The 66,034-nt window shown below is 26.9% G+C and overlaps 2 protein-coding genes and 1 long non-coding RNA gene across 6 annotated transcripts; 1 reads left to right on the top strand and 2 right to left on the bottom strand.

Moving 5' to 3' along the window:
* Positions 1 to 24,149: 24,149 nt before the first annotated feature.
* On the bottom strand, positions 24,150 to 26,688 carry LOC135926710 (uncharacterized). The gene is made up of 3 exons (XM_065462642.1): positions 25,719 to 26,688; positions 25,152 to 25,575; positions 24,150 to 25,071 (listed from the first exon to the last, which is right to left on the bottom strand). Exons 1-3 carry the CDS (start codon positions 26,686 to 26,688, stop codon positions 24,150 to 24,152), a joined length of 2,316 nt encoding a protein of 771 aa, XP_065318714.1.
* Positions 26,689 to 27,471: 783 nt separating this feature from the next.
* Positions 27,472 to 62,136, top strand: LOC135927507 (DNA polymerase alpha catalytic subunit-like). 3 transcript variants are annotated; one of them, XM_065463526.1, is made up of 32 exons: positions 27,472 to 27,514; positions 27,557 to 27,660; positions 27,708 to 27,804; positions 27,859 to 27,933; positions 28,056 to 28,165; positions 30,528 to 30,751; positions 31,621 to 31,685; positions 39,441 to 39,612; positions 40,317 to 40,624; positions 41,593 to 41,708; positions 41,973 to 42,086; positions 42,409 to 42,523; positions 42,892 to 43,089; positions 43,221 to 43,376; positions 46,822 to 47,063; positions 49,123 to 49,263; positions 51,371 to 51,593; positions 51,935 to 52,233; positions 52,829 to 52,955; positions 53,451 to 53,579; positions 53,634 to 53,857; positions 54,025 to 54,165; positions 54,469 to 54,858; positions 55,970 to 56,220; positions 56,709 to 56,841; positions 57,208 to 57,345; positions 58,140 to 58,907; positions 58,997 to 59,176; positions 59,484 to 59,639; positions 60,127 to 60,258; positions 60,573 to 60,666; positions 61,601 to 62,136. In XM_065463526.1, the coding sequence occupies exons 1-32, from the start codon at positions 27,505 to 27,507 to the stop codon at positions 61,738 to 61,740; spliced, it is 5,772 nt and encodes a 1,923-aa protein (XP_065319598.1). In that variant the 5' UTR covers positions 27,472 to 27,504; the 3' UTR covers positions 61,741 to 62,136. The 3 variants fall into 3 exon arrangements, with proteins under 3 accessions (XP_065319598.1, XP_065319597.1, XP_065319596.1); XM_065463525.1 differs by having other exon boundaries at positions 40,272 to 40,624; positions 54,028 to 54,165; XM_065463524.1 differs by having other exon boundaries at positions 40,272 to 40,624.
* On the bottom strand, positions 33,089 to 39,583 carry LOC135927508 (uncharacterized). Of its 2 annotated transcripts, none has more exons than XR_010572104.1 (3): positions 39,435 to 39,583; positions 34,216 to 34,341; positions 33,089 to 33,360 (listed from the first exon to the last, which is right to left on the bottom strand). It is a non-coding gene; the product is annotated as an uncharacterized LOC135927508 (long non-coding RNA). The 2 variants fall into 2 exon arrangements; XR_010572103.1 differs by lacking the exon at positions 39,435 to 39,583 and adding an exon at positions 35,766 to 35,818.
* Positions 62,137 to 66,034: the final 3,898 nt, after the last annotated feature.

Here is a 66,034-nt window from a genome sequence, read left to right as displayed (position 1 = left end):
TCAAAGGTATTAATATTACTATAATAAAGTATACCTCCATATCTGTATATTAGTTTGAAACCAAGAAGTTAAAAATTTACGTAAAAAGGAAAAATTTTGGAAACTACAGCTAACACAATAATTTAGATTGAGATAATGAAAAACGTTCAAGCTATCACCTATTTGAATTAATAGTATAAGGAAATGGATTTGCTAAAGTATAAAAATAAAATGAGAAATAACGACAACTTCTATTCAATCAAGGCCGGATTTATATAAAAAATCTATGGAAAAACTAATATAAATTATATTAAGTTCAAAGATTCAGGGTACAATTATATGAAATTCATAGAATAAGTATCCCAAATGTGATATTCCTGTAATATCAGATCTTAAATTTAAATAAAAAAACTCAAATGATTTAAGTTGAAAAATAAAATATTACTGGGAGAAACACATTGCCGCTAACATATATAAATCATTGGCCTTAAATTATAAAAACCATTGAATCTTATAGCTACTGAAGCCTATTTTGCTCAAAGAATATATCATAAAAATAATCTTATCGTTTAATTTATTCGAAACTGAATTAAAAAAATTATATCTATTTTTTTTTTCTAAATTTTGGCTTAAAAATATTACTACTTTTGTATAAATAATTAATTTGCAATATGATTAGAAATTTAACTAATTCTATAAAATTATAATATTTTTGGCACAAACGTGTTATATAAAATGTAGTAACGTTTGCTCCGCGTAGTCCTGCTTTTAACAATTAATCTTTAAAAATTCCGCAAAAAGAATGGCAAGTCTAGTGCCACATATAATTATAATATATGTCAAAATATTGTTATTTGGCGTTTTTATTATTCTGAAGCTACTAACCTTGAATGTGCGCAATGGTGTTATGGTATATTGTAGATCAGAAAATGAACGTGGGAATTTACCTCTTAATATATATATATATTATATAAATCTTTAAATATTTTTAAAACAACTGATCCTTGTATAGAAAATTTGGTTATTGTTTAGAAAATTGCAATATGTGACCTGGCAGTAACTAACAAACCATTTAATTATATAATATATTAATGGGTATTTTTTTATGAAATTGTTTCGGGGAGTTCTCTCGAAAACGAAAAAATATTATCTCTTCAACAATGCTGTCAATAAATCATAAATTATCAAATATTAGCGAAATTAACCTGGTCTGACCTGAACAGTTGCTAGTGCTTGGCAGATAAATTTAATATCGTTACCCCCTCCCTCCCTTCGGTCCTTATTGAGTTCAATCAAATCATAGGCGTAGCCAGGATTTTTAAAGGGGGGGGATTAAAAAGTTACTGGGGCTTCGGCCCCAGACCAGGGTTGCCAGGTCAAAATTTTCAAATTGCGGGAGAAATTTGTTATTATGCGGGAGAAATATGAAAATTGCGGTAGAAATATAAAAAGTGCTAAAAAAAATTCGGCCTTCCGGGATTTTGAATTGCTTAATTATCCGCCTATTATTTTTTATAATTAGTTTCATAGTCGGCAACTATTTTTCAAAATAAAATAACATCTTGATTTATTAAAATATATTAATTTATAAAAAAAACCTACGATCTTAATATATAAGAATGTAAACAAGATAAAATTTTATAAAAAAAACTATTTTAATTTTACAATTAAAAATATATTTTATGTGAATGTTCCGCAAAACGACCGCTTGGAAATCTACCGTGTGTGTGTATAACATTATAGGGATAGCGCTTAATTATCACGTATCACGTTTAAATACATAATTAGGTATTCCAAAAATAAGAAATAATACATATGTAACTAGAGTTGCGGCAATTTTAGTACAACATTCACAGAGATTATCAACACAATGTTAGTAGAATCTTTTTCCCATAATATTTAACGACTATAATATAAATGAAAACTATACTTGTAGAACAAAAATGAGCAAGTATCATCAGTGTTTTAGGACCTAAATCCATGAGGTCACTTCTTGACGATTTGAAAGATGGGCATACATATGCAATTCTAACAGATGCATCTTTAATATTTCCCTTGATCCTCCGCTATTTCAACAAAATTAAGGTCGTTTCAGTAAAACTATTAAATTTTTTACCCTCAAATAGTGAAAAATCCAAAGACATAGCTAACCATATAATGGTAAATATAGCAGATTCGAGATAATCAATAAATTGCATGTCAGCTTTCTGATCTGATAATGCCTCAGTGAATTTGGTAAAAACAGAGTGTATTTACAGAATTGAGTCAGCACAATGTTGGTTGCGATATGTTACTAATACCCGCCATCGATAGAATTTTGAAATTTTATAAGCCTTAAAAAAAATATTTCTTAAATAAAGATTATAAAAGCTGTCCTAACATTTTGAAAATTTTTTTCAATAATGAATGGCAGAGGTATAATTAGGAGTGATTTCACATGTAAGAAATCTATTACATGCGGTTAATGTGTAGTTGCAATCAGAATAATCTTAAAGATTCACAAAATTATGATGCAGATAGATGTGTTCATCTTTACAGTTAAAAATTGACAATAAATTTTATGGTGCCATTGCTAAAACTTAATTATATTTTATTTGAGATTTAAATAATGGAACTAAATGTTCACCGTTGTTATTGAGATATTTATAAAATTCCTGGCATGACATATTATATATTTGTTTAACCATTAGCTCGACCTCTAATGTTATTAAAGCAATTCGATTTCTCTTCTTTTTCCAGGCAGTCCTTCAGGCTTAAGATGCGCATGGATGAGGCATTAGAATGAGGTAAGGAGACATACTCGCATTTTTTCCAAGTATGGGGATTTATCGTTATTACGAAAAAATTCTACCCATTTCTCTCTGCTTTTAGATCATCTAACTTTAAGTATTTTGGCGAATCATAAAAAATAAAGAGAATTACAATCTCCTCAAACAAGGCATCAATGTCTTTCGGTATTTTTAATATATTTATTAAATTATAAAAACCATCAATTGATGGTTTCTATTCCAAGGTCATAATATTAATACATTTGTAAATAGAGTTATTAAAATTAAATTTTGATTGTAAATATTCTAAAATTGTCTTAATAAAAATATTTGCTTCATTTAAAATGTATTAATTAGAGTATTATTTGAACATTTTAATATAATATTTTTAGCAATAGCGCCATAAAATTTATTATCAATTTTTAACTGTAGAGATGAACAGAGCTGTAGCATGATTTGTGAATCTTGTTTAATAAAGAATATTATGATTGGAACTCATGAAATAGATTTCCTAGATGTGAAACGAATCCCAAAAATGCTTCTGCCATTTGATACTCGAAAAAATTTTTCAAAATTTTAGGACAGCTTTTAAAATCTTTATTTAAAAAGTATTTTCTTAAGTGATGGTAAAATTCATAATTCCTATCGATGGCAGGTATTAATAACAACCACCTGATAGGTATTTATCACAACAACTCACACCATTCCAAGTCAGACCACTTCACCAACTCTTTTAATTCAGGCTTGCATAATATTTATCTGATTAAAATATTGAGTTAGCCGTTTTTAAAAATAAGCTCAAATCAATCAAGCGCTTTAAGAAGATTATTGTCGAAATATTACCATTTTAATAATTTTTTTTTGTTTTTATAAGGATTAGATATTAATAACTCAGAATCACTCTTTTACGGCATTTAGAAACATTTTAATCGTAATAAAACCCAATTTAGTCGATTGATATATATTTTCAGGTTCATCTGTATTGACAATTAGTGCGAATTAGCGACGAAGTATACCAAAATACAGCATATTTTATATACTTCTCAGTAAATTGGAAATTTTGGGCAGTATTATCAGGTCCTGCTTATTTTTTATTATGCAGATATTATTTCTTATTTAAAATATTATTTAGATTTTTATATATGTCAAAAAAATTGATAAAGGAAATTTCAATTTTTGCAACAATTAATTTTATAAAAATATTTTTGGGAATTTCTCAAACAGGTTTTTATTAATTTAAGGATATATAAGTTGAAAAACAATTAAATAAATAATTATTATATATTTGTTTTCGCAGGAGATGTATTATAGTGATTTATATTAGTGAGTGCCATGTATTGATATATTGACATTATTTTGTTATTATTGTTTTAATGTAAAAGTGTAAAAAGAAAATAAATAGAAAAATATTATTATAATTATGATAGTTTTGATATAAATTTGAAATAAAAAATACGGTTGTTAAAATTGTTAGTATATTGGTTTTCTGCAAGTGGAGCCCTAATAAATTCCACAATTCATAAAACTTCACAATAAAAATATTTTCATTTTACGAAATGATGTTGTAGAATTTATTATAGTTATATTTTTTTTTTAGATATTTCTTTTATTTTTGATTTTCATTTAGTTTATTTATTTCTTTTCTTTTAATATTTTTTATCGTTATAATAAATTTAATATATTTAAAAATGTTTGAAAAATATATAATAATACTATTAAAAAAAAGAACGGAGATGGTGTGACGCAGGGAAACAAAAATGAAAAAGGGACGTAAGCGTTGTCTATGATAGCTCTTTGGCTAGAAGGCTACCATAGAAACTGATATAATTAGCTTTGTGAATCGCTATGGATAATCGTTGACGAAGAAAAAAACCCTCTCGGGGTTCTTCTGAGAGTTTGCTGATTTGTGATCCTAATTTTTTGAAAAATGCTAAGGCGAGTTTGCCGAAGGTGCCAAGAGTGGTTGATATGATTGGGATGAAGCAATGATCATTTATTATTTCTGTGTATTTAGAAATTTAGTTGTTCCTTCTGGTCAAGGATGTTGATGGCGTGGTTGGATGGGGCCAAGGGGTCAATACAGGAATAGTCCCATACCAAATGTTGGCCTCTCCTCCATGGGATTTGAGAGATCCCATCAGGACGTTTACCGTCAGATCTAAAAAGACCCTGTGGTTCTAACGTGGAAGGATTTGGGCGGATTTCAGAGCATGTTGGATGATTGTATTACATTGCTTGTGTCTGATGAATCGTCCATTGCAGGAGCGACAATGTAAACTATGTCTACCCTTCGAGTCAACTGGCGAGTTGCACCCTGAGCAGATGTGGGGGTGAGTGATGGAACAATTTAGACGAATGCCGATGGCATGGGTAAATTCATTGTTGGATAGTTGAAGCTGAAGATTGGTAGATGGGATGGCCTCAAGAAACTCATGTCTCGTACCATTGAGCAAGGAAGAGAATAGGGTGCGGTCGGTAGATTTCATGCTAGATAAGAGAGTTTCAACGCAGCGAGCAACCACTGGTGCATTCCAAAGAAATATAATATATCGATACTCACATCATTAAATGCAAATTGAATGGCGATTTCAAATATATAAAAATATTTCATTTCTGATAGTAAAAAAGTTAATTTCAAATTATTCCTCAAATATTTTTCCAATTTTTCTCCAAAACTCGATATGCACATCATTAAAATGCCAATCGAATGGTAATTTCAACTATAAATATTTCTCATTTCTGATGAAAAAAAATCGATTCCAAATTAGTGATCAAATGGCACAAGTTTTTTACAAAACAATACAAATTTTAATAAAAAATAAAAGTTCTATACGAGAATGTACAAGCTTGAATGAAATTCTTTGACCTATTCTTTATAATAAAATGAAATAATTGCATAAAAATGTAGAGCTAAGATTTTTAGATTCAAAATAATCAAGAGAATTTTAGATTTGATTAGCTTTAGACATGTGCCAAAAGATTGCTAAAGATAGCGAAAGGACGAATACAGGCAAATGATTTCAATAAAGATATGGGTCTAGGCTAATTGAGGGTAAAGGGGGTGGTAGAATTGGACATAATTAGATAAATGTGTATTTGAACCATGTAAGATTTAGAGGAAAAAGTGAGCAAATAATTCAGAAATGTTAGCAGAATTAGATTAGAGCAGATAAGACATTAAGATGAATTTGGTATATTTATATATTTTGTTGGTAACAAAAAGTGATAAAATATTTCAGAAGTTATAAAGGGTTAAATAGATTATTTTATGTAAAGGTAGCAATTACCGGAGACTTTAAGACAAAGATAAAGTGTAGATAAAAAGACCTTAAGACGAAGTCGATATCTTGGCAAGTGTTTAACTGTCGCAGAATACCCGGAAGTCTAAAAGATCTCTACGGTTACATGAATTAGTGCAAAGAACCAATCAATTACAAGATGACGTTAGAAACAAGCGATTAGATAGAACAAATGGTCAAGACGTTCATGATGTTTTTAATCGCTAACCAATTATCGCCAATTCCCGAAACTATAGTGTAAGATAGGGAAGTTGATGATCATAAGAACGAGAATTCGTGAAAACAATCGTTAATCGCAGATCAAATATCGCCAATCGTTTACCGAGATAAAGCCCTAATTATTAGTTACAAGAGAACGTTAGAAACAAGCAAAGATTTATCAAAGGGATTCCAGACGAAGTTTAGAAAAAACAAAGTTGTAAAGAAATACTAATATCAATCGATAATCATTGACTAACGATTGTGAATCGTTAAAAGGCAAGCGTTTATTTGATTCGTCAATCGTTTACAAAGATAAAGAGCTAATCGTTTACCGGGGATTGAGAAGCCACAGAAGATAGGATTTAAGGATTTCAGGCTGTTATTAAATAGAAATAAGCCTGTAAAGTGCAATAAAGCGGTAATCTGATACAAACATTCATTAGAAGGTAAGAATATGAGACAAGGGACAGCTGTCATTAGAACTTAGTAGACATGATTAAGAAGAATAGATTTGGAGGAGATGCAAGATTAGTAAAGCCGAAATAGAAACAAAGTTGGTCATTCTTAGAATGATGGGTTTAACATGAAAACGAAAAATGTATTATTCAAATTAGAAGAATTATTACAATATTATTATAGATTACAGACTATGTAAATGATTATTAAAGAAAAGATATGTTATTAAGATTTTGTGAATATTATACCACTTTCCAATTTTTGGAATAGTATTTTTCTTAATTTTTATGTTAGCTTTAACCCTTTGACTTTTAATTTTAATGTCTTATTAATTTATAATTATGTAATAAAATGATAGTAAAATTATTTAATTTATATGTTTATATAAATTCTGATTATTATTTTTGAGTTCTTTCTATTACAATCTATTCCCCAATTGTTACCTCAATCATGCTTACTAAATAATATACCTTGAAGCCTGTAGTATCATAACAATATTAAAAGAGTAATATAATTTCAAATTTATACCCTCATTTTGATGTACCAATTATTAGAGGACTGTAATCCAAACTTGCCTGATAGCCTTTTAGTAATAAATTAGAAATGGGATGGGCAGGGTAAGAATTTAATCAAGCCCGACAAAAGCAAAATAATAATTGACCGTGCCTGGCATGGTCTAAAAATCTATTTGCCGACCTCTACCAACTATCACTTTGAATTAATAATTTTTATCATTTGGCACTGTCCGATTTTTTAAGATTTATTACTTTAAATAATTCTGTCTCTATTTTGCAAATTGTATCAAGTAGTAAATGAATGACTTTATTTTAGACTAAATAAAATTCTAACAACAACTGATTTCTAGAGTGGTAGTTATAAATATTAAAAAATATATTTAAATATGCTTCCTTATATGTATATAAATTAACGGGCAGTAAAATTTAAAATCATAAAATCTAAATTTAATTCACATATTTATATATTTACAGGCAGTATTTATCATGTTTACCGCGACTTTTTTTTACAGTGGAACAGATCTAATCTTTGCATCTCTGTCAGATGCCATTATATATATTTTTTAGAAAATTATATTATTTGGTATACGCCGAAAAATTAAAATGGAGATTTCAAAATCTTTGATATTCACTTAATACATAATTAATTTTATAATTTTTCAAATTTCGAATGAGTATTATATTTTTCAAAATAGGTTTATTTATTAATGAAAAGTTTCGTTCGGTTGGCAATTGAAATTGTGCGTTATTACAAAGATTAACAATGCAACGTATTGCATATGTTAGGAATTCAAAAAATATTACTCATTTTAATTGATATATATCTTAAACTATCAAATGATCTATTTTTATAATATGATTAATTTTTTAAATCCCTCTCAAAAGATGACTTTATAGTCGATAGCCTTATTGCTTTGATATGATAATTTGGATTTCAGAGATTTACGATGCTATAAAACTATATTTTCGGAGCCTCACTGTCCATTATACAGGTTAAAAAAGGATATAAACATTTATTATGATTGATCCTTTATAAAATATTTATTCGATAAAATAAATTTCTTTTAATAAGTTAATGAATATTATGATTACTAAATTTTAATATAAATTTTATGAATACCAGATATTTAAAGCAAATATTTTGAAAATTAAATTGAAATGTTTTTTAGAAATTATCCAAACATGAATATTAAGAATTATTTAAAAGCTTGGATAACATATTGTGATATTCGATATGGATAAATACCAGATTTGAAGTGAGATTATATGTATATACCATTTATTTATAAAAATTCATTATATTGTATATTACATTATAATAAAAAAATATTATAATTATTAGATTGTTATATATTATATGTATATAGTTAATTTTTATAATAAATGTGATGTGTTTCTTTCTATTTATTCTTTAGCTTGGTACGAAGGAGATGTGAGTAACTTTTTGTGATCGACCCACCTTTATGTTTGATAATAAAAACGTAATATAAATGTTTAAACTAGTAATAAAAATATTTACAAATTATAATATTTTATTTATCTCATCCCATCTGGATCGGTTCTAAACCCATAAAAAATAGTAAAAAAAATTATTATTATAAGCAAAATTCTTAATCTTTTTTGTTGTTGTAGCAACTTATTACAGAACAGGAACCATCCCATTCTTTTCCTTATATAATATAATAGATTGGTATAATATGATTAAATATCATAACACTTACGTTGAGTATAAGATCCTCGCGATTTATGTTATCCACCGATATCGTATATGACCTCAGATTACCAAAAGGCACAATACTAGAGATACTGGCTTTTGGTCTATCATCTCCTATCCTATCGCCGGATCCAAAAGGTAAGGTATTTGCTGTCGTCCTGAGATAATTTAAATCCATTTCAATGGTTTTAGTTTGTAAACCTTTATATTAGATGTAAAGCGAATATTTAATATTAATTCAAATTATATTATCAGTTATAATATTACAATATAATGTATCTAGTCTTTACTTAATTGTTGGTTATCGAGTATATAAGCAATCAAATTTCCTCGGCAATTTTGTATTCTTGCAATATTTCTTCTTGCTTCTGGAAACACTAATATATTTCAAAAATTATATATTTAATAAGTCATATATACTACTAAATCATAAAAAATAATGATGAGAATTTTATTTGTGCACTATTAAATTTTTATAACTTTAATTTATATCTATTTAGTAAATAAAAAATTAGCGAATAAATTAAAATCTTTTCCCCATATTTGTAATTATCTATATTCTCCTATTTTTATAGAACAATTTATATTTTATTTCCATCTTTTTAATAATTATTATCAAGGAAGAAAACTCTTTATTAAGGATAGGAACTTTGATATTTAAAACTTACGAATAAAATAAATATTTCATAAAAATAAAAATGTTACAAATTATATATATAAGCAATCAGAACTAAATTTTTTTAATATATTTTTTAACATACTTGAAGCTATAACTAATCTGTTAACTTGATGATTTCCTTCATATAATTTACAATTTTGATCTGTAGAAAATTATTATAATTAGCAATTGAAAGTATGATATTTTTACTTTGCGCAACTATCATCTCCAATCCAATTATGGCCAAAAGAGCTAAAGTTATGAATTTTATCGACATCTTTGTCATAAATTTAATTCTAGGCAAACAAATTTTTTTTGAAATTTCGGTAATAAGAAAAAAGATTTGTGATTTAAATTAATATTTTGTACCTGTATTTATATGTTCATTTGTGACATACATCGCTAAACAAATATTACGTTTTGTTAAAAAAAAATGCTAAATATAGCTTATTGCAAATGATATTTACAAATTATCAGGCGATTATGATACAATTTACGATTGACGCATCTGCTTTGTTTACTCTGCCCCAATGAAATGAGCTAAGTTTGTCTTCTTTATTTATTTAAGCTAATGAAGATGTGTCGATAACCATGTTAATGCAGGAAAAAATTATAAAAATTGAATCCATATAAATTTTTTAAAAAAATCGAAAGTATTATCTCCACTTTATTAATACATATGTATTAATAAAGTGGAGTTCTTACTTTCGATCATATTAAAAATTTTATATGGATTCAATTATTCTACTTTCCTCCTCCAAAAACAAATGTCAACACATCTTCATTAGCTTAAATAAACAAAGAAGACAAACTTAGCTCATTTAATTGGGGCAGAGTAAACAAAACAAATGCGTCAATCGTAAATTGTATCATAATAGCCTGATAAAGTGTAAATATCATTTGCAATAAGCTATATTTGGCATTTTTTTTTAACAAAACGTAATATTTGTTTAGCGATGTATGTCACAAATGAACATATAAATACAGGTACAAAATATTAATTTAAATCACAAATCTTTTTTCTTATTACCGAAATTTCAAAAAAAATTCGTTTGCCTAGAATTAAATTTATGACAAAGATGTCGATAAAATTCATAACTTTAGCTCTTTTGGCCATAATTGGATTGGAGATGATAGTTGCGCAAAGTAAAAATATCATACTTTCAATTGCTAATTATAATAATTTTCTACAGATCAAAATTGTAAATTATATGAAGGAAATCATCAAGTTAACAGATTAGTTATAGCTTCAAGTATGTTAAAAAATATATTAAAAAAATTTAGTTCTGATTGCTAATATATATAATTTGTAACATTTTTATTTTTATGAAATATTTATTTTATTCGTAAGTTTTAAATATCAAAGTTCCTATCCTTAATAAAGAGTTTTCTTCCTTGGTAATAATTATTAAAAAGATGGAAATAAAATATAAATTGTTCTATAAAAATAGGAGAATATAGATAATTACAAATATGGGGAAAAGATTTTAATTTATTCGCTAATTTTTTATTTACTAAATTGATATAAATTAAAGTTATAAAAATTTAATAGTGCACAAATAAAATTCTCATCATTATTTTTTATGATTTAGTAGTTTATATGACTTATTAAATATATAATTTTTGAAATATATTAGTGTTTCCAGAAGCAAGAAGAAATATTGCAAGAATACAAAATTGCCGAGGAAATTTGATTGCTTATATACTCGATAACCAACAATTAAGTAAAGACTAGATACATTATATTGTAATATTATAACTGATAATATAATTTGAATTAATATTAAATATTCGCTTTACATCTAATATAAAGGTTTACAAACTAAAACCATTGAAATGGATTTAAATTATCTCAGGACGACAGCAAATACCTTACCTTTTGGATCCGGCGATAGGATAGGAGATGATAGACCAAAAGCCAGTATCTCTAGTATTGTGCCTTTTGGTAATCTGAGGTCATATACGATATCGGTGGATAACATAAATCGCGAGGATCTTATACTCAACGTAAGTGTTATGATATTTAATCATATTATACCAATCTATTATATTATATAAGGAAAAGAATGGGATGGTTCCTGTTCTGTAATAAGTTGCTACAACAACAAAAAAGATTAAGAATTTTGCTTATAATAATAATTTTTTTTACTATTTTTTATGGGTTTAGAACCGATCCAGATGGGATGAGATAAATAAAATATTATAATTTGTAAATATTTTTATTACTAGTTTAAACATTTATATTACGTTTTTATTATCAAACATAAAGGTGGGTCGATCACAAAAAGTTACTCACATCTCCTTCGTACCAAGCTAAAGAATAAATAGAAAGAAACACATCACATTTATTATAAAAATTAACTATATACATATAATATATAACAATCTAATAATTATAATATTTTTTTATTATAATGTAATATACAATATAATGAATTTTTATAAATAAATGGTATATACATATAATCTCACTTCAAATCTGGTATTTATCCATATCGAATATCACAATATGTTATCCAAGCTTTTAAATAATTCTTAATATTCATGTTTGGATAATTTCTAAAAAACATTTCAATTTAATTTTCAAAATATTTGCTTTAAATATCTGGTATATTCATAAAATTTATATTAAAATTTAGTAATCATAATACTCATTAACTTATTAAAAGAAATTTATTTTATCGAATAAATATTTTATAAAGGATCAATCATAATAAATGTTTATATCCTTTTTTAACCTGTATAATGGACAGTGAGGCTCCGAAAATATAGTTTTATAGCATCGTAAATCTCTGAAATCCAAATTATCATATCAAAGCAATAAGGCTATCGACTATAAAGTCATCTTTTGAGAGGGATTTAAAAAATTAATCATATTATAAAAATAGATCATTTGATAGTTTAAGATATATATCAATTAAAATGAGTAATATTTTTTGAATTCCTAACATATGCAATACGTTGCATTGTTAATCTTTGTAATAACGCACAATTTCAATTGCCAACCGAACGAAACTTTTCATTAATAAATAAACCTATTTTGAAAAATATAATACTCATTCGAAATTTGAAAAATTATAAAATTAATTATGTATTAAGTGAATATCAAAGATTTTGAAATCTCCATTTTAATTTTTCGGCGTATACCAAATAATATAATTTTCTAAAAAATATATATAATGGCATCTGACAGAGATGCAAAGATTAGATCTGTTCCACTGTAAAAAAAAGTCGCGGTAAACATGATAAATACTGCCTGTAAATATATAAATATGTGAATTAAATTTAGATTTTATGATTTTAAATTTTACTGCCCGTTAATTTATATACATATAAGGAAGCATATTTAAATATATTTTTTAATATTTATAACTACCACTCTAGAAATCAGTTTTTGTTAGAATTTTATTTAGTCTAAAATAAAGTCATTCATTTACTACTTGATACAATTTGCAAAATAGAGACAGAATTATTTAAAGTAATAAATCTTAAAAAATCGGACAGTGCCAAATGATAAAAATTATTAATTCAAAGTGATAGTTGGTAGAGGTCGGCAAATAGATTTTTAGACCATGCCAGGCACGGTCAATTATTATTTTGCTTTTGTCGGGCTTGATTAAATTCTTACCCTGCCCATCCCATTTCTAATTTATTACTAAAAGGCTATCAGGCAAGTTTGGATTACAGTCCTCTAATAATTGGTACATCAAAATGAGGGTATAAATTTGAAATTATATTACTCTTTTAATATTGTTATGATACTACAGGCTTCAAGATATATTATTTAGTAAGCATGATTGAGGTAACAATTGGGGAATAGATTGTAATAGAAAGAACTCAAAAATAATAATCAGAATTTATATAAACATATAAATTAAATAATTTTACTATCATTTTATTACATAATTATAAATTAATAAGACATTAAAATTAAAAGTCAAAGGGTTAAAGCTAACATAAAAATTAAGAAAAATACTATTCCAAAAATTGGAAAGTGGTATAATATTCACAAAATCTTAATAACATATCTTTTCTTTAATAATCATTTACATAGTCTGTAATCTATAATAATATTGTAATAATTCTTCTAATTTGAATAATACATTTTTCGTTTTCATGTTAAACCCATCATTCTAAGAATGACCAACTTTGTTTCTATTTCGGCTTTACTAATCTTGCATCTCCTCCAAATCTATTCTTCTTAATCATGTCTACTAAGTTCTAATGACAGCTGTCCCTTGTCTCATATTCTTACCTTCTAATGAATGTTTGTATCAGATTACCGCGTTATTGCACTTTACAGGCTTATTTCTATTTAATAACAGCCTGAAATCCTTAAATCCTATCTTCTGTGGCTTCTCAATCCCCGGTAAACGATTAGCTCTTTATCTTTGTAATCGATTGACGAATCAAATAAACGCTTGCCTTTTAACGATTCACAATCGTTAGTCAATGATTATCGATTGATATTAGTATTTCTTTACAACTTTGTTTTTTCTAAACTTCGTCTGGAATCCCTTTGATAAATCTTTGCTTGTTTCTAACGTTCTCTTGTAACTAATAATTAGGGCTTTATCTCGGTAAACGATTGGCGATATTTGATCTGCGATTAACGATTGTTTTCACGAATTCTCGTTCTTATGATCATCAACTTCCCTATCTTACACTATAGTTTCGGGAATTGGCGATAATTGGTTAGCGATTAAAAACATCATGAACGTCTTGACCATTTGTTCTATCTAATCGCTTGTTTCTAACGTCATCTTGTAATTGATTGGTTCTTTGCACTAATTCATGTAACCGTAGAGATCTTTTAGACTTCCGGGTATTCTACGACAGTTAAACACTTGCCAAGATATCGACTTCGTCTTAAGGTCTTTTTATCTACACTTTATCTTTGTCTTAAAGTCTCCGGTAATTGCTACCTTTACATAAAATAATCTATTTAACCCTTTATAACTTCTGAAATATTTTATCACTTTTTGTTACCAACAAAATATATAAATATACCAAATTCATCTTAATGTCTTATCTGCTCTAATCTAATTCTGCTAACATTTCTGAATTATTTGCTCACTTTTTCCTCTAAATCTTACATGGTTCAAATACACATTTATCTAATTATGTCCAATTCTACCACCCCCTTTACCCTCAATTAGCCTAGACCCATATTTTTATTGAAATCATTTGCCTGTATTCGTCCTTTCGCTATCTTTAGCAATCTTTTGGCACATGTCTAAAGCTTATAAAGGATAGGTCAAAGAATTTTATTCAAGCTTGATCACTAATTTGGAATCGATTTTTTTTCATCAGAAATGAGAAATATTTATAGTTGAAATTACCATTCGATTATCATTTTAATGATGTGCATATCGAGTTTTGGAAAAAAATTGAAAAAATATTTGAGGAATATAATTTGAAATTAACTTTTTTACTATCAGAAATGAAATATTTTTATATATTTAAAATCGCCATTCAATTTGCATTTAATGATGTGAGTATCGATATATTATATTTCTTTGGAAAAAAAATGAATAACTATAATAAATTCTACAACATCATTTCGTAAAATGAAAATATTTTTATGAAGTTTTATGAATTGTGGAATTTATTAGGGCTCCACTTGCAGAAAACCAATATACTAAAAATTTTAACAACTGTATTTTTTATTTCAAATTTATATCAAAACTATCATAATTATAATAATATTTTTCTATTTATTTTCTTTTTACACTTTTACATTAAAACAATAATAACAAAATAATGTCAATATATCAATACATGGCACTCACTAATATAAATCACTATAATACATCTCCTGCGAAAACAAATATATAATAATTATTTATTTAATTCTTTTTCAACTTATATATCCTTAAATAAATAAAAACCTGTTTGAGAAATTCCCAAAAATATTTTGATAAAATTAATTGTTGCAAAAATTGAAATTTCCTTTATCAATTTTTTTGACATATATAAAAATCTAAATAATATTTTAAATAAGAAATAATATCTGCATAATAAAAAATAAGCAGGACTTGATAATACTGCCCAGAATCACCAATTTACCGAGAAGTATATAAAGTATACTGTATTTTTGTATACTTCGTCGCTAATTCGCACTAGCTGTCACTACAGGGTGAACTTGAAAATATATATCAATCGACTAAATTGGGTTATATTACGATTTAAATGTTTCTAAATGCCGTAAAAGAGGGATTCTGAGTTATTAACATCTAATCCATATAAAAACAAAAAAAATATTTTAAAAATGCTATTATTTCGACAATAATCTTCTTAAAGCGCTTGATTGATTTGAACCTGTTTTTAAAAACGGCTAAATCAATTATTAATCAGAAAAATATTATGCAAGCCTGAAAATTTTCCTCATAGATCTATTAGCGAAATATCGTGGTTTAGTCAAAATTTTCCTGCCTAAAATATTGAAGCCATTTTACATTATATTTGTTTCCAATTTTTATAGCGTAAAGTAAAAATAAGCAATATTTGTATATTTGAAAAGCAAAATGATTGGTTAAATAAAGGAAACTATATCTAATTATTTATATTTTATATTTTATTGGTGAATTAACCAATTGAAGTTTACAATAAAATCAAATTTCCGTAAAACTAGGTTATACAAAAAAACTGGGGTTTTGCCAAAAAATTATCTAGGTCTTTTCATTAATTTCATTTATTTCCAAAGTACGAAAATTATAATTAATAATTATTTTTATTTTAAGTAATTATGAATGACTCGTCCTCGAATTGACAAATAGAGTTCACGACTTAAGTAACTCGAATTCACAACATGAGTTGTGAAAGTCAACTAAATCGACTAACTCTGATTCGTATTATTAACGCGATTATAGTATATATATATATATATATATAACATCGTTACAAGGATAATTACACAGAATAATGTTGTGTTTTAACTAGTTTATAATAGTTATTATGTCTTTGTTATAGTGATATGTTTTTATATTACCATTTATATTCTTGTTTTCTTTGTTCAAATAAGAAGTGATGTGTTTTTCTCATAATCATGTATATCCTTTTTTTTTCTTTGTTCACGTATACCAAGCTTGTTTTGATTTCATCCAACCAGTTTTCGAGATGGGCCTGGATTATTAACATTCTTTTTTTTTTATCTTTAATTTATCTATATAAAGACCACGAAAAATGAAATTCGGGATTGTGATTTTTTTTTATGTAATGATTTTATTATTTACCTTTTTTTAACTATCAAAATAAATTTGTTTTACCTTAATTCGGTTGTATTTACTTTTGATTAACCTTCAAAATAAATTCGAGTTACCTTTATTACACTACGTTGTCCGCGTGATCCAATGACAAAATCGATACCCAAACCCGGCCTCCTGGATCCCATTATCGACCACCCCAGACCCCCGATCACGGACTGTGTTTTCCCCTCTCTGACGGTGGACCCGTCGGTCAAAATTCAACAGATAATTTATAAAACACATTCATTTATTTATGCAACGATGATCATTCATACATATAATAATAATAATAAAACCGGAAATATAATTATAATAGATCTTTTTACATAGCAATAATGTAAGGCAGTTAAACATTACCATTCGATATTATACACAATATTATACATAAAATATATCTAATTAACAAATATACTGATCCAGAATGAATTCAATATTATCTATATATGTATTATAATGAATGCAATTATATATGTGATTTCTACATTTACTAGTTGGAGTCTATTGAACTCGACTATTTTACAACACTAATTATACCCATAAGGCATAATATCTTATTATGGCTTAAAAAAACAAATAATGTATAAATCAATATGCTAAAATAAATTCTTTTATAGTGCTTATACTATGCAAGGGATAAAAATAAAGATATTCAGGTTTGACATACCAGATGATAACAAAACATTATTTATAGTATACTATAGCAGGTACATTGTATACTTCTTAATAATATTAATTACATCTTTTTATTCACAGAACTAATGATTCTAAATCTACTTCTTGCTATTAAACTATATAGATTAAATTTCAACTTCTTCGAGTATGCCTAATGCATTTCTAGCAATTTTGTTGTGAAAGAAACAAGAAAGATATAATTTATATTTTGTGTTTTAGATTAAATTTTATTTCTACTTTTAAAAAATAAAATAATAATAATATGTATAATAATCGACTGGTATATATACTAAAACATTTTAATCAAAACATTTAAATTAATACTCAATAAATTATTTTACAAATTTGAATAAACAACACAATATGTAGCAAAACATTTAAATTAATACTCAATTAATTATTTTACAAATTTGAATAAACAACACTATTAACATTCCCCTCCTCGACAAAGCATCAAGTTGCTGCTCAGAGGGCGCATAAGTCTGTCTGATGGCGTGAGTCCATACGTTTTTGTAGGTTAGAAAAGTTGCTGTACGTTATCAATATTATAAGGATCAAGTTTGAATATATGGAATAAAATTTTGGAATAAAAGAATTTGGAATAAAATTTTTGGAATAGGGAATGATGTAGAATAACATAAGAATAATAAATCAAAAAAAAATTATAAAAAATTTCGCGTTTTTTTTTTAAAAAAATTTTGCGTTTTATATTTTATTAGTAGCGTTTTAATATTTAATTAGTAGCGTTTTAATATTTAATTTAATTTTATTTATTTTCAATCTCCGAGGTTAAAATATGCAAATATTATGCACATTTCCCTCTCTTAAAAAAAATTTAAATTTCACACAATATTTTTCTAAAATAATGATGTTTAATTTTTACATAACCTTTTGTCTTCAAAAGCTTTATTTTAAAAACATTTTTATCATATTAAGTATTACTTATAAGGGTTATGTAAATCTATCATGTGATTTAAACCTTTTAATTCATGTTTTAATTACATTTTAATATATTTAAAATTGAAGTTTTATCTTCTTGTTTAGGATTTTTAATGGTTTATTTTTAATTATATCTAAAAATTCATCTTTAGGTTTAGTTAATTTACAACAATTGGTCATCATACAAGAAATCAAAAAAAAATATCAATATTTCACTAAGAAATTAAGTAAATAATTTTTTAAGGCTTTTATGTGTTCAAATATGTCCATTATTGATTTTCATTTAAGTTATTTTAATAAGTAAATTTACAACATGCCTTTATCTCGGCATAAAATTTTAATTTAAAATAACTTTCCTTCATACGTGGATTAGAATAATAAGTGATCATTGGTCTCACAGTATAGAATTCATAACCTAACGTCCAACTTCCATATTGATTCTTTCTAGGTTGTCACATTAAGTTAGGTGCTGGTTATCATATTCCAGTCCAACATCCAGAGCCAGGACACCATGAAGAAAGAAGCTTTTTGCATGAAAGTGCTAAGGTTTGATTCTAGGTCATCTCCATAGATTAAGCAATCAACACAATAGGTAGTCATCACAATAGGTAGTCATATAAATAGAGTCATCTCAATGGATTAAGCAATCATCACAATAGGTAGTCATCACAATAGGTAGTCATATAAATAGAGTCATCTCAATGGATTAAGCAATCGTCACAATAGGTAGTCACCACAATAGGTAGTCATATAAATAGAGTCATCTCAATGGATTAAGCAATCGTCACAATAGGTAGTCATCACAATAGGTAGTCATATAAATAGATTCATCTCAATGGATTAAGCAATCGTCACAATAGGTAGTCACCACAATAGGTAGTCATATAAATAGAGTCATCTCAATGGATTAAGCAATCCTCACAATAGGTAGTCACCACAATAGGTAGTCTATAAATAGAGTCATCTCAATGGATTAAACAATCGTCACAATAGGTAGTCACCACAATAGGTAGTCATATAAATAGAGTCATCTCAATGGATTAAGCAATCGTCACAATAGGTAGTCATATAAATAGAGTCATCTCAATGGATTAAGCAATCGTCACAATAGGTAGTCACCACAATAGGTAGTCATATAAATAGTCATCTCAATCGATTAAGCAATCGTCACAATAGGTAGTCACCACAATATGGTAGTCTATAAATAGAGTCATCTCAATGGATTAAGCAATCGTCACAATAGGTAGTCACAGTGGCGTAGCCAGGATTGATCCATGGGGGGGGGGGGGGGGGGGGTTTGAAAAAAGTTTATTATACCCAGGCCAGCATAAATATTAAAAAATATTAGAATTAAAATTTTTGCCAAATTTATAATTAATAAGCGACTGAAAGCATTATTTTGAAAATGTTATCAATGTTTAGTAAATTGTATATTAATTCAATCTATTCGATGTAAAAAAAATTTGCCTCCCCCCAAACCTTCCAATTTTATGATCAACTCAATATATCTTATTCTATGTTAAAAATAATTATTTTAATTAAATTTTTGCATATAACAATATTTTGCAGAGATTTTATTTATTATTAACTTTATTTATTTAACTATGTATTTATTTTAATAATATATAAAAAATAAATTTCAAAATATATAAATTTTATACAGATTATTATATTAAAAATTGAATGTAAATAACTATATTTTAAAAAATAAAATTGCAATAAAATATGTAATTCTTGCTAAAAAAATACAATTTAACAATTTTATTTAGTATAAACCCTTTATTTAACTATGTGTTTATTTTATATACAAAAATAAATTTCAAAATTAGAAATTTTATACAGATTACTATTTTAAAAATTGATTGTAAATATCTATATTTTAAAAAAATAAAATTACAATAAAATATAAGTAATTCTTGTATGCAATTTAAAAAAATATAATTTAACAGTTATATTTAATACAAATGAGTATATTATATAAATAATTCTTATTGTAGGTGCAATACTATTAATAAATATAGTATAAAAATATCATGACTAAAAATTCATTATAATTATGTTTTACATATAAAAATTTTATGACTAAGAAAATATTACAATTATATGATTTGAATTTATAAAGAGAGGTCTACTTTTCTCTGAGATTTGGCTAATTCATCTAGAATCAAATTTTTATCTAGAATAATCTCCTTATAAATATTTAATAGGGCTAATCCATTTAAACGGTTTTCACCGGTGCTATTTCTTAAATAGGTTTTTAACCTTTTCAAAGTTGAAAAAGACCTTTCATTAGTGCAGGTACTAATCGGTAAAGTAGCTAAAATAAAAAACAATGTTTTGATATTGGGCAGGGAATCTAAAGTGCAATTACACATGGAAAGGGCCTGCAAAGCATTTTTTGGTCTCAAAGAGTACTCTATTCTGCCAAGATTTTTATACCAAAATTCGACATCACAAAGTAACTTATCATACGACCCTAATAAATCATCAGAATAAAACTCTGAGATGTTCTTAATATCCTCTCGCGTTTCAAGTGTAATCAACAATTCAGACTCAACCGGCAAAAGAAAATAAAAGCTTTTTAAAATAAAATTGTGACTTATAAATCTTTCCTTTAATTGAAATAAAAATGTATCAATAAGTGGAATAAAAATGTTAATTTTATAAAAATCCTCAATCGTAGATGCATCAATATTTGAGCGATTGGATTGTCTAGAAACTACTCTAGGTTTAAAAATTTCAATCCCAAACATATTAGCGATCTCCTTTACTTTCTCATATATTTCGTGAAATATTTTCATCCACATTATCTCTGATATTTGTTAATATTTCAACAATATCCTTTGCCCTATTCATAACCTCCCTTAAATCCAAATCAATTTTTTGTAACATTTTGCTAAAATCATATGTATAATTAAATAAAAAATAAACACATTGAATTGAAATTAAAAATTGAGGCTTCGTAATAGCCTGTAAAAGATTTTCCGCATCTGCGGAATCTTTTTCTTTGCGTAATATGTATGATTCCAGTGCCGCAAAAATAACCTCATATAACTCGATGAAAACCTTCACCGATTGTTGTCTTTCAATGAATCTTGTGGGACAAAATCTTTTTAATTTTTTTTTTGAATATTTTGAATCAATTTCATCGAACGTTTGGGTAAAAATCTCCCTCTTCTTGGGTGGGGTAAAGAAGTCACAAACCGACGATATTGTTTCTAAATTTTGAAAAATATATAAAAATTATATAAAGATATCTATAATACATAATAAAATCTAATAAATTTCAATTAAATCAAAATCTTTTTACGTAAACTGTTCCGGATGTCTCTAATTTCACATGCCTTAGTTATCATCAAATTCAGGCAATGTGAACTGCAGTGAACATAAAGAGCTGTGCTATAAAGCTCTCTAATTCTTGACTGGACCCCTTTAACATGGCCACTCATCGAGGGAGCTCCATCGTACCCTTGGCATCTCAGTAGATTTAAATTTAAATCCAGGTTTTGAAGTGATTTAATAATTTGATTAGCAATCGTTTCTGACTTAGTGTCAGGTAATTCAATAAATTGAACAAATAGTTCCTTCATTTTATAATTACCTGATTCCATATCAATAAACCTTATTGCTATGGATAGTTGTTCAATATTACCAATATCGGAAGTTTCATCCGCCAAAACACTAAAAAATGGTGATGCATTTGACTTTTGAAGAAACTTCCTTTAATATAAACTGATTGCATATTGATATTATTTCATTTTGACATAGTGGGACTTAGGTCAAGTAGCATTTTTAGAGGAGCTTTCAAAAAGCTTTAGGTAGTTGTCATTATTATTACATAGATATTTCAATAATATCCTTGAAATTTCCTATCATTGTGAGAAGGGGATGTAAGTTGTTAGGAGACCAGGAGATATCCTATGAGCTCTTAACGCCAAGCCCTGCCTCCCTGAACTAAATGATAGCATCAATAATTATAATATATATTTCTAATTCAAATTACACAACTTAAATTTTTATATACCTTTTTCTTTTTGTTGTTGACGAAAAAACTTACAGATATCCATATTTAAAAATTATAAGAAATTAAAATTTACAAACTATCTATATAGTTTAAAAATATATATTTAATAATTATAATTTATAAATATCTAATTTAACTATGCCAATGCCTAGAAAATATTTACAAAATATCTTTATTGTTATTTAATAAATTTAACTATGCCAGAAATTGATTTACATACACATATGATCTTTATTCGTATTTATTGATTATTTAATATTTTAGTTCAAATATGGGAATTTATACTATATTGTTTAAACGATGTGATTCATTAGCTAAAATTTAAAACTCCTTTTTTTATAAATATATTTCATATGTGATATTCATATTCATATTGTATTATATATAATATATTATCTATATTTCTCTAAATTGAAACCGTTTTTTAAATATAATTATTCGCAATACAAAAATAATAATTGTTTATTTTATAAAAAAAAAAAAAATAATAATTATAACAAAAAAAATTCGATAACCCCCCCCCTTGATCTACGCCACTGTAATGACCATTTTAAAAACAACTTTGGACGAAACTTTGTTATAAAAATTGCAATTTTAGATATTATTAAAATTGTAATTATAGAGACTACAGAATTATAAAACTAACAACTTTAGAGGTCATAACAATAAATATGATAAAGAAACACATTGTAATAAAAGAAATTATCATTGTAATTGTAAATCTCTTAGTAGCAAAAAATTGAAAAATATTGAATTAGAACCATATATTCAAAATGAAAGAGATTCTTATAAACTAAAAGAGATAAATTATATAATAAAATTTGAAACATTTGTGATTATAGAAATTAAGGAAATATACTTTAAAGAAAATAAGGATATAAACATTAAAGGAAATAATGAAATAAAAACTTTTATAATTGATAAAAAATTTTAAAAAACTGTGAAAATAAAGAAATTTCAAACAATTATTATTAAGAAAGCAAGGTGATAGTTTAACATCTTGATGATAAAAAAAGTTTTTAAGAATATATGGAAATCATATATTAGAAATGGAAGGCGAAATAAAATTCTTTTTAGAAAGAACAATTTAAAGATAATTTATGATATGAAAAAGTTGTTTGTATTGGAAAACAAGGGAGTAAAATTTAAAATTTAAAAAATAAAAATAATTGAAATTTAATATTAATAAAAAAAAATTATTATACAAAACACTACAATTAAATATATTTTTAAAAAAAATGATGATTAAATTGAACTTTAATATTGATAAAAATTATTATATAAAACGCGTAATCAAAAATAAATATAAAATGATATATTATAAAAAACGAGTAATTAAAAATAAATGCTATATTACGAAATCTATTATATAAAACGCGAAATTGAGAAACGTAAAACGCTATTATCTAAAACGCAATATATATAATATAGAATCGAAATTATCAGCTTGTACAAACAAAACATCAGCAATTAAGAATTTTTTTTTTTTAATGATATATATACTTTATTAATAAAAATATTTAATACATTGAACGTTAAAAGTAAAACATATATACGTAATTTAAAAAAATATATATATTAAAAATGTCATGTAAACTATAAAATCTATATAAAAAACTGTATAATAAAAAAAATAAAATAATTAGAATAGTGAATTGTATGTTGGGTGGGAGGAGGTCAAGAAAGAGAGCCATGGATGGCAATGCAGTTAGATCTGCATATATCAATAGATATGCGCTGTCTGAGATAGAAGCCTTCCTGAGGATCACCAGTGATGGCGCGGATTTTTTTACCGAGGGTTTTGAAGAAGGTTAGGGCATGATTGCCAAAAGACCCGGTTGTGTCGGATACGATTGGTATGAGATTGCAATTTGTTAGGGAAGTGTATTTATTAATTTTCGAGTTTTCAGCTCGCATGAATGAGTTCTTATTAAAGGAGGGAGCAAATCGGTCGATGCAGGTATAGTCCCATGCTAATGGAATTCCATTACTCCATGGTATTAATGTCAGCCCATCTGGACGTATATTATTCTCGGTTGAGAGGCAACAGGGTTCGAGGGTTGCTGGAATTTGAGCTGAGCATAGAGCACGGAGAATGGTGCCATTAACTGCACTGTGTCGAGAATATCTACCTTTAGAGAATCGACAATGAAGAGGATGGTGTCCAAAACAATCAACGGGTTGGGAACATAATGTACATGTGGAGTTGGCCAGTATATTACAACCAAGACGGAGACCTATTGCTATGCGTAATTCTTCGTTTGTTAAGAGAAGTCCTAAGTTTGAGCTGGGCAAAGCTTCTAACCATTCATAGCCCGATAAGGAAGGCAAAAGTTGTGGAACTTGCAGTTGTGGGAGAGAGAGATGATCAACTGTTAAGGATTCATCAACTGTAATGGGAAATAATAAATGTGAAAGGATTGATGGGGATCCCTTAGAAGCAGCACTCGATATTAAATATTCAACGGAGTGGTGTATTAAGGGAAGATCCCAGTCATGTTGCTTTCGTGATGTGGAGATTGGAGCGGAGAAGGAATTATCTTTCCAGATTGCTAGGGCGTGGAGAAAGTAGGGGTCTGTGCGATTATTAAGTGGGGGTCTGTGCGATTATTGTTAAGTGATAGCATAATTAAGCGGGAGCTTGATTCTGAGGCTAAAAAAGCAGCAAGGCTGAGTGACACGGGTGATCTTAAGCCAAGACCCCCAAATTTCGAGGGTAAGGAGGCCTGCATCCAAGAATTAGGGCTGAATTTTATATTAAGGATGCCTTCTAAAGAGTCTTTGATTGTTGATTCAATTTGGGTGAGAATTTCCGGGTATAAGAAAAGTGGGGCAGAGCGGAAGGCGTGTTGGATTTTTGGGATAAATAAAAAGTTTTTGAGAAGGAAGAAAGCTTGATGGGAGGGAAAGACTTGAAGGATTTTATGTAAAAGGTAGAAATTACGGAGAAATTTTGTTTTGAAATGTTCGATTGCTTTATTGCCGCCTATTGGAGATCCAAGATGTGTGAACCCGGATAAATTAATGGGTGTGAAGTTATGAGGAACGATGAAGGTTTCATCTTGTGAATAAAATTCACATTTGTTGTTATTGAGAGACAACCCTGTAATATTGGTTAGATTATTTATTATAGGCGCTATTTTTAGGAGTTCATCATATGGACCAGCAAGGGTTCATCATGCAAATACCAAACATTGAGGGTCAAATTTGTCTCACGATTTATCGATTCAATGATCGGCTGGATACCTAAGCAAAAAAGGGCGGGTCCAAGGGGATCACCCTGTTGAATGCCTTGCCTTGATTCAATTATTGTATTGTTGAATTTAAGGTAGGATGAATTGTTATAAGAGGCAAAAAGATATGGAGAATATTCTGGAAAAGCGTCACAGAAAATAGGGAGAAAGTGTTCTCGTTTTAAAGAGTTAAAGGCGTTTTTAAAATCCACTTTTAGTATGCAGTTTTTAGTGGCCTGAAGTTGGATACGTGTGGCGTGGGAGGCTGCCTCACAACCGGAAGGTATGTTGAAGCCAAGCTGATGGGGAATTAATCGCTCGGTGAGCTTGCTTTTAATGCGGGTACAAATAATTTTAGATATAATTCGGCGGAAAATAGAGCCAACAGCGATTGGGCGAATGCCGCCATTTTTTTTGTTTAAGGCTATTAAGCGTGCACCGTGAATAAGAGGTTGTACTGTAGAAGGTATGTTGTCGTTTAAAATATGATTAAGTAGAGTTGTTATGTTGTTTATAAGTTCAATGCTGGTGGTTGTTGATTTGGTAAGGTCCTGAAGGTATATAGCTCTAAAACCGTCAAGTCCTCCTGAGGAGTCTTTTCTGAAAGAGACTATTGCCTTAGTAACTTCTATGACAGTTAAAGGAGGAGTAGGAATGGATAGAGGTGGTGGTGGTAATTTATTAAAATCTTGGGGATGTATAGATTGTAATAAGAGTATTGTGTCCAAATTGTCAGGGGATATGGTGTCTTCGGACACTGCTAAATTTAAAGCTGCTTTAATATTACATGTGTTAATTTTACGGCTGATAAGTTTAGCCTTTAAATTTGGGGTGTTATGATTATAGTTAGGTCTTGAAGAGCAAAAGGCATTGCTGTTAGGGATTGGGTTGTTTAATTGATACTTAATTTGTTTTGTTTCATCTGTTATTATATTCCAAAAGGAAAATAATATATCATGTGTAATTATAATTTTGCAATTCATAAATTAAATATTAAAAAGTATTTTCAGATAAGAAAATAAAAACATTTCTCAATTAAATAATCTATATCTACTATTCACTCATTCTGATTTATTTAGCAGGGTCTACTTATATATATTAAGGAATTATCTTAGTAAGCTTGTTTTAAAGTAAGGTGCAAATATTATATTGCATCTTATAATTGCGAAAAAATAAATATTTTTAGTCCCAACGCCTCGCAATTATCCAGTTTTGACTGTACCATTAATATAAGTGAAGTTACGAATGGTTAAGGTTACATCTGTATGTAAACTTTTTTGCAAATGTATCATGCAATTTGTTAAATGATAAGTGTGAACAATTTTTTTCATATGATCTTATTAAAAAAGTTAAATAATATATATTAAATTTTGTTCACTTAGGATATATTGAAATTCCATGGATACTCAGTATGGAGAATAATTATTTAAGACTTAACAAAGAAATTTAAACTTAAAATTAGCCACCTTCCCACCCTTAAAGTAATTAAATTATACTGAAGTTCTCGGTCAGGCTTTGATTTGCCCAACTCTTTTTTTTTCTTAGTCAATAGCAGTTTTTGGACTATTATGACCACGTATGACTTGCCCGCAAACGTGAGAAGGGCTCCTCATATTTTTCTTTCCCCCTATATTAAATATCCAGTTTGATGGATTATGAGGAAAATCTAGCGTAGCTCTTTAGCTTGTCAACAGTAGAGGGCTATTCGCTGAAATCACGTTCTAGGTGTTAATGCTATATGTTCTCCAAAGGGTATCATACTTATCATAGTGCATTTAAAAAAAACCCCGCCAAATCATATGGAATCTGGTTAATATTATCTCAAAAAAATATATATATTTTTGTATTTAGTGTCTAGCAGAACATCTAGAACTAAAAAATCTTCCAACGAACGTCTTTCTGCATTGGAGAAACTTCAAAAATTAAAATCTGAAGGACGAAAATATAAGGCAGAAGTTTGTATTATAGCTTACTATATTATATTACTTTATTGAACTTATAGATAAAAGATATCGATAATGTATACGAAGAAGTTGATGAGAGTAAATATAGTGAAATTATACGTGGTAGGCAAGAGGATGACTGGATTGTTGATGATGGTAAAATAATAATGCACCCTTAATATCTTTTTGATTAATGTTTTAAATTATCAGGCAGTGGCGCATATAGAGATGATGGAAGAGAGATATTTGAAATGGAAGATGAAGATATGGAAGAAAATTATGAAAGTTATTTTTATAATATAACTATATATTTATAAAAAATTTATTAGAGAAACTATATTGTAGTTTTTTTAAATATAATAATTATAGTTTATTGAATTATAGGATTAAAATATTTATATATATAGATAAGAAAAGAAAAAAAACTGAAATTAATATTGTGGAAAAGACTAAATATGGTGCAAATATTAAACAAATGTTTAAGGCATCTACCAAAAAGGGCAAAAATGAAATTCAAGTAATTTTTATTATATTTAAATCTTACATATTGATAGAAAGGATTTATATTTTTGTGTTAGATTGTGTGCAAAACATCAAAAAATAAATTCACAAACCTTCTGTAATGAAAATAAATAAATAAGCTATTAAAATATAAAAATAAAAAACTGTCTATAATATAATTTATAATTTTAATATTTTCAAAATATACCATTATTACATTAAACTTATGATAGTTTTAAAACTACAAATTTCTTTATAATGATTTGGACACAATGGACTCAACCATATGACTCTGGTCTATGTTATACGCCACTAATTTTAATTTTATAGGCAACTTTTTCCCATGAGTACATAAAAGTCCTCTATATTTTTTTTACAAAAAATTTTGTACTGAATTATTATAAAAATTTCTTAACAATAAAACCATAAATGATACTTTCATCTTGCTTGAATATACAGAGAATGGACAAAAATTCAGGATTAAGCCTAGAATTTGTATTGATATATCTTGCAGCAAATCAAACATCAGAATTGTAGTTACATATTTTTTTAAACAAAGGAAACCTTCTATATCACTTTTTGACTTTCATGATATTAAACACCTAGCTTTATCCATATCAATAAAGCTTGGTTTTATCAAAAAATCCATCAAACTGGATAACAAGGACCTCCACTATTTTTGAGTAAGCCATATGCACAGGAGACAGTACCTCTTATTTAAACACCCATGAGAAATTAGTAGATAAGAATGTCCATGTCCAATTAAATATAACAGCTCTGATATGTTGAGTTTTGGTTAGCCTATATTTATTATTTAGCATTGTAATGCAGAAATAAAACCTAGAACAAAAGCATAAGATTAAATAAAAATACCAATGCAATAATCACTTATTATTTAAACTAATGCATATATTCACACTTCGAAGATAATCAACAATCCATATTTGAAGATTTATTATTGGGTAACCATTTTTATATAACCATCCCAATGATTTTATGGTTATTCCATAAATTCTGTCATGAATATATATGTTAATGTTTATGGTATCTGATTTAATTTAACTCCTAACTACATATTAGCTGCATCACTATCAAAAGAGCTGCAAATAACATATTTGACAAACATGATTTTGTAGGAAGAAAAGTATTTTTATAACAAAATTTAAAAACATCCTGATACATCCCTTACTGAATAGAAAATGAATTCTATATTTGGACCTAACTCGACCCAAATATCAAAATATATACTATAAATTTTCTTCTTCTTAATATGTTATAAATTCTTGATTTTTTGATGTCACTGAATAAATTCAAATTCATAACAAAGATATTTTTATACCTGACCTAACATATCCTATCTGAAAAAAAAATTCCCTACCCCCAAACAAAAAATTAATTAAAATAACCCACTTCATGGGTTGGGGTTTTTCATATTTCTATTGTTTACCCTTTCTGACATTTTTGATAATTGATTTTTTTTGCACAACTAAGTTTACATCCATCATATCCAAAACCTGTAACTTAATTATCTTTAGATTAGCTTAAAATATTATAATAAATAAGAATAAAAACTATTCTTTGCCTCTACAAAACTATTTTTATAATGTTTCATACAAGAATTTGCAAATGAAGAATATTTGGAGTGTTCTTATATAATTTATGGATTCAATTTTATCCAAACAAGATTATTTTTTGATAGAAATTTTCGAGTGTTAAACAAAAAATCACATCTAAATTATAATATAATTATTTTAGAATTATCTTGTTTTTGTAACAAAAAATCTAGCTTAATTTTTAGGGGGAAAAAATCAAGGTTTGCAATAGTGCTGCTAAATGGCTCGATTTGAACCTACTTTTAAAAACCATTAACTCAATATTTAACTAGAAAAATTTTAAACAAGCCTAAAAATTTTGCTCATAAATGGCACAAAGGTCTGGACATCTAAGGGAAATCTCAAGGCTTGGGCAAGATTTATCTGGTTAAAATATTGAGTTAGTATTTTTTTTAAAAAAATAGGCTCAAATTGAGTAATTTAACACTACTTTGCGAATGTCAAACCAAAATAAATTTTCTGACTATCATAATTACACTGTTATAAAAAAATCTCAAAAGAAGAGATATTTATGTTATAAAGACCATGATATTAAAAATAATATTGATTTTTAAATGATTAGCACAATTTATAATATTTAATTTTATTAATTCTTTCTGAGTTCTAAAAATATGCTACCTCATTAAAATAGTCCAAGGAAAGAGGTGTAATTTTTGGCATCCTATGCTTACCCCAATTATTTGTTATTAAACTACATGGGGGTGTAATTTCTGGCATCCTATGCCTACCCCAATGATTTGTTATTAAACTACATGATTTTGACAGGATGTGAAACTTCAGAAAGATGATATACTGCAAGATATAATTAAGGAATTGGACCAAACTCTCATGGCGCCTTCACATATGAAACCGGCCAGTAATAACAATTTTTCGTATATACCTAACAGAGAAAAATCCTTGAGGCATAATGATAATTTTTACGAATTTCACATGGACTCAGTGGATGATGGTTATGACCCATACGACGAAAAACAAGATCAATACAAAAGGTTTGATGGTTCTAAAAATTATACATTGAATTTTTAAGATGTTCAAATAATATCTTATTTAAAAATATACTTCTAACAATTAATATTTAATATTATTAATATTGAATATTAACGAAGGGTAAATTTAATTAATGAAGAAAATCAGGACTGTGCTGATATTAAATATCGGATCGAATAGGGGCAGATATTTGGCGTTTTTTTAAATATAAGATCGGGCCGATAATCATTTCAGATATTTTGATTGTTTTTCATTATATTATGATTGTTTATATATAATTAGAATTACTATCTTTTATTTTATACAAAATTTCATAATAATAAATTCGTAAAAGGAATCAAAAAAAATCTAATTATTTTAAGAGCAATTAGATATAAAATATCTAATAAGTCAAAGCTATGATAGTTATGTTAAACGGCTTCATTTAGCTATAAAAATACGAAAGTAAATTATTGGAAGTTTTTCCCTCATTTGGCAAAGGATTTGGTGGTTAAATTTTTATAGGCTGGCGCAGTCGATTTTAAGAAAATATTTTCATTATTGGGAGCGTAAAAAGATTCTTAAAAATAATGGATGGGTGTGTGCGGGTAAATTTTTTAATATTTTTTAAGCAAAATGAGCAGAACAGACTTTAATTTATTAAAAATAATAATTTTATTTCCTAATATTGCATAATATATATGTTTAAAATAAATAAAGAGCTAAACCAGCCATTATAATAAAAAATCAATTTAAATATCGGTTATCGGATCGATTGCTAATCACATCCGATCTGAACAATGTAAAAGATCTGCACAATCCTAGTATATATTTGATCAATAATTGATAATTTTTTTTTAATTTAAAAATGTTTATTCGTGTTTATTTTAAGAGATGGTCAAATACCTATAAAATCTTCTGTAGACAAAAATGATGGACCACTAGATGTGAATCAAGGTAAATGTATATTTATTTATTTATTTTAAGAGTAAAAAGGAAATTGATAAATTATCGTGATATATAGTTTTGGGCAGACCTATACATTAGAAGTTGTTTCGGTTCTGCATATAAGCCAGTTTTGGTTCTTAGACAGGTTCCTATGCTTTCGATCCCAAACTTTGTTAATAAAGCTATTTATAAATTTAATTAGCCATCAGAAACAATATAAATTAGTTGTATAGGAATCGAGTTAAATTCCTGGAAATTTTAAGGAAGGTGTTTCTGGTTCATTCATTTATTCTGCTTGTCGCCATTGTGAAATATTAACCGATTAATAAGAGAGAGGGGTAAAGAACTAATTTTACATAGCCTAAATATAACTTATAACTAAGGGAGGCCCTGATTTTTTTTTATCGCGATTTTATATATTACCTCTAGGAAAATTATCTCTTAGGTCTAAAGTTATTAATAAACATGTAATTTTTATTACATTAAAATATCGGGTTCTCTGTGAAATTTGTGAACTAAGAAGTATTACTATTTTTTACTTTTCCCACTAATAAATTATAATACATTTTGAATATATAATTAATTTATAAGTTTACTGTTTAGCAATATTTTTATTTTAAAATTAAATGTTTTTTATACAAACTTTAGATTTAACATTAAATACACTGAATTTGAAATTAATCTTATTTAAGAATAAAATAAAATATTGAATTTATAATATTAATTAAAAAGCAACAAAATAAATTTTTATAGGGGAGTTTAATTATTAAAAAAAGTAATTTTAGAATTATATTATCACATCATATCAATCAAAGACCATCAGAGATCAAAATTTAAGACCTCGTGATCGGATTTTCATTATGATTTTTAGGCTCAGCTCGAAGTTTTATGAATAATTTTGACTTTTTTTTGCAAATTCAAATCGGAAAACAGGCAGTAAATGAATATTATAAGCTTTTATTATAGGATTTCATGACATTTTCCAGCTGATTATTCTCTTCTCTTTAATATTATCTATTTTTGCACAAATTTTATCTTTTTTTGAAACTCCGTGGAAAGGTATGTTTTACGGAAAGGGAAAAAATAAACAGTTTTACGATTATTCTTGATAATGATAATATTCATAAAAAGAATAGAGGAAAGAAACATTAAGTTTTGTATATCCGTTCATTTAAATTTAATAATCAAGATCCGAATACTACTGAGTCCTAGAAAATGTTTGCTGAGTGATTAAAAAATATAAATGATTTCTGTTATCCTCTGTTTTAAACTTTATTCTTTAGAATTTTTTTTTTGTTTCCCCTTTAATATCTTTTCCCAAGCCAAATATAAGAAAATTAAATTTTTATAAATATACATTAATTATTTTTTATTGTAATATATTTTTGCGATTCAATTGGGTTATAAAAAAAATTAAATTAAAACATTCATTATTTTAAGAAAAACGAAAAATAGAACTTTAACAAATGGAATTTTGACCATTTCCGACAGCAACAAAAAAAATCCCATAAAATGAATTAGTGTAATTTAATTGGTTCGCAGGCTTTGGCGTTTAAAACGCAGGTCCTCGGAAAATTCCAGACCAATTCCAAATATTTCCACACTTTTCCGTTAGGGCAAATCAAATAAGAAAACGGTATTAAAAACACGTACCAGTCCACCATCATATAGCATACCGGCCATGCTTTTTTTAAAAAAAAAAGATTAGAATAGAGTTATAAGTAAGAGCCTTTGAGTTTAATTTAATATCTTTTTCTTTCCTAGAGGAGCAATAAAAAAAGTTAGGATAGACATTACTACAATACCCATATATCTTAGACCATGGACTATATTGGAAGTGCTCATATCTCCCGATTTATTTATATTTATAAGATATTTCAGGGTCTCTATTTTTCTCTGCGACTGTAATTTTCAGAATATATGAGTTTACTGTTACTAAAAATCCTTTTTTTAATATAAAAACCGATTTATTTATTAAATTGAGGGCGTTATGAGATAAATAATATTTTTATAAAAATAAAAAGTATAATTATGGGAAGCATTTTATTACCCTATTTTATAAGTTAGTCGGGTCGAGTCAAACAGCTGGACTCATTTGGAGGATTTAGTTATAAAAATCCGGCTTCGATCCCTGATAATAAACAACACTAAACAACAGCGGGATAAAAAGTGAAGGATTAAAATTGAAATATAAATTATTTAAATTCTGGATATTTTTTTTAAAAAAAAGGTTCGATTTATTTTAAAGTTATTAATTATGTCGGATGAAGACAACCCATTTTGCCATTTAAGCGAAAAACACATATAGTTACAAAAACGGGTCTCGAAAGCGGAACAACTTGTTTATGCTAACACTGATTATTTATTTTTGCAATTTAAAAAAATGGCGTAATTGGAGCAATCAAATGGCCCAAATAAAATCCCCCATTTTGCTATAAAAAAAAGAAAGAGAAAAGTTGAGTAACATTTAATACACCTTTAAGTTATAATTTCCTCGATGTAGTAAAAATAATTAAGAAAATATCGAGTAAATTTTTACCTATGAATATCAATACCATGATCCAAACCATGGCCCAAAATATTTTCGACACATTTCCGCTTGCTGAGTGGTGTCCCGGATGCTCTTGATACATAACGTGTTTTCACTCTCTAAATAATTTCTGATCTGTGGAATGATTTGTATATATTTAAGATTGGAATTTATGTCGGTATTGGAAGAAGAGAGAAAAAATGGATACAGATCTCTTATTAATATAAAAAAGTCCTATTTAAAAAATTCAAAATCATTTTTTTTAAATAAAAAACCCCAATTTCTGATTTTTTTTTTACATAATACACGTCAGAATTTCGAAAGAGAATTACAAAATATATATGATGATAGTATAAAAAAAATTATAAAAATTTATTACGTTTAAATTATTGTCGTATATTTAAAAATGATTGTCATAATCTATCTCTAGTATAATATGCAGAAAATGTAAATGAGGAAAGTTCGTAATAAATTTGTTTTGTGGATAATTATTACGCCCGAAAGATTAAAAAAAAATACGTACCCTTTGAGAACAATTTAACTACAATTTAGGCTGATATTTGTTATCTCTTTATTTAAATGTCGTTTACCTAATATTTTCAAGTTTATTTTATTTTTCGTATTATAACTTCAAAAGTATATTAAATTAAATAAACAGTTATAACCTTTCAGTGCATTACATATTTGCAATTACCTTATTATAAAACATGTATATCGCTAGTTCTTATATTAATACACAATATACTGGTCCGATTGAAGTGCCACCATTTTTCACTTATTCATAACTTCAAAAAATTTTTACTAAATTTTACAGAATGATAAAATAACCAATAAGCGCTCTTTTAATAAGTATCTCTGTAATAAGATTTCTTTATCTTAACACCTGGATCAATAAAAATGAGTTGAAGCTGCCAAAATTTGAAACACCAATTGAAACTAACAGTTTTGATAAGTTTGAATAACACTGACTCTCTTTTCTTTTGGCGGATGTAACATAAAGCATATCATTCTACAAATTACGGCTATTAAATATCTTCTCATCGATAAACCAAATAAAATGAATCAATCCTGGACTGAATTTACGCAAAAGTTCTTAGCACGATAAACGAGCAGATTTATTAGCACTTGTAAGATGTTAGACCTTTTTCCTGCACTTTGTCCGCAAATCCTTATGAATAATTTGATGTACTAAGTTTGTGATATAATAATCTCTTGGGATATTTGAGAAATTGTATTACGAGTACCCGGTTTGTCACTTATTACAAGTGTATCAACACGTTTAATATTTGTTCATCTTTTATCTGCTGATCCCGTTGTATCAATTTTACGAATGATTTGAGTCCTGAAAGTTACCAATTTCTATATGGGAATTCCTGTAATAATCTTTTAGCACCTTAACGTTATTCTTGTCTAAAATTTTTAATTAAACTTAAATCATCTTTAGTTTCCTAAACTGACGGAGTTACGATTAAGTGGAAAAGAGTGTCACCACTTCAATCGGGCCACCTTATATAATAAAATATGGTTAAAAGAAATTAAAGTCATCTTAAAATGGAAACTTGAAGGGATAATGATTAGTTAACATAATATTTTTTTCGTGCATGTCATAAAGGTCTCCATAGAAATAAGCATTTTATTTTAATTAAAAAAAAACTATTATCACAAAATTTTTAAATTAATTATTGATACAAAATAAGCTTCTGGAACATTGTTAAATTATGTTAAACATTGATGAAGCTTTATAATTTTGGAGATAAAAAGATGTATTTGTTTGAGCTTTATTTAAAATTTTTCGAATTCTTAATACATTTTACCTTTTATTGGTCGGTGTTTTAAACAGAGTTTGAAAAAAACTTGTTTTTCATTTTATTTTGAAAGATTTTTTATGCATTTAAATTACAAAAAATATAACTTCAAAAAAAAATTTTTTTTTGCTCAAATATTTCGAAGATTTTTACTCTAGTTTTAAACAATTGTTAATAATCAATTTTTAAAATATCACCTCACCTCTAATCATTTGTTAGCTATCATTAAATATTTTTTACATTTTTGTATATCATATTTTATGTTTCAAATTATTTATAACGTAAACATGAACGATGGAAGAAAGGGAAAAATTTAAACAATATTTTAGGCTATTTAAAAAAAAATTTTTTATAATCACTTGTCAAATTTTTTAACGGTATCCGGTCTAGTCCGGGTTTAGTACCAGATCCTATAAGAAATAATTAATTCCTAAGTATTAAAAAAAAATTTTTTAACTTTAGTTTAGACCTGTGCCGGCAATTCTATTCACGCAGAAAGTGCGACCGAATTGAGATGTGCGACGCGGCCAGGCTCGCCGCCTTTTTTTTATGGCGACGGCACGGCGTGTATATTTATAATGCTATTTAATTATATTTATATATTAAATTATTATTATTTAAATTTGAATATTAACATTTTGTATTCTATAGGCATATGATAAAATAGTGTATATCATTTACATTCATTCATATCATATTTATGGACTTACACGTTTTAAACCACCCTAGTTAGTCTATTGTAATCTCTAATTGCTTTTTTTTGAGATCTATTTAATATATAACTGATTTATTAAATTAATTATATATAACTTTATTTTAAAAGTTCAATTTTTTTCATTTCAGCTCTAATTATTTTAAAGTTTTTTAAATATATTTTTAATGTATAAATGAAATATAAAATCTAATAGGGCGAAATTATGTTTTGATAAAGTTTAGATTTAATGCCATAATATTTTATAAACATTAAAGTAATAACTGATTGTTAAATATAATGATTATTAAATAAAAAAGTGGGATATTTGATTCCTCATTAGAATTGCTTGATAGGACAACCATTATTCGGAGTGTATACTAGATAATTATTATTAATCTATAAAGACGCATTTTTGATAGATTCTTTAAAATTCTCTTCTATCACTTTTGGTTTATGGACAGATCATTTCAAGCGTCGAAATTATATCACATGAAAAATTTTATTTAAATTATTATACCCTAACAACTAGAAAGGTGACGCAAACGCAACTGGTAAAATCATTATATCTGAGATCGATAGTATAGAAGAGGAATTCCATTTAAAAAACACAGATGGTAAATGATACTGGTGACTGGTGCTAATGTCAAAAAAAAGCTTCAGAGTTACAGTTGATGGTATAAAAAAGGTTACTAGAATTAATATTTTGATTAAAATAATAAGCTATATCATTTCTTCAGCCCTCAGATATCAAGTAGCTGATTTGGAATGTGAAATTGAAGATGAGCGTCACAAATCTCTGCATACAATTTATGAGACATACCATATTTTTGGATATTGATGATTATGATCCATACCTTGAGGAACATTTTGATATCTTTGGGGATGCTGATAATATAAATTACATTGCACCTGATTAATTAATACGAAAAACTATTAATTATGCTAAAAAATATCAATAATGTTAAGATTTCTATAAATAATGTTCTAAATTAAATAGGAGAACAATCCTTATATAACTTTTTAATTACGAATGGTTATTAACTTTATACATTATTAAATCCTTGCAGAGAATCAGCATTTCTTTCCTCTAAATTAGGATTATTATTTCGCAGTGAAAAGAAACACTTTTAAAATCAATAAGTCTGATTATTCAGCTATGATTTGCCTAAAATAAAATATGCATAAAAAAGCTTGACCATAGGTTCTTATTACCGAACTTCAAGTAATTTATTTTATATTTTTATTAATAAAACTATTTTTTAAACCTTAAATATTAGCGACATTACTTGATCCGAGATTTCGAAATCTTAAAATTGTTTCAGAATATTTAAATTCATATTCTACGACATCATTGCAATTTTTAATTAGACATTTAAAACATTGAAAGCATTTTAGAAAAGTGAGATTCAAGTTGAAGATAATGGCAGACATCAAGTTCATATAGCTAAAATAGCTCATAACATTCTCTTCCAAGTAATAACGATTATAACAACATTAGCAATATAGAGCAAGTTTGCCATATTTTACTCAGCCATCGTAGAATAGTAGAAAAGGATGCACAAATGTTTTGGAAAAAAGGGACTAGCATAGTCTTGCTAATTTAGCTAGGAAAATTCTTGTATACCTGCAACCAGTATACCCAGGTGAAGAATTTTTCCGGTCGCTGGATTAATACTTAATGCAAAAAGGACTTCTTTATATCCCACTTATATTGTTAGAATACTATTTATTCATGACAATTATAATTTTACTATATCTGACTTCTAATTTATTATATTTCTTATTTTATATTTTTTTTCTTGCATTTCAATTTTATATTTTAATTTGTTTTATAAAAACTAATAGAATATTCTAATGTGTTGTTATGTGACTCAGATCTGAATAAAAGTGCAATTCCTAAGTCTATTTCTGAGAATGAGAAAATAGATAAATTGAAATAGAAGTGAAACAGAAAATAATTTAAGAAATGAATAACTATATTAACAATGTTAGAACCATGAGTGCCTAAATATATTGTAAAAAAATGTAATACATATTATAAATTAAATTCATTAAAAATTTTTTTAAATAAATAGCATGTCGCGTTGGCCGTTAAATTATTAGGCGGCGGCGATAAAATTTTTTTTATAAAACCGCCGCCATTATTTGAAACTTCGGCTCCAAAGCGTATCAATCATTTAATTTCAATTTAAATGATCAAAAATATGAATGCATCAGCGTGACTAATATTTTTATAAAATAAATTATATATATATACTTTTTTAAAACAAAAATTAATACATTTTTTGATTTCGATGATAGCCAATGTATTACCCTAACTGGCGCTTATATATATATCGACTTAATTGTACTAAGTAGTAATCAAATACTCAAACCACAATGATGTGCTCGTTTCATAATTAATTAAAAAAATATAAAATATTTCTGCATTTCAGATAGTTTGTTGGAAATATGTTGTTGATAATCTTATTTTTTTATATCAAATTTACTGGGAAAGTTTTTTTTTTATTAAAAAACGAATCAGGGACTTAGAACAAGAGCAATCTTAATTTTTTGAACTTTGAACATCCGTGAATATAACTTGTCTGCTCAAGATTGTCTATACGATATTAGGCGAAAATACTGCATAAAATGATTATATTTTATTTTTAAGTGTTACTTTTGACAAAATTTAACATATTTTGATATCAATTTATAATCATTTATATAATAAATTGTCATAATTTAACCCCTAGATTGTAAATATCTTTCCCACGCCAAGCAAAAGAATCGAATAGCCGTAAATAACCATCAAGTTTCACAGAGACATCAGGATCCACCACATCACGATCCACAGGAAGAAAATAGTGTTAGCGCGTTTTCCGAAGATTTTAGTAACGATGCGTGGTATGTGAACAACAAACAAGAGTATATATATAAATTTTTTATATTTACAGAATATCAGAAACCTGCGGGCCCATAAAAATGGCAGAGTATAGGTCTAATCTTTAGTTTTAAAATTATTATGATGGACTTAAAAAAATCGCTACTTGTGCCCATATTTTTTTTCCTTTCAAATGACGTAATTATTTTTATAAAAAATAAGATGAGGTGAAATATGATTGTACTGTGATATGGATGTTATTTAGGATTTATTAAAAAAACACATAATATTTGACTAAACTTGACAAATTTAAGAAAAATTATCTATTTAAATCTAATTTTGCAATATTTTAGCCAGGAAAATATAACCTAAACCTCGATATTTTTATAATATATGTCTAAACCTTTGTTACTTCTATGAGCAAAATCTTCAGACTTGGGTAATATTTTTCTGGATAAAATATTGAGTTAGCGGTTTTTAAAAATCGGCTCAAAACGAGCCGTTTAACAACACTAAAGGATGTTGTCAGGCATCTATATTTTTTAGAAAGCTAATACTGGCGCCAATCCGATATCAACTTTTAATTGGGGTAGGTCCTATTACCTGTATAATGATAAATTCGGGGATAATAATAGAGCATTCTAAAATTCCAGTTTCTCTTTCCCATAATTTTGTTTTTTAAATCATCATAAATAACAATAAGAGGGACGCATGCAGATACGAAGCCATTACAACTAAATGATATTAGAAATATTTCTAGCACATCGGTGATCAAACAAGGGAAAAATTCAGGAAATATTTTGATTCCGAACGAAACATCTCCTGAGATCGGACAACTCTCTAACCATCCTCCAGGAAATTATGTCTATAATAAGACTACTAATAAAAATGAGCAGAAGATGGAAAACGGTGACTGTAAAGAAAATAATGGCAATCCAAATGTGAGTTGCTTAAAACTTCCCTTGAAAACGGAGTTTCAGGGCGAGGACCTCGTTGACAAGCGGTATTTCCTCATATATTGGTTTGACGCATACGAAGATACTCACAATAACCCTGGTAATTTTTTGTTAATAGATTGCTCGATTTTTTTTTGTTAAGCTAAAAAAATATTAAATGGATAAATTGATTGGTTATTTTCATAGTAAATCACGTTATATAAATTTTTTTGGTTCGATTAATTTTACTAATACACCTAAAAATAAAAGTTGAATATCGATCGGAATTTGCCGTTCTAACTTTATCCATACACTGGTTATTGCGGTCTTGTCCGGTCGGTTTATAACTAGTTAGCGGGCTTAGTATAGGCTAAATTGTCAAAAAAGCAAAAGAAATTTTTTTGTAAAAAAATAACAAAAACATAACCAAAAAAAACAAAAAAAAAAGAGAATTAAATACGAAAAATAACAATGCCACTAAATACTTATAACAAACCAAAATAGTAAGACCAAGTTCAAAAACTTTATAACTTATATTAAAAAGGCAATTAAGTATCCAAATTAAGCCCACCAGGACACTGCCTGCTGACTTAAATCTAAATATTGTCATATTTTTTATAGATATATGGTCATAGTATTTAGATATGTACATCTTATAATAATTATAATCTCAAAAATTTATCAAAATTTTGATCATAAGTTAAATCATTAATTCCACCAGATTAAAAACAAATTTTTACCAATTCATATACGATTTGTTCCCTTCTATAGATATATACAACTTTCATCAGATTATTTTATTATATACTAAATTGAGTATTGTTAAATGGCTCTATTAGAGGCGATTTTTAAAAATGGCTATCTCTATGTTTTAGCCAGAAAAATATTGCCTAAGCCTCTAAATTTTATTAATAAATGTTAAAACCTTTGGGCCATCACGTGTAAAATCTTCAGGCGGATAATATTTTTCTGATTAAAATATTCAATTAGCCGTTTTTAAAAATCGGCTAAAATCGTGCCGTTTACATTAATAAATAATACGTTATTTTGCTATTATTGTATCCGTAATTTAACTTTATTTTTTTTAAGGAACGCTCTACATCTTTGGCAAGGTGTATGAGAAAGAAATAAAAGAATATGTTAGTTGCTGCGTTATAGTCAAGAATATACCCCGGACAGTTTATCTATTACCTGTTAATGATAAAGTTTATTCATATTTAATATTTTACTTTTTTTTAATCTGCTTTTTTTCTCCTTAAATTTTAATATTCCATAATTTCTACGAAAGTTTATTTTAAAAAGAGAAAAATAAAGAGAAAAGAGGGATGATATACAATTGAAAATTATATGGAAATAAAAATAATTGGTTTTTATAGATTTGCGACATTTTTTTTTACAATTGATGTTTGACTTTCTAATAATTTTTTTTAAAAAATAATGTTTTATGATTCTCATAAATTACTTGAAAGGTTGAAGTATTAGATATGTATACGGAATTCAATGAAACAACCGCTGAAAAGTTTAAAATCAAGAAATTTATGTCCAGGAAAGTAAGGAAGAAATACGCCTTTAACCATTCCGAAGTTAACACTTTTTCTAAAAAAAAATCAAATTTAAATAAAATCAATTTCTTTTTTGAGATTTTTGCTTTATTAATTTATCAATTAACAAGTTTTTATATAATGCGTTTTAAGAAGAAAAAAATGATAAAATTATAGCTGTAAAATAAACATTTTATATGGCAATTTTTATGAAGGGTTTGTAATTTGATAATATTAGCAAATGGTTAGTTATTTATTAATAAATAATCACGAGAGAGAGAAAATATATAAAGATAAACTATTACGATTATTATATAATAAATCATAATACAAATATTATATTTAAATTTAATAATAACATCAGCAAAATGATGCCAATGTTCCCTTCGTTTCAGATTATCTCGAAATCAAATATGATTCTCAATATCCGATTTTGCCATCTTACATACCTAACGGAAAATATTTCAAAAGAATTTTAGGTTTTTTTCCTCCTTTTATTCTCGTTATAATATTTTGATGGCTTTATAAAAAAAATTTAAAAAAAAAGAAAAGAGTGAGTGAATAAAAGGATCAAGAAAAATTTTAAGTAAAGAATAAAAATAAAAAGTTTAACGTTTAGTTATGTAAAACTCAAACAATGCTAATCGTATCATGCAAATTGATCAGCGTTTATAAACATTTTATAAAAACGCAAACTGGTTTGCTTTTTTTTCTAGAAAACGCTCAATTAGTTTGCGCTATTACAATATTTAAAAAAAAGGGAATGGTTGAAATTTAAGATTTAATTTTGGGTATAAATGTTTTTAAAAACAAACATTAATTAACTAATTTTTTTTTACAAAAAAAGGTACAAAAACATCGTGTTTAGAATGGTTCCTATTGGATAAAGATATTATGGGCCCCTCCTGGCTTCGGATAGATGTATCAGAAGAAGCCTACCTAAACATTCAGAATAAACGTAATAATATGTTCAGTACTTGGTGCAAATTGGAATTCAAAATCGATAATCCCGATTTCATATATACTTTTACGGGATCGGACCAAGGTTCATATTATACTCAACTTTTTTTTTCTAAAGGAAAAACATGAAAATATATTCTTATCATTTTCGGTTATTACCCAGTATTTGATATGTAATTTTAAAAAATCGAAATTTAATTTTATTCATAAAAAAAGATTCTAAGAAAAAAACGCAAATTCCTGCTATTCCTCTCCTGAGTACTCTTTCTCTTAGCTTCCAAACCATGTATAATCCGACCAAGAAGCAGAACGAATTGACGATGATAAGCGGAACTTTGGAACGCGGCATCAATTTGACTTTTGGAGACGAAAGTTTAAAAAAAATATATATCTACAATTTGTTGCATACATAAATTAACTTCTTACAATATTCCGTAATATACTATGCAAATAATTAATGCATAAAAAGATGCATAAAATTTTACTAATACAAGGATTATAAAAATTAAAATATACTTAGTTTAGAAATAAAGTATTTTGATTTATTTTCTAAGATTATATTAGTTTCCATCTTTCTCGGGAGAAATAACTATTGAAGTTTTCTCGCATATGGAAATTGGTGAAGTATTCAAATACACCCATTATTTATATTTTCAGTTAGAAGTAGTCTATTTGATTAGAAGTATTGCCTTAAAGCAGAATGGATGCTGACGCAATTTGAACTAGAAATATTTACAAATCTGTTATCGATTATTATTCAACAATTCCTAGTGCCATCTTAAAATTTATAAAGAGAGAATATTTTCCTTTCGGCTCGTTTCTTCAGTCTAAAAATTGCAATAGTCTTCAAATCTAGACACATGGTATTTTTATATAAATAGAACATGTTTTAGTAAACCTTTAGCATATAATAGTAGTCTTCTAATTTCAGTATGTAACTATCATCATCTGATTGATGATGCAGTTCAATGGGCTTCAGGCATTTATAAAAAAAAAGTTCAACAGCTATATATGTCCACTGTGCTGCTCATTCGCTCAACTTGGCAATATCTAATTATTGTTCTTACCATTGATAATTAAATTGCTTGGGTATAATTTTATTTATTTTAATTAAATTTTTTATATTTATATCAGGCAATATATCTAGCATTTATGAGATGTTTAGATACCCCAAGTGACAAAATATTTTAAACAATTATTTCTGAAACTTCTTGTCCAACAAGGAGAAAGAAATTGCAAAAAGCTTTTCCAACGGGAGTTTTCGCGATCAAGCAAATACAGCTTTTATGGAGTTAGAAAACCCTATTATTAATGCTCTTACTGAAATAAATAAAATTATACCTAAGAAATTTGATTATCAATGGTACGAACATGAATTAGATATTGCCAAGTTGAGCGAATGAGCAGCACAGGGGACATATATAGCTGTTAAACATTTTTTTTATAAATGACTGAAGCCCATTGAATTGCCCACTCATTGCCCGAGCTCCATCATACCCTAGCCCACGTATCAAATTTATAGCTATATTTTTGAAAAAAAATAATTTTATAATAAGATTAAATATTACTTTGAATTTTTTAAGATTTTCAAATATTACATCCACTAAGGTAGACCCAGTCATGATTGAAACAGGAATAAATTAAAGAAACACTTCCTTGATAATGTTATTTTGAGTATCTCTGAATCGTGCACACAATGACATCTGCTAAATGCCAGCAATGTCTGTGGTCTCATCTGCCAAAATTGCGAAGCATGGGGCAGAATAGATTTCAGTAATCAATTTTTCTAAAATGATATTAATACAAATATCATTTAATTTATTTTGAAACCTGGGGCTAAGATATGTTGCATTTTTATTGCTGCTATTAAGGCTCTCCATTAATGCAGAACCACCTAATGCTTTAAATTTTACAAGGCCACGAAAATTACCTTCATTACATTATTACTGAGCTTCCTGTCAAGTGGCTATGTAATGCTAGGCCCTGCAATCCACAATATAGAGTGGCCTCAATAGTTAATTTTACATCTATTTTCTTGTGCTATTTTAATCCTATTTTTATCAATATGTGATGAAATGGGAATCATATCCTCACTTTGAATTAATTCTTATGAAAAATCATCAGTTCACAGCTTTTGTGATAATTAGATTTTTGATGATTGTCAAAGATTTCTCCAGCATCTTTGTACTTGTTGAATGGAGTCTTAACAAGACTGTTAAACTTAACTAAATTTTTGTCAGCGGCCAAACAATACAAATATCTTCAAATAAACTCCATTGTCTTGGATAGAGTATGCTAGCCATAACCATCTAGCAAAAAAGCTGTTTTGAAATTTTAACTTTCGATTAACACAAAAAGTTTCTGGATATTGAAAATTGAGGGGTGGAATATACTAAAATTAAATAAAATATTTATCATATGTATCTTTAATACCTTTTTAAGAAGTATATTTCTTTCTTCTAGGCTAATATTATCTTTTCCAAATAATTGGCTACATCATATAGATGATCATTGTACTCTAGTTTTGTATAAAGATTTTAGTTATAAGTTTATGAGTCTAATATTGAGATGTGTACATTATCATCTTTAAAATTATTTTAAAAAGATTCTTGCTGTAAATTGTTGCCTTTTTTTTACTAAATTAATATCTAAAGTATTCTTATCCTTTTGCAAGTCGTTTGTAAACTCTTTATTTTTTACTTTTCCATCCTTACTATTACCAGGTTTCTAATAATCAGATGAATCTATTTATCTATTGATTTCATTACATAATTAAACCACGTAGAATAACCGCAGCCTACCAATTTGACAGATATAATATTTTATTATTATAATAGGGAAATCGCGCCAAGACGTATAATCATTTTTCAATTTTCACAATTAAAACAAAAAATAGTGCGTATCACATTTCTTGAAATATATTTTTTGTGCTTAACTTATTCTATCTTAGGAAGCAATCCTCGTAGGAATTGAGTTCTCTGCAAAAAAATTTTAATGGGAAATGGGAAACTCGCTTAGTTATGGTATATCAACCCATTTTTAGCCGAGAAGTCAGATCTGAGTATTTTGGCTAAAATCATCAACTTAGCCCAAATGTTTACTCTAAGAAAAAATAGCTCAGATTTGGGGATTAATTTTATCTGAGTTTTGTTTGTTTTTTTAATGTTAAACAAATTATAATTTAATTATTTTTGATAGCAAGGTTACCTATTTATTAAAAAAAAAATAGTTACCTGCAAGAATTGAAAATTTTTTGTTCCTATTTAATCGCTCATGCTCATAAAAAAAAAATGCTTCAGAAAACCTAATTATCTAGATAAAACTAATTTCTCAGGTATAAAGCTAAAACGCTCAAATTAAAAAAAATGAATTGCTCAGAAAAATATACGAAACGCTTGTTTAGAAAATCGTCTTAGATATTAAGAAAAACATTTGTGAAATTCAATAAGAAATTTTGAGCTCTATATATTTTTTAGCAATTTTGTGATTCATTGATATCACGTCAAAATTGTAACAAATATATTTGCAGACCCGACGCACAACCTGAAAAATATTGGGTTGGGATTTTGAAGACCTCTAATCAGATAGAAGTTACCATAACAAATAGGAACCAAATAAAAAAATCAAAAACGACCGAAATAAATATCAAATTGATTTATAAGAAACAAATTTAGAAATGTAGAAAATCATTAGAATTCTGGCACACATGCATGAATGAAATTGACATGCATGACTCGTAGTCATATATAAATTGATACTATATATTATATTTAAAAATGACGCTAAATATAACTCGATAACAATTTTAAAAAAATAGGTGATTTCTCAATTACCAACGCCAACCACCATTTAAACAAACCGGAGCATTTTGTTATGATCACTAAACCGTCCGATTCAATATTTCCTTCTGATTTCAAGCGTGTTTTAGCCGATGTTCTCTCGAAATCTCATAAGCAAAACGCAAGCAACGACAACCGGAACGATTTGAAAATACCGCCGGGCGTTAAGATTGACGTTATGCCTTCTCAAAGAGCTCTCATATCCCTATTTCTAGCTAAAGTGAGTATTTATTTAAAAAAATATATATATAATCTAGTGCTGTAAACGTTGGCATGTTACCTGTTATTGAAAAAAAAGGAACTCGTTACTTAAAAAATAAGTAATATTATTTTTTTCAGCATAGATAAAATAAAAATAAAATTATATTTATAACAATATATTAAAGATACTCTCTTTTTATTTTAAGTTTTTATGTATTTCTAACAAACAATTGATTTTTAACATTTAGATCAGACGAACAAGAACGCTTAATGCCCAAAGCAGCTTTAGCTCTGCTAAATACATGTTAAATTGGCGCAGAGAGAGGGAGAGTTATATCAGATTTAATAAATAAAAGTTTTAATTGGAAGAATTTGTCAAAAATATTTAAAGAATTATCGTTATTTCCAAAATTAATTTTTTTAAAAAAAATCTTTATCAGAGTTTGATCTAAATCCATTTTTTTTTACCTTGATATGTTTTTTTAGATTTGTGCGCCTTAAAGTGTAGACTTAATGCTTTTAACTTTCTTAATTGGTGTAAAAAATATTTTATAACTTGGGCCAGGGCAGTGTTAAATCATCTTCATTTCAAGAAATGAGTACATCATACTCACATATATTATACATAATTCAAGTTAAATCTGGATTGATAAGAACAATCACAACTATCTGCTTTTTGATCGGAGATAGTTTCCTTTGCTTGGTCAAGATCATAAATGTGTTTTTATCTAGATAATATAAAACATAAATATTAAAATAAATTATTTTTCCTACCTAGATCATGATTTTTATGATCCTTTATAAATCTGCCAGGTTTGAATATTTTTTAAAACAATCTCTTGCACTGTTAAAATTTCTAGTCAAATTAGTGTTATCATATATTTTTATTTAATTTATTTTCAAAATTACCTTATCCAACCCTCGTTAAAGTAATTTTCAAAACACTTTGCAACCTTATTTAGATATGGCTCAATATGGATAAATAAAAATTATATAACTAAGTGACAACTAAAATTTATTGTACATTTTATAATAGAATGCTTTTATTTTTATAAAATATAAATTACAGTTGAAAATAATATTTACCTATTTTCGATCAATTTCTGATGATAAAAATAGAAATTTTTTATTGGCGGGAAGAATAAAAAGGTTGCACGCATCCTTTCTATTCTATTATTTGTAGAATGAAATAAATTGAAAATACTAAAAAATCTCTTTTAAATTATTAATATTTGCATTTACAATTATACAAATATCATAATATATGATTTTAAATGTAAAATACATTGAACTCGATTAAACCCAGCTCCAAATTTTTTTAAAAAAACTTGGGCTTTCTGCTCTGTGTTCGGTTCAAAACCCTGGCCCTGACCCCATTAAAAAATATTTTTTACAAAAATAAAGAAGATTAAGGGAACTTAGTCTATACTTTGTAAGTGTAGATTGTGCTTTCATTTGAATATTTCAAACTCGGTGTTCAGCAGCTCGAATCTAAAAAACATGAAGGTAAAATATGAATTCAGATTAAATTCTGATAAATATAAAAACAAATTTGATAAGAATCTGAATGAAAATTCTTGTGAAGATGATCTAATAAGTTTTTCTGAAAATATTGTTCATTCTTTAAATATTTTTAATAAATTTCCCCAATTAAATTTTTTATTTATTTGATATAATACAACCTTCTCATCATGCACCAGTGGAACGTGTGTTTAGCACAGAGAAAGCTGTTGAATATTAAGCGTTCTTGTTTATCTGATTAAAGTTTAGAAAATTAAATTTTGTTAAAAATGAATAACAAGATTATTATAACAAAAAGAACTTATCTTATAATATATTGTTTTTATATAATTTTGTTTTTATTATCTGGGGCAAATATAAATTTTTTTATAAATAACGACACGAGTAATGCGTTACTTTTTTTGAATAGCTAGTAACATCTTTCCTTTTTTCTAAGTAACAGTAACTCACTCCTTTTATCAAATGTAACGTGTTATTTTTTGAAGTAACTTTTACATTACCATTAACGACAGGTTATAATGTTAGTTATAACAATTCACTACTATATTCTCTCCAAGTTGTATAGAATGGATCCAGATGTCCTGGTAGGCTACGATATGTTGAACATGGATTTGCCTCTTTTGCTTAAAGCATGTCAAACTTTCAAGATTCCTAATTGGTCAAAAATTGGGAGACTTAAGCGAACCAATATTCCTAAGGTTTTGTTTTAATTGTCAAAATTACTTTTCCTATATAAAAAATTTAAGCGTGTATAAATATATAAAATTTAACGATTCTTAGGGCGGGAAGCAGAACCCCTGAAACCTTGTCAGGTATAAAAGCGCCGGCATCTCTTCCTGAAGTTTTTACTATAACTGGAATCACCCCCTATATAAAAATATTCTGATTGAAAGCCCTTTTAAGTCCAGGTTCTAAACTGGGTTCTTTTCCCCCATTTACTCTAAAATATATTTTCCTAAACAATAATAATTTTGGCTAACTATAATAAGATTTAACCAAGATTTGAGCTTAAAAATTTGACTTAATCCCTCTAAGTTAAGCCTCAGTTTTAAAATTTGAGACAATTTTTTTAGGATAAAAACTTGGCCAGCTGTTTTTATAGTTATACAATATGTGATTTAGCAAACTAACTCTATCTCTGACATTCTTATGAGTAAGCAACCAATTCAGAACCTTAAAAAATTTTAAACTATATCCTTACCCATTTTTGTCCTCATCCGTCCCTTTTGAAAAAAAAAGTTCTATCTACTTATTATCGATTGAAAACTACTAATGCCCATAAATAAACACCTATAAGTATCATGTGGTTTTTAAACTATTAAAAATATTTGTTTTAAATTATTTAAATTTCTGTCTAATTATAGGCTATTTCATTATAATTTATTTTAAGATAGGTCAAGTTTTTATGCTAATTATCTTGAATCATTCCTTACTTAAATCGGCTGTATCTTCCTCTAATATATATTTTCTTAAATCTTTCAGATAGTATATTTTTTATAAACATTGAACCTTAAATTCAAAAATTTTTAATCCAATATGATCTTATCTATTGCCTTTTAAAAACATATTAAATGATTAATATTTGTAAAATTAATATTTCCTTACTACTCTTCTAAATATTGTTGACAAATTTTGGGGAAAATGGCTGCATACTCTCCAACATCTTTACTTCATTTTTGCATGTAACGATACGATAAAATTAATTTTAGAGTAGCAACAGATTTCATTTTAAAAAATATTTAATATTGTTCAATATCGCTTACGATCAAGGTTTCATAAGCTTTTAAAAATCTTAAAGATTTGGTATCTATAGAGAAAAAAAGAGATTTTTTTTAATATTTTTTTTGAAAATGATTACACAAGATTTTTAATCAAATTTTATTTCAGAATTCCAAATCTTGTGATTGAAAATCATATATTTTTCTTAATTTTCGAAAATTTTGTGAATAAATGCTCACTGAAGTTTTTTTATGATATCCTACTTACGACAGGTCAGTTACTATGTTACTTAATGTCATGCTATTTGTGTTGTTGTCACATTCACCACTTAATACGAAACTTCTCACTCTTTGGCATTATTTAACAACTTTTATCTTTAATTATTAAGGGGGGGGGGTGTATTTATACCATTTTTTGGAGGCCGATCCGATATCACTAATCTAAATATATTTTTATGATTATGATTATAACCATAACATAAGACATTTAAAATGTACTATTATCAAAATTTAATTTGCTTATCATTTTGGCTATTCAATTATTCATCAATTCAATGTAAAAAAGTAAAATAAATATTGATAAATTATTTATTTATAATTTTAAAATCGTTGTAATCATTTTTTGGTTGTTCCAAAAATCTTTCTATCTGTATATAAAGTAGAATCTCATCTAGTCTAATCATTATAAGTTGTTACATTTTTAAATTTCATAAATATTCTTAAATAATTAATTTAAAAAATTTCAATGTTCTTAACTTATATAAATATATTTTCTTAAATATTAATAAAAAAATTTAAATTAAGGCGCCATTTTATCGGATCTGATCGGAAAATTTAATAATGTCCGATAATCGATATTTTAAAAAAAGTCTAAAACCAGATCGGTTTTAATAAAATAATATCGGTTATTTTACTAAAATAATTATATTTATCGTAGTTTCTAGACGACATCCATCTAAAGTTCATCCACTATTTTAATTACTTCTCTAGTTTTGACCTCTTGATTTTCACGAAAGGTGGCCTTCTTTACTCCTATTGATTATTTTGTATTTTTTTCTTAATCAAACTAACAAAAATTGGAAATTAGTTTCATTCAGGATCAGCTGACAAGCATTTAGCCTGCGGCAGACTGGTTTGTGATGCCCTCAAAAATGGGAAAGAACATCTCAAATGCGATTCATACAGCTTAAGCGATATGTGTAAAGCTCTGGGTCTTAAGTTTCCCCAATTTTTGTCTCACGATGGTAATCTTGAAACCCCAAGCCGAATAGTGTATAATACCTTTAATAGCGAAGAATGCGATGATAAAGGTTTAACTTTTTTTTGAGAAATTGACATGAAATCGCCTTTTTATGAGGGTTTTGATAATTTTGGTCAGCAAGTACAGGGGGTGGGGGTAGTGGAACTAATCAATTGTATTATTTATATCTAGGGGATATCCTTTTAGATAACGCCATCAAGGGGCAGCGTCATTTACTTGAAGTAGTGGAGTCTAGGATGTTTTACGATTGGTATATTATTCCTAGGAATGGCATCTACCATTATATTAAAACAAGCTTCGCAAATTTATGAATTTGATTTTGATAAAATCCGAATCTCTTTCAAAAAAATAATAAAAATTTGTTATTTATAAAAAAAACTATATTTATAGACGATGTCCCCACCTTAGCCACTAATGCGATTTACTCTAATCCTCTATCATTGATTCACTCCATGATCGACCTTCTAACTTGGACGCTTACCATAAACGATGTCTGCAAAAACATGAACGCCTTGCAGTTAGCTTATCAGTTGACCGTCATAGCCGGTAATTCGTTGTCAAGAACGCTCACTATGGGAAGGTCCGAAAGAAATTCTTACTTATTGCTACACGCGTTTCATAGAAAAGGCTATTTGGGACCAGAACCTCTCGATATTTTTAGTAATGTGGAAACTCGCCCTGAAAAAGAAGTTTTTATGATAAAATTTTTTAAAAAAATTGTAAAAATCATAATGTATAATGTAGTTGTCATTATGATTTTATACTTAGTAAAATTAATTTTATACTAAATTATGCCTTGGTCAAAAAAATTTATCATGCATTTGATTTTACAAAAAAAAGGAATTATGTAGTTGAAGAAGGTTATGAGATCCTGATGTCTTAAATGCTACTAGTAGAATCTTTTAAAAAATGTGGATTGTGTTGTCTCAAGATATAATTTCAAGTTAAGAGAGAAAAAAATAGGATATTTCCTCCCCCGAAGAGTTTAAGGTTACTATGAAGGTGGGTGCAGATAAATCTTATTATTTATAACAAGAACTGCTCAAATGTCGGGATAAGGAATCGATTATTAAAAAATATTTTTTAGCTCAATATCATGTTTGAAACAAAACGTCATCCAAAACCTTCCAAAAATCTTTGCTTCCTGAATGATATCTCTTATTTTTTATTTCTTCTTATTATCGGAAGGCGAGAGAGGAAATGGTATAGAAAAATCATCTTCTGACGAATGAACAGCTCTATATTCTATTTTATTTATATATATTGAAAAAATCTTTTAAAAAGACTACTTCATCCCGAAAACGTAAAACAAGAACCAAAAACCCCGGTAAATCATTTAGTAAAGAAGTCAGCATCAAAGATATCTCTATAATGGAAACAGTCGATTCCGAAAATGAATTGGATGACTTTGGTAATTAAAAAAAAATTAACCTTTCAGTATAACATCGATTTTCCTCAAAAGGAGCCAAATATTTTTACGTTACACGTGAGAAAAAGATTAGCATTGGGAATATTTTAATAATTAGATTTTTAGGAACTAGAAATTTCTAAAATGTAATAACTAAATTCAGGGTTTTATTGTATTCATGTATAACAATTATTATTTCATAAGTTAGCATAATTCATGATTTTTTGATTTATTTTCTCACCTTTTTTTTGGTACTGATTCAATTTTGCCGATATCGAATAATTTATTAAAATAAAATTACCGGTAAAATATTTATTGGGAATGGATAAATTTTAAATACACCAATATTATTATAAATAATGATGAAAATGAACTATTCCTTATTAAAAATAATTAGTATATTTTGATTAAATAATTTTTTTAAATTAGTTACAACCCTTAACATGGTAACCTTTTTTTTTGGCCATTCAATTTATATAAAACATTTTATTTTGGTAGATGTATCCAAAATGTTAGAGGATGATGATGACCCAACTTTCGATGAAACCATGTTAAAAGCCGCTAAAATTCCTAACAAGAAAAACTTGTCTTCATATGCTGGAGGCTTAGTATTTGAACCTAAAACAGGTTACTCCTTTTTTCTTCTTATTTGTCTATTTCTGAAATTATTTAAAAATAAAGGGTTTTACGACAAGTACATTCTTTTGTTGGATTTCAACAGTCTCTACCCTTCCATAATCCAAGAATACAATGTCTGCTTCACCACTATCACACCTCAAACATTGACCCAAAATGGTGATGGCATTAATAATATGACTGAAGATGAGGCTCCCATAGTGAATGACGATAATAATGGTTCGGGTCCTTTCAGCATACACCCAGCTTTGAAAGAATGTCTTTCTGAGGTATAATTCTGTTTCGGATACTATTTAAAATAACTCGATATACCATTCCGCTTTATATAAAGTAAGATTTATGTTGATAATTCTGAATATATTTGTCACAATAGAATTTTTTTTCAATTTAAATTTTAACTAATCTACAATACCTTATTATTTAAAAAAAAATACAGCAGGATTCCGATAACAAGTCAAAGGAATCCAATAAAAATATCTTGGGCGTTTTGCCTATTGAGATAGGGACGCTAGTCGAGAGGAGAAGGCAAATAAAAAAACTCATCAGTGATCTTAGCAGGAATTCGTCCAATGATACGGTAAAAATTATTTTTCACTGAATTGGAATAGTAATTGTATCTGCTTAAACGCCCTTTCTTGCCAAATAAAAAACTTAATATTAAAGATTCATCTTATCCATAATTTCGGTTGTGACCTATGAATAAAATACTAATTTTTAAATATCCATAAATTTTAAAAAAAATCACATTGAGTGAGGATGGCTAGGGAAAATTTTGTAAATATCTTAATTATTTTTTCTAATAAATGGGAATATTTATATTTCATAAATTAATGTGAACGAAATTTGAATAGTTTAAAAAAAAATAAATATAATTTATCAGCCAGCCAAATCCATACGAAGAGCCTTGCAATTAAGACAGTACGATATTCGACAAAAGGCTTTAAAACTGACCGCTAATAGTATTTATGGTTGCTTGGGTTTCCAAAAATCTAGATTTTATGCTAAACATCTGGCGGCCTTCATAACCAGGAAAGGTAGAGAAATTTTGGGAAAAACTAGAACCATTTGTAATTCCCTGACTTTCGCCCAAAGCGATTTAGAAATTTATTCCTCTGCTAAAGGCAACGAGAAATCTTCCTCTAAGTCATCTACAAATTTCAGTTATAAAATAGACGTAATATACGGGGATACGGATAGTGTGATGATAAATACCTTTTTGGATGGGTCAGACGATTCTAACCTTCCCAGGGTTATGAAGCTTGGTGGCAAAGTATAATTTATGTATATATATCTTTATCTTCATTGCGATATTCTTAGTTTTTTAAACCTAAAATCCGGTCCCAACCATTATCCCAGAATGGTGACAACTCTAAGAACCAAACTTCAAAACCCCATTTTTAAGAAATGGGAATATGGCAAAAATGCAAATAATTTTTATTTATTATACAATCCGATGTATTCATTTTAAAGGTTTTATCTAGTGTTTAATTTTTATTGCTAATGAACATTTGGCAAAAATGATGATTTTTTTAATAATAACTGATTTATATCGCCATTTTTTTATATTTAAATCCAATTTTATAATTAATAAATATAAATTACAAAAAATACATTGAAATATAATAACTCTTAAAACAAGATTATTAAATCGACATGCAAGACCATTATATTAGCAATATTATTGACTAAAAAATGATTTTTTTTAAATCACAATGTTATCAGTATGATATTTAATGTTTATTTACTTAGGATAATAGTATAATTTAATATAATTCTGACTCAGTTTATAATTTAATTTTAATGTTAACAAATTCGAGATTATTTAGATTAAATTAATATTTTTTACATAAATTATATTTAATAATAATATCAACAACAAAAATTAGAATAGATATTTATTAAACAGGGCTTATAGACATTTTTTTATAATTTTTATAGGAGTTTATTATGCCAAGAAAAAGTATTAAGCAGAATTAACGTAACATATAAAATCATTTATAGTAATGAAATCATTTATAATAATAAAATTTAGAATTAATTTTAACTTGTAAACAAAATATAGTAAAATAATGTTATAATATGTCTTTGTTGAACACAAAAGACAAATAATTATTAAAATGGCCAAAACGAAAATTTAAATTAAATCAAATCAATTTTTACTATTTAAATCAATTATCTATTTGATTTAATCAAGCCAACCTAGTTTGGAGTCAGTACCTGGAAGGAATTTAAATTACATTTTTAAAAATATTCATAATCTGAACTTGAACCGTTTATAATCCTTGTTCCGAGCTTCGTTAAAATCTTTCGGAGGAATTTATTATCACTTCCTGGATCACATGATACATTTTTTTAAAAAAAAATATAATGAATTATTCAAGATAAAAACCGAGATCAACAAACTTTACAAATACCTAGAATTGGACATAGATGGCGTTTTTAAGTGCCTCTTGCTCATCAAGAAAAAGAAATACGCGGCCCTGAAGCTTAAAAATTTATCCCTGATTCCGAAAATTCCTGCTTCTTTAGATGCCGAGAATTCCGCCAAAAGTTTATATTTATACGAGAAAGAGGTAAAAGGGTTGGATATAGTTAGGCGCGATTGGAGCTTTTTGGCTAAGAAAGCTGGAAGGTTATTATAAATAGTATTACTTATGCCAATTATTATTAATCATAAAGTGATAACAACCACCTAGGTAGAAATAGCATCTAATCTTATTTATGAAACCTCCTTTATATTTCATTTTAAGTTAGAGTGTTTGGAATGATGGAAATAAAGAGTAAATAGCTTTTCTGTATAATATTTTTATTTTTACTTAGTGACTCTAATTCCTAAAATTTTTTAAAAAGGATCGGATCTTTTAAATTTTAAGAAGAAGTAAGTTCCGGTTTTTAGATTTAGCTCATTTCCGGTTTTTAGATTTGGTACATTTCCTTGTTTCAGGACCTAAACTATGATTACGATGCAAAAATATTTTGACTGTCTAATTTTTTTTAATTTTAAATCTCTTGATTACTTAAAAATTTAATTATCCATAGTGAAACCTCATATTTTCGCAGGGGACTTGATTAATCTTTTTTTTAAAAAAAATCGATACTTTCTTCTTTTATATTGATCAGTTACGTTTTGGATCAAATATTGTCTGACAAACAAAGGGAAGAGATAATAGACTCTATTCACACCTATCTCATGGATCTATCCAAAGATATCGAATCCGATAAAGTTCCACTTCACGATTACGTCATTTACAAAGTTTATTTTTTATCTCTTTTTTCACCTTCATTTTAAGATTTAAGATATATTTTTTTATGAATCCATGCGATTTAACAGCTGTCGATTTATACAAAATCTATTTATGAGATCAATTTTTCTTGATTATTTTTATTTTTAATTCTATTCCATGGATAAAATTCTACCAATTATTGGTTAAGAATAATTGATCTCACTATAAGATTTTTAAAATGGATCAGCTGTTAAATTATGTAGGATCGGATCTCACTATGAACCCAGCCTTAAGATGTCATTATTTATTGTGTGATAGTAAAACTAAATATGAGTCATGAACTACCTTACATTAATCCCGTTAATTAAAAATTTACTTTAAAAAATAACCATAAGCAACTAAACAAGAATCCCGAAGATTATCCTGACGCCAAAAGCCTACCTCACGTACAAGTAGCCCTTAGATTGAACCGGAAATGCGGAAGCAATAAAAGATTCAAGCAGGGTGACACAGTTGGATATGTCATTTGCTTAGTTAAATGATTATGATTAAAATTAATATTTTTTTCTTCATAATCGTTTTAATAATTTTTTTTAAAAAAACTATTTTTCCTTTTAAATTTTGTGTACATTCATTCTTCTCTCCTATTTTAAAAGTTCCTGTTTCTATGAAAAGTGGAGGGAAAAGATTTCGGGTAGAGATTACTTTAAAAGAACGATAATTTATAGGAATTTAGAAGAAACTCTCATTTTATTTAGAATAATTGAATAATAATAGTCAATCGTAACATATTTTGGTAAAAATAATTTACTTTTAATTAATATTGATTTAAAAGAAACTCCCATTTATTTTGAATAATTTATAGGAATAATTTAAATAAATACAAATAACCAATCATAAAATCTTTTATTCAATTCTAATTCAAGAAAAACCTTTAATAATATTCATTTACAGGTATTTTTCGTATTACAAATAGTTTCTTCTTTTTCATGATAAAATACATTTTATATTTAAAAAAATGATAAAAACTTTCTTGTGTTTTAAAATACAAAAAATCAACTAATTATAAATATTTAATAATTGATTGACACTTTGTTTATAATGATTTTTTCCACTTCCTTCGATAAGTACCTCATTGGAATATCCTCGGTCATTTTAATATATTTTAAAAAAGAATTCTAGCCAATAATCGTATTATTTAAGGTTTTATATGAAGGGTTCTTAATCTTAGATTTTCCATAAATCTCTATCAATGAAATTCTCTCTAAAATATTATCTTTTTTAATAGCAAATATTTATGTTTTAAAAAAAAAATATTATAAAAAAGGAAAAATCTTCAAAAAATTTCAAACATAATTCTATGTCAGCAACTCAAAGGGCTTATCACCCTTCAGAATTGATCAAACATAATTCTCTGAAAAATGAAATAAAACTGAAAACCCAAGATGGTCATGTAACCACTTTGAATATTCAAGAAAACGGGATAGATATTGGACAATCGTCAGAAATCATCAAACATTATTCGCAGGAAAATCAGCTAAAAGTCGAAAACCAATCGGTTCCTATAGCCACTATGAATAATCCAGAAAACGGAGTAGATGTTGAACATTCGCCTTGTCGCCCTCCGGAATTAATAAACCACGATTCTTTAAAAGATGAACCAAAACTTGAAAACGAAATCGTTGCAGCCACTTCAAATATCCAAGAGAAGGGAATGAAAATCGAGCCACAGTTAGAATCCGATATTGAATACCAAAAAGAGACATTACACAAAGAATATGATTTTGGTACTGTGACCAATGAAGACGGGAAAGATTTTTCAGATTTAGAGATCAATTATGCTATGAAGCAGATTGAAATGATGCCCAAAAGCGAAGAAGAAGACCCCAAATCTGATCTGGCCATAGATAAAGCATACTATTTGAGCCAACAAATTTTGCCCGTTATAGGTAGGATCTGCGAATTTATAGAAGGAACGAACACCTACATTATTGAAGAATGCTTGGGAGTTGCTCATAAAGGTTCTTCACATAATTCGAATAATAAGGGGAGCACCGATCCAAGTTCTACCTATGATAATCGAGCCAAAGATCAGGTATATCCTATTAATTTAGACTATTTTATTAAATTTATATTTAAATATTTCTTATCTTTAATAATAATGGTTTTAAAAAAAACTAAAAGGCTTCTCTGATATTTGGTCTAGAAAATTTTTATAATCGCAATAACGATCCCAATGAAAGAATGCTGAATATCGAAAAATTGGAATTCATTTGTCCCGGTCATTACAAACTATGTCAAGTCGATCCAAAAATTCAAAAGCATACCATAAACTTTCATACGATCATAATGCTTGACGGAAAAGTTTTTAAAAAAAATTTTACTACCCATTTCTTAATAAAAAAAATGCCCTAATAATTTGTTTTGTTTTGTTTTTATTTTTACATTAAAAATAGCTTATGTTAATTTATTTTCTCAAAATTTATTTAATTAATTGATATTTAGGACACAGCCTTAACCAAATTTATATTTGAAAAATAATATATAATCAATATATTTGATATATGCTGAAAATGAAGCCTTTTTTTTTAAATGTAAAGGAATTGCATTTAAAATAATTTTGATAAGTTTGTAATAAATTTTTTTTATAATATTTTGTAAAAAAACAAAGGATAGCCCTTCATGTAGTTCAAGTTCTAATAGTTCTCAATATACTTGTAGTTTCTCGAAATGCGATGTTTGTAAAGAAGAACTAACCGAATTTTTACCTTATTTGATTAACCAATTCACTCTCAAAATTAGGAAGCATATTGACAGATATTATAAAGTATTTTTTATTTTATTTGTCTTTGTGATTTTAGAGAAGAAAAATTTATCAAATATTGGCCTATATTTTAAAGAAACTTAGTCAATATCCACTTTTATTTTCAAAATGGATATTGATTTTGTTAAATTATACAACCAAAGATGACTTAGCCATGACTCGTATATGGTTTCACAAATAGAAAAAATGAGCACCTTTCCCTTTGCAAAACATAGATCCGAAAGAATGATAATGATTAAGAAAGCATTACGCCTTTTTTTAAATTGACCGCCCCTCCCCATATGATTACCAAAAAAGTTTAAGATTTTTTTATTTTGAAAACCATGTCAAGTATACTCCCGAATTCATTTTAACATACTTATATAATTAGGTTGAAAAGTATCCCAAAATGTGTTACACCTTGAATGGGATGCCATAAATTTTTAAGCATATAATTTGAGCCTTCTATTCTTTATATATAAATTCTCTTATAAATTTTCCCAAAATAAAGAATTATTTGCGATGTGAGGACATTACTTGCTCACATCTAACCCGAATCATGCCTTTGAAAATCAACCCTCATACATCTGACTGCAATGAATTGCAATGCCCAAAATGTAATCAAGCTGTGCTTGTTCAAGAAGTACATATAATTTAAAGTTTTTTTAAAAAAATAAATCAGATCCAAAGTATGATGTTAATTTTCGATCTATAAATTAAATTGATAATTACGAATATTAGGGCTTATCATTAAGAAATCCAAAATAATTTAAGGTTGTTATGTATTTTCTCCCTTTTTCCTTCTTTAATGGAAATAGATCTTAAGAGTTATTTTTGGAACACTCATATACAATTAGGCATGCAAGAAGTGTTAATAGATAAATTCACCCTGAATAAAAATCTCTTAATTAAGAATAATATTAATAAAAAAAATTTTTTACCCAAAATTCTTAAAAGTATGATGAAGCTCGATTATACGATCAATTGTGTTATTACGAGAACGTATTAGACCTGGAGAGTGCTTTCCGACAATATACACCTTTTGAACAAGGTTTTTTTTACATCAAAAAAATTTAATATTATTTATGGTATCGTCATAAAAGTAACAAAGTATAGTTTCAGTTACTTATATATAATTTTGACCAAATATTTTTCTTATGGTTAGTATAAACTTTTATTTGTCATTTTAGTTATCGTTATTTATTAGAAGAAAATATGATTGAGTAGTAAAATAACGGTTTTAAGAATTCGCTATTTAGACTTAATAATACCACAGACACTACTTAATGCTTAAAGATAACACATTTATTTTAAAAATTTTTTATATGCTTTAGCGATATTGATATCGAAGTAATGTGTTGCCATTTGATAGTTTTTATTCTAAATATATTGGATCTCCCTCTACTCAGGCGCTTACACAGCGGGGAAAGCAGAGGGTACATATCCCTCCTAAGCAAAAAAATTTAGATGCTGGCTAAAATATTTTTTAAAATTATAATAATGACTTAGTATTTTTTTGTATTATCATCATCTATTTATCTTAATGATTTAATATTTTGTACCGTGTTTCTTTAAGCCTTGGTTATATAATAAACAATTGTTATTGGAAGTGTAAAATTTTTAATATTTTGTTTAAAACAATAAAATTATGTTCAATTTTATTTTATCCACTTTACCCTCTTGCTTAGCCATCGAAAATGTCACCCACACTAATTAATTAGAGCTCCTAAAATATTATAGGTAAGGAGTTAAACTTTTATTCTTTAGATGCGGGATTGGGCTTTATATGGCGCTATAATTTGTCATACTTTTTATTTTGAATTTTTATGATAAAAAATGCAGAATACTGACCTTTTTGCCCCGATTCTCCTCTATTCTCGTTGATAAAAATTAAAGGGCCTTTGTCGACGCGTCTCTGATTTATATCAAATTTTAAATTATCTTTTAATATATTTAACAAGTTAACCATTTCATAATATTTTCAGTCAAGATGAGAAGAGTCCTGCAACCATTCATTCCTTATTACAAAAAAATGAAAGATGTTGTCATGAGATACTTAAAACAAAGTTCGTATGCAATGATAGATTTAGGGAAGATTTTCTCGTTTTACCAAAAGTGTCATTAATTTTAAATAAAATTTCCTCTTATGAAGTATTAATAATTTATAATGAACGTACAAAATTATTCGCTTTTATAACAAAATACAACCCGACTTTTATAGCAAATTATTGTAAACATTGCATAAAAAATTCATCATAATTTATTAATATTTAAATATATTTGTAAAAAAAAATTGTTAAATACTCGAGATTTACTTTATGGAAAAAATATTGTACCATTTTAAAATAATTTATTGATGAATGATAATTGTATTATTGATTGTAAATAAAGTGTAAAAAATAATTGATTTTTTTATGGCAGAAAAGATCAAGGTTGCCAGGTCTCCTCCCATCAGCGGAAGACTCCCGCAATTTTTATTTACACGCAGACATGAAATCTAATTTCTCACGCACTAACGTTTTTATACCTTCAAATTTTATTTTATTAGTAATAATAATCATGTATTATATAATTATAAAAAAAATGTAAAATATTAATATACATATAATATTTAGTATTTAATATAAATATTTATAAATTTAACATCTATATATAAAGAAGAAGAAAAAAAGGAAGAATGCCATGTGTATTGAACTAGGAGGTAAGAGGTAATGTTTCAAAGAAACAGTTGTTCCCTTTTAGGATTTCAAATTGGATTTTTTGTTTGAGAGATAAGGACTCGTTTTTAACCCCCGTCCTTATGAAATTATCTACCCAAATGATTTAAAAATTTTAGGGATTGGGAACCGGGGTTTTCCAAAACACTAAAAATAAGGGGAATAAAAATAAAAGAATTTAGAAGTACCTATAGTTGTTGTATTTTTTGACTTCTTGGAGTTCTAAGAGGTCATGGTTTCTATTAGCCGGAAACGAGGTGACACATGAGACATCCCAGACACAGTCAAGTCTTTTGCCACCGAGCCAAGAAGTTAAAGACATGCCATCGGGACGCTTGCCTTCCTCGTTTAGGAGGCCTAACGGCTCCAAAATATTAGGTAAACCGGCCGAAATCAAAGATAAAAAACGGCAACTGACTTTGAGGCAAGAGAAACAATGATTAGAAAATGGATCAACTTGCTTATTGCAGGCAGCACAATTTTTATCCAATACTAAATCAACATCATTCATGTTTTATCATTTTCATGTGTGTTTTTGTATAACATTATGGTGTTAGGAGCTTAATTATCACGAATAACGTTTAAATTATTATATAAAATATAATTATAAATAAAGTAACTCCAAGGCAAAGAAGTGAAAATTAAAACTAAGTATAAAATATTAACTTTTTGAAATTATAAAACGTTACCGACTTTTTTAATATTCATATAGAGAATTATAAGAATTAACAGTGGGATAACTAAGACAATTCACAATCCCGGTGACACGCAAAACATTTTTTTTAGCAATTTTTACATTTCTATTACAATTCTCATATTTTACCCGCAAAATACCAAATTTCTCCCGCAATTTGAAAAATTAAAAATACTAAATTGTATCAATCTAATTAGATATGAAAAATTCTTTTGTATTTCATTGTTTCAAATTTTGACTTAATATATTGTATAATTTGAAGCTAAGTGTATAGTGGGAAATTATTTAATATTCTAAAAAAATATAATTAGTTTGTTAAATTCATTGCTGTTGAATCCTCCTTCTATAAAAAGGAGTCTCGTTCAGTGAAATATTAGAATAATACAATACAATTTTAAAAAATAGTTCTATTTGTTTTTAACAAAATCTAGTTATTAAAATTAAAAGTTTATGCCTAACTTTGACAGTGCATTGCAACTTTTCATGTACACGACTTTGGTATTTGAATTAAATTGTTTTAAATAAAACTAGTTTTCCTAAATGATTTCTAAGTTTGGAATACATTCAATAAAAATTATCTGAAGCTGTTGATTTATATATTTTTTTAATTATTTCCGAATTTTATTGATATCGACTAGTTGAAATTTTTTTAAAGCACATATTTGAATTTATGATTGATAGTCGGATTTACATTTGACAAAATATAAAATTATCCCATGACTTGTATATTTTTTCAATAATTTCCTAACCGGATCTTCTGAATCATTAACTTTTTACTTGCAGAAATATTATACTAAGGTAAAAAAAATAATTATGTTTTTCAATCTAAATCTGTTACTTCTCTAATTAAAATATAATATTTTCTTTCAAAAAAATAATAAATTTTGCCAAACCCACTATGAACCTTTTTTAAAGATCGGAGCCTTAAAGGCAGTATCCTTATTCTATATATTATTTACTAGTCGGCTGTTTAGCTTAGACTAATCACTATAAAAAGTAGACAAAAAATGCGGAAAATAAAATCCCACCTAATACTTATAACAAACCTAATTTGAGTATCCTAGTTCAAAAGTTGTTTAACCTAGTCTAAGGAGCAGTGAATATCTAAATAAAGCCTCATCATAACTCATAAAAAATTTGCATGTTTAAATATAATTTAATTTTTAAAAATGTTTTTTTTTACCTTTAAATAGTAACTAAAAATTATTTTATGTTATATTAACTTAAAAATAGATAATATTTAATTCCGCTCATAAGAAACTAGTAACTATAGTACATATTGTATCGAATAAAAAAGTGGTTACATATTAATTGACCCAACTCTTAAACAAGAAATCAGCAATGTGCCAAAATTACATTTGTGAATTTGTATAATTACCCTTTGCCTTACTCTACATTTACAGTTATCGCGAATTCGTGTACAAAAATGAATATAAAATATGTTTATATCATATTTTATATACTTTCCCGCGATTCGTGTCAACTGTAAATGCATGGTCCTGGGATCTTCCTTTTGACTGTGCACCTACTTATGACCTGCTTAGTTTTTATTAATTTATCAATCGAGTTTAACCCTCACGAAATACAAACGCCTATAAATTAATTTATGAACTCACGCCCCCCTAAAATTATAGACAGAATTATGTACCCGTTAAAATTTTAGATCAGTTTGAATTCGGTTTAAGGTAGGAAACCAAAAAGTGGGTAAAGGTAAATGGTTTTTCAGAGTTTCAAAAAAAAATATTCAAAAATATTTGAGCAAAAATTACTAATTTTTTTTAAAAAATTTTTGATTTCATCTTAAAAGATTTTTTATGCATGAAAATTACAAAAGGTTTAATTCTTTAAAAAAATATTTCGGCATTTTTCGTAAAATTTGATCAAAATTATTCAAACAAAATAAAGCTATTTGCTCAAAATTATTTAGAAATTTTTTTTCAAAAACTCATAAAAAAAATGGTTTAAAAAAATTTAAAATGAGACCATAACAATGTAATCAGCTCAGAACCTAGGATAGTTTAACATTCATTTACTGCTCAAATTTGCAATTTCACTTCGAAAGAATTTACAAAATACATCTAAAATTATTTTAAAATAAAAAAATTTTAAAAAAAATGGTAAGCAGTAAACTAATCAATTTAAAAATAATCCGAAACAGACCTAAAAATGGAAGAGACACTAAACATAGCTTAAAGGCGGGGCTCCGGGTTAAAATTTTTAATTCCTTAGGGGTCTCTTATTTATATCGATTCTGTTGATAGGTCAAGATATATATAAAATATACAAGTTTTAAAAAATAATAAATTTTTTTAAAAATGTAATTTTATCAAATATGTTTCTTTAAACAATTTTAATTATGAATACTAAATTATATTTTCTCATCTTGGATTCGGGCTTTGGAGTGAAATAATTGCAAATTGGAAATACTATAAGGAAAATAAATTAAACATTATGTAAAAAACTTAGTGCTACATTTTTTGAAGAAAAGGAAAGTCATTCGTTTCCTTCTTCTAGAGGTAACGAGTAACGGTAACGCGTTTCATTTTTTTGAGTAACGGTAACGCAAAACGTTACTCGTTTTATATTTTTTCTTAAAAAATATCAAAAACCTATTTTATTGTATTATTAAATTACTTTTATTTATTTTTTAATTCTTAATATAAATAATTTAAGCCGAGTTTTAATTCACATCAACCACTTCCTTCATTTTTATTTTAAATTCTCGTTGAATTTTCTGTCGAAATTAATATTCAATCAAAATTCTAAGTAAATGTTACTAATGATATTATTATTCTTATAATTTATTTTAAGAATATTATGTCCATAGTACATATTTCTTCAGATGAAGATGATTTGACCCTTCTCTGGCCCCAATTTGAAATATATTTTAAACCAATAAAGAAAATTAATGGTACCAAGTCTAAACTTTGTAAATGTAAATTATATCCAAACATAAATATTTCAACCTCAATGTCCAGCAGTTCAAACTTAAAAAAGCATTTGAAGGT

This window comes from Gordionus sp. m RMFG-2023, chromosome 3 (assembly GCF_954871325.1).
Source record: "Gordionus sp. m RMFG-2023 chromosome 3, tfGorSpeb1-WG-v2, whole genome shotgun sequence".
Taxonomy (NCBI): domain Eukaryota; kingdom Metazoa; phylum Nematomorpha; class Gordioida; order Chordodea; family Parachordodidae; genus Gordionus; species Gordionus sp. m RMFG-2023.
Note: the sequence above shows the minus strand (reverse complement) of the source record. Positions and strands in the feature narration are given on the sequence as shown.

Excerpts from the sequence above, each read along its gene's own strand:
- LOC135926710 (XM_065462642.1), bottom strand. The coding sequence starts at position 26,688 with ATGAATTGCAAAATTATAATTACACATGATATATTATTTTCCTTTTGG. Across the intron at positions 25,576-25,718 it reads ACCCGCCCTTTTTTGCTTAG|GGTTGTCTCTCAATAACAAC; the intron begins GTATCCAGCCGA and ends CCAATATTACAG. Across the intron at positions 25,072-25,151 it reads CTTGGCTTAAGATCACCCGT|ACCCCCACTTAATAATCGCA; the intron begins GTCACTCAGCCT and ends ATAATCGCACAG.
- LOC135927507 (XM_065463524.1), top strand. Across the intron at positions 30,752-31,620 it reads AAACAAGATCAATACAAAAG|AGATGGTCAAATACCTATAA; the intron begins GTTTGATGGTTC and ends GTTTATTTTAAG. Across the intron at positions 53,580-53,633 it reads AGTATTTGAACCTAAAACAG|GGTTTTACGACAAGTACATT; the intron begins GTTACTCCTTTT and ends TTAAAAATAAAG.